The sequence below is a fragment of the Acomys russatus genome, chromosome 11, assembly GCF_903995435.1.
Source record: "Acomys russatus chromosome 11, mAcoRus1.1, whole genome shotgun sequence".
NCBI classification, from domain to species: Eukaryota; Metazoa; Chordata; class Mammalia; order Rodentia; family Muridae; genus Acomys; species Acomys russatus.
In genome coordinates this window covers 45,779,781-45,851,869 of record NC_067147.1, presented here as the reverse complement: position 1 = coordinate 45,851,869, position 72,089 = coordinate 45,779,781, and positions in this window count along the sequence as shown.

Below are 72,089 nucleotides of genomic sequence, written 5' to 3'. Positions count from 1 at the left end.
ACTTGTTCTGTAAGCATGAACCATGGATATCTTTAATTATTTTAAAATGATATGTATATGTAATATTAAAACTACTATAAGTTTATATGATAAATTATAATGGTGGGTTTATTTTACAAATGCATTCACAGGCCCTCAAAAATTATAAAGCATAAATATATAATGTCATGTAATCATCATTCAATTCATGATTTAAAATATTTTCAGGCTTTTCATGTTTCCCTATGCCTAGTAAGTCTATGTTTAAGCTCTAATCTAGTTAATGAGGGAAACAAATGCTAGCTCAATATTAACATAAATGATCATTTGTTAAAAAGAGAGGATTTGGCGGCAATGGTAAGCTACAAGTTTGAAAATGATTGTTGCTTACAATGGTAAAGCTGAGGAAGAGGAAATCTAAACCATATTTCACGTGAACGAGGGACGAGGGGAAGAGAGAGCATCCCAAGGAGAGATGTTTCCTTCAGATGTTTTGAGAAACAGGTTTAAGGTTCAGAAAAAAAGCAAACAAACAGGTGACAGTTTGCAGAAAGGTGGTGAAGCAGGGGCCAGGCCCTGCAGAGCCTGATGACATAGCTAAGCATGTGCCTTTAAATCTAACACAGTGGGAAACCACTCAGTGGGTTTCAACAAAAGCACATTTTTACCGACTTTTGGAGGCTGTGGTAAAGATGGTGGCTTGTGAAAGAGAAAGTGCTGAAGATGGGAGACTACTTACTCAGGCATCACAAGACATGGTGATGACTCGAGATGCATTTGGAAATTATTGTACCCATTTGGTGACCAATATATGGGGAAAGTGGAAGGCAAGAAAGATTGTACACCATGCTGGTACTTTACATCTACCTTGAATTTTGGTGACAAGGGAGGAAAAAGCCAGACTTTCACAGTTTAGTCTATATAGTCCAAATTAAAAAAAAAAAAAAAAAGATAATAGCAAGGGTATGCAAGGGCCAGTAACAGAGGGGGCAATGTAGAGCTATTAAATAACACTGTACTTTTACCTGCAATTTATTATATTGTTTAATAGAAACAAGGAAGATAATGGAGAAAGTGGTCATTAATTAGCCCCGTAAGATAATTTTCTATAATGAAGGATAGTAGTAACTCAAGCTAAAAGGAAAAAAAAAAAAGCTAGACGCAATCTTACCATGATGACACATGGAGATGGTCTGTCTATAGTAAGTTCTTAATTAGAGTTCTATGAAGCTATTCATACTAATCAGTCATTCACAAAGGAGGGAACTGAAATATTTAATAGGTATTACAGTCAAGAAAATGGGAGCAAAATTCTCTTCCCTTTTTTGAGATATGAATACTGCAATTAGCAGATAGTCAGTAAAGATAGTCTGCAGGGGCTGAGGGTACAGAAAGTGGCCAATGGGAAGTGATGAGAATTGGAGCTGCTCTGAGTCTGACAGTAGGACAAGACTGTACATGTCATTAGATTGCTCATTTCCTCCAACTGTGACTTCACCTCAGGGATACTATTCTATATAAACAAGACGAAATGTGGAAAAGTCTTTCTGCCTAAAGGCTTTCCTCACGGCCATTATTTCAACATGAGATGGGAGAATACAAAGTGTGCCAGTGAATGGTTTTTACCAATTATGGCTTAAGTGTGAGCACCATCTAGTCATTTAAATTTGCACAGGATGTCAGCTTCTTTAGTCCCTAGCTCTGTCCACTGCCCAGCCACTTATCCATGCCAATGTTGGAACTTGGACTTCATTGTAGTCCACCCTTCATTTCAACCGAGACAATCCTCCACAGGCTCGCTTTCACATGGTCTCCACATTTTGCCCACCTCTCTTGCAGCCTTTCACCCACTGTCTTCATGAAACCACATTAGAATGCGGTGACCTTGGACTGCTACAATCAGTGACTCTGTGTTCCCTAGGGGACACACTCCAGAATAAAACTAGGCAGAAACATGAAACAAAAGTAGGCTGAAAATCTGTTAAACGTAAGAAATGTGAAGCCGTACTGAAGGATGGTCGATAAAGATAAGAGCCTCTTGCATGAAGGTTGCCAAAAGAGTCCACACCTCTCTGTGCACCCAGTCCTGAGTCTTGTGTGTGACAGACACCCTGAACACAATTTAAATAATGGCTACGTTTTCAGTAAGCTATGAAGTTACCTGCATAGCAACTCACATAATGTCAATGGTTTACCTATAAACTGCCTACATTCTATTTCTAAAACATCTACAATGGAGACGAGAAAAATGAAAAGACAATAAACTCTGGGAAATGGGGTTGAGTGGATGAAGGAAGATAATATTTTTATATTTATTTGATACTTTTTTAATATCATAATTTTGTTATTTTGGCATTGTAGATAATTGATAGATATTTTCCTAAAATCAAACTCATAAAACATATCAATGTGTCGTATATTATATTTCATTGGTTTGTATTACATGGTATGGGAGAATATACAAATCGATGCATATACATATGTGTGTGTAGTTTACATAGTTTTTCCAGAGTGAGAAAAAGCTACCAAGGCTTAGAATATAGCCCAGTGGGGGCAAGACTGACTATGCAAGCAAGAGAGCCTAGTTCTAAAGTGCCAGAACTCTTTGAAAGCCAGACATGGCAGTACATCTATGAACATCCACCACTTCTGCAACAAATTGCACCTTTGATGTTCTTGTGACAATATTTCCACTTAAGTAAAAGGAAAGTGATAGAGTGATAAAGTGATGATTTGCATAACAAAAGCTAGAGCCAGTTCAAACATTTGCCATTGATTCCTGGATCAGTTTCAGCCTTGCCACCTTTCTAGGCATATCTAATGATACACAGGCAGTGTACCCAACAAAGAGGTACTGCTAATATTTGAAGCAGCAGTTATCTTCTCAGGGATGTTGTAATTCTCAAAATGTAAAAAAGTAATCTAAGAATAAATAAACCTTATGGTAACACCAATGACCATAGGACCATGTGGATTTTATTTCTTTTTTCAAGTGACAATGTCCCCTGCCCCTTGATAAAACTGAAACTTAAAAAGAAAACACCCCCCAAACCCAAAACAGAACAAAAATCCAGAGTGTCTTTGAAACAATATAATAATTTTGAAGTGGTTTTGAGTATGAAACAATCTACCATAACACTTAGAAATGAAGATGCTTTGCAAAGTACTCTGAGTTTTGAAAACCACTCTACTAAATCCTAGGCTTAATATAAACCATATGCAACTTAGTAATTCATAGTAAATTGTGCTAGCAGACAAACCCATCCCTAAATTCTGTGGGTAGATGACAATAAACCTCACCAAAGTCCAAAGAGCAACTAACTCATTTATTTTCCATTAAACTGTGAGCCTGAACTTGAACGAAGAATTTCTATTGAAGATCATTTGTGAGGCCGCCATTTTGGAATGGGAGGTTTTCACATTCATGAAGGAGAGTAGGTTATTCTTCTGCTGCTGCTGCTGTTCCTACGGTTCCACTGTACTGCGGTGGCCAGCTAACAGAAGCCTTCTGACCTGTGCCGCCATCATCAACCTAGGGGACTTAACCACGTATTTCCTCCATGCTGTGCTTACTTCCTTGTGATGAGTAAAATTAATGTCCATTGAACCCTCAAAATTATATATTTTCCTCTGAATTATTTCCATGGCAATTATACTTGCATTTTCTATATTTGCATCTGTGGCTAACACTTTCTCTTTGGATTCTTATGCCATGAAGATAATTGATGAAGGTGAGCATAACACTTGTGCTGTTCTGAAACTCCATAGAGTGAATAACACCTGTGCTATGCATTACATGTGAGCAGAAGGATGAGAAAGTAAATTGAGATGAACCCCATGAACACGAATTTGCTCAGACTCCATAAATTCCTTCTACCATAGGACCTTCCAGAAGGGAGAACATAAGCGAAGAGAAACATCTTTTTCTTTAACATAATATGGTATATCCTATTTTTGAGTTATTTTATTTTTCTACTTAGAGAAGTCATTATATACCAATAACTCTCTCAAAAATTTCTCAAAAATATCTCACACAAACACCACAGAATTTAAAGATAAATAGTATCACCCTTATATTCTAGATGAAAAAGACAAGACTTACAGAATATTCATAATGCATGGGAATCAAACCTCTACTGCGAAGAAAGAGTCAAGATTTAGTTTTTAAAATATCTGCCTCTTGACATAATCCGAACTTCTTGTCTGGTTTGGAAGACACATCCCACTACTATCAATCTGGACCCCAGATTGGTCACATCAGTAAAAGATCTTGAGGCATACATCACCTCAACACATCTTAGTTACTCCACTGGTTAAGCACAGCTTTTGCAGAGGGCATTACACAGTTATCATCATTAAAGTTCTATCATGTGGCTGTAAGGAAAAAAAGCTAAGTGGAAAGGAAATTATTTAAGGTGAGATATAAGGCACTAAAGCCACATGGTGATGATATAAGGAGAGGGTTGACTGGCTAGGCACAAATGAAGTGCGCATGATCACAGGCTATACAGACCAGCCAGGTGCTCAGTGTTGTTTGAAAATCAGCAACTGCAAATGAGACTGCCTTTTTTTGTTTTGAGCTGGCTATATTTGTGTGAGCACAAGTTGTCCCATTGCGGCCTTGTCACAGGAGATGGGAAACGTGGACAGGGTCCAGAGGTCTGTGAAGAAAATAATTAAAAAGTAAGACAGGAAATCCTTAAGGAAACATGTAGCTGTTTTCACATGTTCAAGTTGTTATTTTTCCCAAGAAATCAAAAGACATGAACGAGGAAAGCCTTAATATCTACTCTAATATATATAAAGAAAATGTCAAAGATACCAAATAGTCATCCCCTTTTCTGCCAATGGAGAGAGAAAGCATCCATGTTGCTCAGAGTGTGAAGCCTTAAACACAACAAGGAGGCTATTCTTAGAACCAAAAAGCATCTTTTATTGGAGGCAGGCTTTCTGGTCACCCAGACAGGCCCTGTACCTCCCATGCAGCCAAAGATGACCTTGAACATCTTGGATTCTCCAGCTTCAACTTCCCATGAGCTGGGATAGGATCAGCTTATAAATTTATCTCTTAGGATTTGAAAGTAGGTAGAAACAAAAACCTTAATAAAATCAGAAGGCAAACTCACTCTTTTTAAACTCTCCCTGGCACACTTCTTATCAAAGGATATCCATTTGCCAACCAAAGACAGAGAACTGCATAGCACATTTGATGCGCCCCCTACTGGAAAGTATTTTTTCTTTCTTTTTTTTTTTTATTAATTTATTCTTGTTATATCTCGATGGTTATCCCATCCCTTGTATCCTCCCATTCTTCCCTCCCTCCCATTTTCCCCTTACTCCCCTCCCCTATGACTGTGCCTGGGGGGACTTCCTCCCCCTTTATATGCTCATAGGGTATCAAGTCTCTTCTTGGTAGCCTGCTATCCTTCCTCTGAGTGCCACCAGGTCTCCCCATCCAGGGGACATGATCAAATATGAGGCACCAGAGTTTGTGTGAAAGTCATACCCCACTCTCCACTCAACTGTGGAGAATGTCCTGTCCATTGGCTAGATCTGGCTAGGGGTTTAAAGTTTACGGCCTGTATTGTCCTTGGCTGGTGCCATAGTTTGAGCGGGACCCCTGGGCCCAAATCTGCCTATCATAATGTTCTTCTTGTATGTTTCTAGGACCCTCTGGATCCTTCTACTTTACTATTCTCCCATGCTTCTCTCATCTGTGGCACCAAAGACACAAATTTTGGCCTCCATAATGGAGGGCTAACATCTGTGAACAAACGTTTCTGAATCCTATATACTCACATGCTCTATTTGATTTCTTGTCCAGTTTGGAAAACAGGCTCTATTAAATTCAATCAATGATGTAACTATATTTTTTAGAAAACCAAGTATTCATCACAGTGTAAATTCTCATTTTAGATAATAATCCATTTTTCTTTCTCTAATTATTTTAAAAGGAAATAAGAGAATATGGCAACCTGGCCCTATTCTTCCTAGATTAGAGGGATAGGTTGCCTCAAATATGAACTAGAAAGTCCCCTCCAGTACACTGCACCTGCAGTATGTATTTCTAGTCTAATTTCACTCATTTTTGTCATTAAAACGTGTTGGCATAAGCGCAAGGGAGCATAGAAAAAGCTAACCATGGTTCTCTTAGCTTACAGGTTTCCTTACGAACTTTCATGCTTATGTTTTTAAAGGTGTACAGGCAGGTCCAGGTAACCATGGTGTCTTTGAGCAATAGTGTATAGGTAAACAAAGGAGCCATTCTTCCATCATCTCCCCAAAGTGTTCTATAGCAAAGCTCAGACTAAGGCACCAGGAACCACTTCCAGTCACAGGATTGATGACAGCTGCATCTTCTTGGAAGATGGCTTTTACATAAAGATGAGTAATTCAAAATTTAATTTTCACAATCAAATGACATAATGAACGTGTGTAGAATTCAGAAACATTTGTTCAAAAAAGAAGTCCCATAAACCTTAGCTATCTCAAATGGGAACCAAGGTCCACATCTTTGGTACCACTGCTAAGTGCTCTGTGAGAAAAGGCTGTGGAACCTTCCTAGGCTTCTATGGAGTCTCCCCAGAGCTTCATCACCTCCCAGGTCTTTGCTCGGCCATCTTGGAAATACAAGGCTCTTTGTATAATACGTGGGCAGATCTTTAGATTATTCCTACCAACAGGAAGAAATTCTTCATTGGTTTCTAAATACAACTCCATGGAGGCCCCCTTTTCAGGGTGTCTTGACTCAGGACACACCGATACTGCTCTGTTGGGGCCCCTTTGGGCATAGTGTCTTGACAGAGGACACACCCCCAGTTCGACTGCCTAGGCTTCAGTGATGAGTGGCCATGTGACCTTGAAAGACTAACTTAACCTCTGCATTTTATCACAAGCCCTTAACAAAATCATTAAGCCATTTGATGGTGTCAAACTTTGTAATGCATCTGGAATAGCACCTAGGGTGCTGTGAGCCTTCAGATCTTACTGCTGGGACCACCAAAGTACTATCAAAGGTTTCTCTCCAGGTGGAAGGAATCTGAGTGTTCTCATAAGGAGCCTCCTATTCTCCCTTCTAGGCGATAACCACATGTGGATTAGCTACTGCCCACCCTCCAGAAATCAACATTCAGTTTTACATTGCATGCTAGATCAAAAGGCCAAAAAACAAACAAACAAACAAACCATTGGATTCTGAGTCACCACACGTGACTTGATGTCTTAAAAAAGCAATAGAAAAGCTAGGATGAGCAGAAACCCTGCCAGACAGCATTGACTTGAGAATGTATGCGACTTCATCCCTATGTTTTATTTGGAGATCATACTTTAAATAAAAGGACAGACATCTAATACCTCATTGTATACAGTATATTGAAGACGAGGTTTCACACAATCCAGGCTGGCTTCAAACTCACTATGTAGCCATGGATGGCATTTAACTTTTGATCCCCCTGTGTGCATCTCCTGAGAGCTGGCATGATGGGCCTGGGCCACCCAGCACACCTGATTTCTGCAGAGCAAGGACAGAACTCAGGCCTTTATTCATGCAAGTCAAACAGTTCTCCAACCGAGCTATGCCTTGAGCCTAGAATGTAAGTCAGATCAATTATACACACTCACAGCACAGGTCTGGTCTAAATAGTTTAACCAACTAGATGACAGACATCTATTCCAAGAATAAGGAGTCATGGTGTGCTTTATAATTAAAATTCAGTAAGAAAGCCAACAATCCTGTATTCATTTAATCACTGCCTAGTTGCTTTGAAATGTTTTTCCATTTAAAAGACCTCATTATTTTGTGATTCTACAATGGTCAATATGCCTATTAAATAGAATACATATTTTCTTGAACATTCTGATCTCAAGACTTCTTGACAATCTTGAAAACTATTATGAACACCAAGGAGCTTTTGTTCCTGTAGATTATTCTAATATTTACATAATTAAAATTATAACTAAGAGATTAAAAAATATGTTCCCTTTGATGCCTCTAGTACAACACTAAAACAAATGCATGCTGAAATAAAATCAAATACCAAAATCTAGTCATGAGTGGCCTTGACGCATAGCCTGGTAAGTGCCTGTCATGTCTGGGACTGAAGAATACAGCTGAAATTTCCCTCCCCTACTGCATTCAGTGTGTTGCACTGCACTGTGTTGTGCAAAGGCAATCTGCTTGATACATATTTTGAAAGCATACCAGTTTTCAATACAGGTTCTTTTTTGTCTTTTAGAAACAAGGAAGTAATAGTCTAGTCTGGATTCTCTCACTCTATGTGGATGAGAGTGACTCCGCCCTCCCTTATTAATCTTCTTTTATCCACTTCCCGCGACTACAGTTGTGCACCAGGATGCCCTGTTTGTGTGGTGCTGCGCAGCAAACATCATGCGTGCTAAGCAAACACTCTGAGTTTGGCTATATCCCCTGCCTTTACCAAGAATTTTAGACAAGCCTTGGTATCCTTTGGTCTACCACTCAAGCATAACAAGTGACAAGAGACAGTTAAATTGTGTGTGGATCTACACACACATTGATGGGTCATCTCTCTGTGGTGCTGAGCCATCTATGTGCCTGTCTCCCACTTTCAATGGATTTTTCGCCCATTCACATCTTGTAGTACCTTGAATTAGCCATTTTGAAAACCACTCATTAAATTATTTAAACTAGTCAACTAATGACCCATATATCAAAACACATGTCGATTAACACAACATCAGGTTTTGTCAGAGAAACTTTTCAGCTTTGTGGGGTGACGCACATCTATAATCCCAGCACTTGACAGGCTGGTGGGTTCTAGGCCAGCATGGGCCACATAGTGAGACGTGTCTCAGAAACAAACATGGCACAACCTGAACAGCCTTTTAAGATTGAGATGCCAAGCATGAAAGCCCAAATGCCACCATCAAAAAGAAAAACTATCACTAGCTTCTCTGGGTGAGGTTCACTTGTTCATTTTGAAGAAAGTGTCTGAATACCCAGGTCAGAATAACCAGTCTGTCTGCTGTTGTTTTATGCAAGAAATGTGTTCTGTGGAAAGATGGCTGACCATCTAGGCTTTTTCTCCCACAGCTATTGGAACATGACCCATTTCTCATGAGAAGAATTTTATAGCAGAAGTCGACGACCCCACATGCAATGTTAGAAAACCATCAACAAAATCCAAATTTGAAGTTTCCAGCAACCAACAGTTTTTAACTTGGATATTTTTGTTTGAATTTGATTGTGGAGGTAAAAAAAAAATCTTGTTCTGTGATTAAACTTCTCTGACTCAGGGCTCTCCCACTGCAGCCTCCTGGAGTGGTGGGATCAAAGCTTCAAAGCCTCACTGTCAACTCTAAGGTATTTGAAAAGTAAAACTACAACCATTTCCTTCACTCTTCTTCTCTCCCTTTTCTTGCTTTACTATTTTCCTTTCGTTGAATGCTATCGTGTTCCCCTGCCCCCATGTCTTTGCCTTCCTATGTGTGAAGGCATATGAGCCAGGGAAGCCATATGCTCTCATGGCCCTGCCTTGACTCATTTCCAGCTATCAATAGCCAGACTCATCACTTCCTTGCTCATGTCCACACAGGGAAAACTATATAAGTGACATCTTAGTATTATGAAAAACAGTTTTCCTTGGTATTGTGAGGAGAAAAAAATTTTAAGTTCAAACTGCAAGCCACATTCTTGAGGATTTGTAGGTTTGTTGTCATGAACACTTCCTCTTCATCACAATGTGTTTGACATTTGCTCTTTCTACATTCCTTCATGCTTTCCTTTTCCTTCCCATGGCCATCCTTCTTCCTATGCTGGGTGCAGCTCCTCCAATTGATGCTGGGATGCTTTGCTGACCAGAATGTGGTCCATGGATCAGCAGCATCAGCATCAGCATCCAGAATTTCAGGCTGGAGAGATGGCTGGGCAATTCAGAACATTGGCCGTCCTTCCGGAGGACCCAGGTTTGGTTCCCAGAAACCACATGACAGCTCACAACCATCTATAAATCCAACACCCTTTTTTGACCTCTGAGTGCATGAGGCACACATGGGGTGTGTTCAGACAAAACACTCCTACACATCACATTTTAAAACAAAAACAAGAAAAAAGTATCTAAAAATCAAAGATTTAAAGCCAACGAGATGGCTCAGTGCATAGAATCATGTACTGTGCAAGCCTAACAAGGAGGGTTTAATTTCTGGAACCCACATGCAGATGGAAAAAGAGAGCCAGCCCTGTAGTGCTGTTCTCTGACTTCCAGACATGTACTGGGACATGCCACATGCCCCCACATGTTACACACCACAAGTGCACACATGCCCTCATGCAGACATACACATATACACACAAATGAATAAGTAAAAAATTAAATAATAAAAAAATAAGAAAACAAAAACACAGGATTTGGGTCTCACCCCAAGTTTTGCCATGCTTGTTTCTGAGACAGGTCTCACCGTGTGGCCCATTCTGGCCTAGAACCCACCAGCCTGTCAAGTGCTGGGATTATAGACGTGTGTCACCACACATAGCTGAAAAGTGTCTCTGACAAAACTTGATGGTGTGTTAATTTATATACTTTTTGATATATCAGTGTCATCATTTGAATTGTTTAAATACCCAGTCTTACTTATTGAACCCCACAAGTCACTTTAACAAGATCCCTCCATGGTGTGAATGCTAGTGTTTTGGAGACCTGGCGTATTTCAGAAAATGTATTATCTCTCAATTTCAGAAAATGTCCCCATGTCCAATACATTAGATCAGAGAGTGAGAGAGAGAGAGAGAGAGAGAGAGAGAGAGAGAGAGAGAGAGAGAGAGAGAGAGAGTTTTAAGGATATGTGTAAAATTCTTATTTTGTAAAAATTTATTCTTAACTTTCTCTGTGTGTATCTGTGTGTGGGTTTGGGTACAGGATTGTGGCTGCCTTCACAAATTACATTAAATTTAATCACATGAATTACATTAAAATTAATCACACAAATTACATTAACAATTAATCTACTCAATGTACTACTTTTCTTACTGCTATGACAAAACACCTGAGTAAATCAACTTAAGCAGAGAAGAATTTAACTTGGCTCACTGTTTGACCATCACCATGAGAAGTCATGTAGACAGGGGCATGAGACAGCTAATCACATCGCATCTGCAGTTGAGAAGCAGGAAGAAATGAATGTGGGTGCCCTGCTCACAGCTCCCTCTTTATTCTGCTGAGGACCTGAGGTGATGGGATGGTGGGTCCGCCCTCTCTGGAAATGCCCTCACAGGGCTATACAGTGGTGGGATTCCTGTGTGACTCGAAACCCAGATACCTTAACAAGGAAGATCAACTATTATAATCTATAAGAATTCATAAATACCTCTCATCTTCATCTCCCTAGCCTGAATATAGAACCTGATTTTGCTGTGAATTCTGCAATGTTTATTAAAGCTAAGAAGAGCCAAAACTAAGACTTTTAGCCATTGCCTGTATCACTGCCAGTAATTTGCCCATAACCTTTGATAAACTAATTATGACGCAAAGACACTTCCTTTCTTCCTTTATAAAATTAGGATAGGCGGGGTTGCTTAAGAACATTTGTTGCCTTTCAGACGACCAGCGTTCAGTTCCCTTGGCTCTCAACCATCTATATCACCAGTGGGTCCCATGCCTTCTTCTGGCCTCTGTGGGCTCTGCAGGTACATACATGGTGCCCAGATATACGCAGGCCAACTCTCATAGACATAAAATAAAAGTGAATCTTTAAAACTAGCGCAGCAATGGCAGAAATAAACAGAGAGAGAGAGAGAAAAAAAGGATATTCCTGGCCACAAAATTATGTGTAGCAAGCTGTGTTGTTTTGCATGACAAAGGAACTTGAGTGTATAATAGTTCCCAGATACGGCTATGGTAAGATTGACCTAAGTTATTTGGGGGGTGAGCCTAATCTAACCAAGTGAGTCATTAAGAAGAGAGATGAACCTAAACTTCAGCACCTGAAAGGACTTGATCTTCCATTTCTGGCATCCCAGATGGAGGGACAAGGTGGTTAATCAACAGACACAGGGAGCCTGTACCCATTGAGAAAAACATCTACATAGTACCCAGGAAGGAAGCAGACACTACTGCTCTACAACCATGTGGAATGAGGTTCTGACAACCGTGTAAAGGGCTCAGAGATGGACTCATCCCCAGAGCCTCTTGAGAGTCTTAACACCCTGTCCAGCTTTGATTCCAGCTGTGGAGGTGGAGCTGAGAGCCTGCTGATCTACGCTGAGCCCCTCCTATTGACCTATAGAACTATAAACGTGGGAAATAGCTATGGTCTTAAGCCACTGAGCTTTTGGTAATTAGTCTAGGAATGAAATGAATACATATGACATGTAACATTTATAAATGAAAAAATGTCCGGTAAATATGTTCTCTCATAATTTGATACTGTGATCTCAGGGAGACTTTGCGTTACAGAATGTATTGAGCTAATGTCGCCTCTATTATAAGAATGATAAGGGTGACAGGGGAAAGGAAGTGATGCTTAGCTCATGAATTTAGTTTGCTTTTCAAATGCTTAACTTGCAGGCGGTCTCCAGGTCCCTGGAGAGTTGGGCCTCCCTGAATACAGAAAGGTTTGATTAAAGCTCGAGTCCTTCTAAAAGCTTTTAATAGCTTTCTTTATAAAAAAAAATTAGCCCGATTCTCTTTTCTGTGCTGTTTCCCCCTAAATGCAAGAAAGCACAAAGATACTAAAGAAACAAAGGAGATAAAATTGAATCAGGGGCCCTCCTAGCTTCTCCATTATTCAAAGCACTTAGTGAGTTATAACTGATTTAAGAATGATACAGCCAGGCTTCTTTGAGTAAATAGTTTTCATTTTCCTGATTGCTAAGCAGAAGAAAGAAGAGTCTATGTTGCCATTAGCAAAGACTTTGAATTATCTTTTTCTAAAAATGAGAGAATGCCATTCTTCATGTCTAGTTTATTCTTTAATATGGAGGCAAATCAAGAGAAAAAAATTACAACTTTACTACTACTTTCATTGGACAGTTACATTATGCCAGCAAGAGATGAGGTATTGCATAGATTATAGAAACAATGCCCTGATTACAACCTGAAGCTGGTCAGCATCAGATGCCACGAGAGGTCCAAACCCAAGCCTTAGTGTTTGCTCATACCTTCACTTAGTGTTAGGCTAGTCTAGACTCATAACATGCCCCATAAACATTCATTAATTATGCCAGGCTGGATTTGTTTCCTCGGGTGAGTAGAATATGTGGAAGAAGATTGGCGAGCTAGCCATAACCCAGTGTTCACTCTAGCTCAGGAATGGAACGAGATAGTAATAGACCTAATAATAGCTGGCACTTGTCATCTTCAAAATACCCTGCAAGTGTTTATTAGTGAAACATCCCACCATCCTACAGAAAACACAAATACTGTTTTCCTCTTGAAGAGCCTAAGAAATTGTGGCTTCAAGTGCAATCATTTTGCCCAGGAGTCTCCCAGAAAAATCTCAACTGGAGAGCAGAGAATTAGAGTCCTGTGAAGACTGAGAATCGTTTCAACAAGTCTTGGAGTGGGGAAATGAATGCTAGAAGTTGGAGGGAGACTTAAGTGATGGGGGATCTCAGGGGACATGGATACAGGGTACAGAGCTTGGACTTGATCAAAACATAGTATACACACATGCACGGAATTCCCAAAGAATAAACTCGAATTTTAAAAAGTTTGTAGGGGTGCAGGAAAGATGGCTCATTGGTTAAGAGCACTCTTTATTCTTGCAGAGGACCCAGATTTGTTTCTCAACACCGACATTGGTAGCTCACAACAGACTGAGGCCAGTTCTAAGGTGCTCAGAACCCTCCTCTCTAATGACCAGGCACAGATGTGGTGCACATACACACACACAGGCAAAACGCTCATCCATGTAAAATAAGAGAACTAAATGTCCAGTCAAAGAAGAAAGGGGCTGACAAGTGGGAGGCAGAGATGGCAGTACCCTAAGTGAATTCTACTGGTCAGGAGTTTCCTTTAACTCCTTGTATGTATTTTCTAAGTTACCCTGGACCATTCTTTCCTCAGATGGTCAACAAACAGATTTGCATAGGGAAAAAGACCCTAGAGAGCTCATAGATGCATCATTCTGCTCCATACAGTGTTTCGTTTTATTGGACATACTTAAGGTCCACACTCTGTTGGATATGATGCAAGGTGCTGGGCATCACCTTGGTTATTAAGCATACAGTCCACCGTGGAGAGATTCTTTCCTACACTCAGAAGGAGCAACTCTGGTGGCAGGACTCCTGTCTGTCTTGACACCAGCCTTCAAAAGGGGCGCATGAGCAAGATGATATCTAGGCTTCCTGCACAAGCAAAGAAGGACTCCATTTTTCCTTCTCGCCGACTCTGCCTCACTCCCAGCTCTCCTCTTCCTGCCTTCATAACTGGTTTTCTTACTCAGAACTCAGAGCATCCAGGCTGAGTTTCCTGCTCTGGGGATGCCTTATCATTGCCACGACAAGGTGAGTGTTCACTTCCAGAGTCACGTGGGACACTAGTGTCCCCCAGAAGTATCTGATGAAATGCCATTCACATCCCACAATGACCCACTTTATGCTTTATGCTTCTTCATCGAAATTATTGATCCAAAAGTGACTTTTAATATTTATTTAATTTTTAATTAAATACAAACGTCAGGAGTCTGGCTGCTAAGTTGTCCAATTCAGAACCTGAGACCTAATTAACATACAACAATATTTAGTGGGTGAATTAAAATTGTGAACATATTTTCATATATTTTATGACTTTTTTTTTACCTTAATAGCGGTATAATGTTCCACTAAGATCCAAATACACTAAACACAATTTTTATTAGTTTGGGGAATTGAGGTTCCCACATTTTCTCCTATTAAACAAGTATAACATGAAGATCATACTTGAGAAAAGTAAAAATAAAGGAAGAAAATTTGGGGGGTTAAAAAAAATCAGCCTGTAAACAGATGGTAGTTTGGTCCCTACAGTGGAGTTGGCTTCTGATGACAGCTCTTTGAAGCCCGCGTGTGTGTCACAGCCTTCCCGGAACTTTCACGATTTAGTTCCCAAGTGTGGTTATCTGGGCTCCAGTCCTGCTTAGAGCTGATGAGACGCAGAACCAACTTCAAGAAGTGTGTTCTCTTTCATCGTGAGGCTCTCCCCACCCCTATGAATGAAAAAATTAAAGTCTGCTCTTCCTTCACCCTCTGCCTCATCCCATGATGTCCCTCTGGGAAGCTAATCACGGCTACGGTAATCTAATTACACTAATTTTGGACAACCGGTGCGTGCATTGATTTTGAGCAGCCGAACACATGAGCTGAACTTAGAGCCTTTAGGAGAGATTACACAGCACTGAGATTTAAAAAACAGCTCTCAGGGGAGCTGGTGAAGTTCAGGGGCAAGGTGAAGGTGTTCATGACTATCCTCAAATGAGTCAAATTACCTCACAAATTCAGAGCGATGGGCTCTCCGAAGCAGCCAGACTGTGCTCCTCCCAGCTCCTCTCTCACAAGATAAAGATTTAACCATGAGAGTATGTCCAGCCTGTCCTAAATTCTTCCCTCAGTTTCCTGATAGGAACTCAGCATGGAAGCCAGTGACGGACGGATCGTGATCAGACTGCATGTAGACTCGGCTAAGAATAGATTCTGATTTTCTATTGCTAAAAGTCCTGCCCATTCCACAGTGCATACTAAAACAAAGCTGTTCCCCCCACCCCTTATAATTATAACACGCAAGATAGCTAGGCCTATTTCCCAGAGGCAGACGGTATTAATCTGCATACCTGAATACTATTCCACACACATCTTTCAGGAGAATCTATAAATTTTTTCATAAACACACAGTGTTTAAGAAAATGAAATTAATTACATGCACTTTAATACTGAAAATCCACATAACAAACTTTACCTAGAATGCATATTTTATTCATCTTGCTGAGGGGAAAGACAGATGAAAGAAAAATGTATGCTTCATTATCCATTTAATAGTGCAGCAGGTTGCGAGGGTGAAACCTATGGAAACTAAAATGAAGGCTGCACTCGTATCTGTTTGAAATAAATGAAACAGAAGAACTTGTGTCTTAAATAAAACAATATCTCAGGAATTGCCATAGCAAATATCAGCATTAATAACATACTTCTGGAGGCTCACAAAAATACAATCAATTTTTCAGTTCATAAAATTTCAAAAAATTGAATTTACATTTGCTAAGCCAATTAACAAATTCTAATTTACGCAGTGTTGATGCTTCTAATTGGCAGCCGTGCATTTTTATGAGTCTTCCTGTTAATCTCTTATGGTAATCAAACTCACAAATTTAAAATTCATTGGTGTTCTTGATACATGGAACTAGTTAAAATTCTTAATTAAATTAGGGTGACTAAAAGAGAAGTCATTTTAAAAGTAAAATCATAAAGTGTTATGACTAATGTTGTACAAATTAGCATAAAGTAGTTTTGGGGAGAATCATTTGGAAGACTTTGTAATTTGGAACACCTGCCATTACTGCACTTGTTAAACTTTTATCAATTAATCATTACTCCCTTGAATAGCAGGAAAAATTGAATATTGTGAATATGAAGAGCATGATTAATTGCAAGTGGCAAATTGCTGACTGGCTCCATTATTACCTGTGCTTTAAGAATTTTGAGAAATAAATGTCTACTATGCATTGTATGAATACATAAATTATCCTAATGCACTCCATATTGGATGGCTTTCTGTCTTACCCATTCTGTAATAAATGTTTTCTCAAAGTTACAAAGATGACTTGGAGAACACGGATTTTGTAATGGGATATGATTATAGCTTCATCAAAAAACATTTAATGATCACATTATTTAACCATACTCTTTAAATACATGCTAGCCATATATTTTATATTTTAAAGGGCATGGGTGGAGGAACAGTTGTTTTTGCTATAGTAGGGGAATCAATCCCCATTTGAAGTACAATTTAGGATTAAGCAATATAGCACTATGGCTTCAAAATGTTAATTAATTCTCAATTTGGCCGGTGGTTCTCAAGCCTAAGGATTTAGATTGCAAAGGGCACTTCAGCTAAGACTTATTTTATTACAAGTTAAAATCTCAAAAAAAAAATTGATTTAGAAATGTGTTTCTAAATCAGTGCAGCAAGAGCAGAGTACCTAAAATCTTCACTGAAATGTACTTTTCATTATTCGAAGATTCACACAGGGATCTCTAATGGCCCCTGAAAATTCAGAGATTATCAAGAAATGTGACTTTAAGTACCTTAAAATTGCTACAGCTATTTATCTTAGCCAGTCCTAGACAAAGCTATATGACTGTTAGACGGAAAGTGTTTCAGATGGAAGAACTACTTCAGGGGTGTTTTATAGTTCAGAGAACTAGAGGGCATGGGGCTAAATTAGCAAGACGTGTGGAGGGCTGATGTGGGGAGACGGAGACGACTGATATACTCAAACTTGACAAATTCCAAACTTGATCAAAAGTAGCCCAAAGAGGATGCTAGTCTCACTTTCTAGAAAAGAAAAAGAAGAAGTCTTCTAAGACATATTGTATATGGTAGTTGTGGAAGCACCACTTTCCACTGTTGTTTGTCTCATCTTGCATTGGGCTCTGTATTATGGTCTGTTTTCATGGTTATCATAAAATTATAAAAAACCGTAGAAGGATGCAAAGGCTTATTTGACTTAAGGCGTATAAAGTTGCTGGTCACATTGCATCATCAGTTGGGAAGCAGAGAGAGAGACGAACGCCAGTGCTCTACTATGCTTACCCATTTTAACCAGTCTAGACCACGTCCCATGGGATGATGTGGCTCACATTCATGGTCCGTCTTCCTTCCTCAGTTGCATCTTCCGGAAGTACCCTCAAAGGCACATCAAGAAGCGGGCATTGTAAATCCAGGCAAGCGTACAAACAGGATTAAACATGGCAGGCTCTGAGGATGTGTAGCTTCATGACCTTCCTTGGGAAGGTTGTGGTTTAAAACAGAACTACCCTGGCATAAGAAGAATGGTCCAGATTCTATGATAATCTCAGTTTGGTCATTCTGTTTCGAAAGGGGCCTCTTTTTAATGGAGCCTCTTGAGCACTAAGCCCCGAACCTCTGTCCACGAGATTCCACAGCATTCCCAGAGGTATGACAGCTACAAATGCCTCCAGATACTGTCAAATATCACTGGTATCAAAATTATGGACAACTGCCACACTAGGCTGCTCTGAGTTTCCAGCTATTTATCTCGTAGGTCAACCAGTCTTGGTTCCTAGTCAAGACATCGCTTTCAAGTGGTGGCAGTTCCTGTATTTCATTGCAAATTCTGCCATGGATACCTCTATGATTTTTCATCTTCTCCATAACTTAGTCTGTTCAACTGCAAGATGAAACATTCCATATTTATGACTGCTGTTGGGGGAACGAATGACATAATGTATATAATTACCACATAGTGCCCAACCCATGACTAGTAAATGTGATTTTTAATTATGTTTTGTTTTGTTTTGCTTTGTTTGTTTGCTTGCATTGGTGTTCAATCAGTATAGTTTCACTGAGTAAAATTAAGCACCAAAACACATTCTCAAGTTGCAACAAAGACTCAAACACAGATGACAATTTATCTGGAGTCGCTCTAACTAAGCCAGTGAGTCTCCACCTTCCTAACGGGTCAACCCTTTAATACATTTCCTCATGTTTTGGTAACACCCCGCCTCACACACAACTATAAAATTATTTTTGTTGCTACTTCATAACTCTAATTTTCTTACCATTCTGGATCATAATGTAAATGTCTGCATTTTCCAATGGTCTTGGGTGACCCCTGTAGAAGGGTCATTAAACTTCCAGATAGGTTGTGACCCACAGGCTGAGAACCACCGCTCCAAGCTGTGTTGCACTGGTTATTTGCGTTCTTCTATTAAACAATGCTTTTCTTAGCATCAACATGCCCAAGAGCTTCTGTAACACAGAAATAAAGGTCTAACTTAAAATGTCAAAGAACTTAGAACCTATTCAGAAATGGTCCTCTACACTAATAACCATTGTAGGACGATAGATGACCTCAGCTTCATACATATTCCATAGATCACCCACGCATCTAGAGTGGTAATACTGTCCTATAAGCTGTTTGAATTCCCACCACACTGGTACTTTACAAGAAGCGGGAGCCCCATAAATATTGCTTCTATGGAGGAACAGAGTGAATGTCAAAATTAAAAAAAAAAAAAAAAAAAAAAAAAGATGAGAAATTTCTTCCAAATTGCCCCTGACATATTATGGAGGCTGTTGAAGTCAGTTCTGTAAGTGGGCCCCTCAATAAACAGAGAAGGTAGTCATGATGCCTAAAGCTTGGCATATATATGGCCCCAAACAGCTTGCAGAACATTTTCATTTACATTACCCTATCTCATGGTGATATATCATCAGCGCTCTCATCCTCTGGGACCTCAGCAATTTAACTGAAGCAGCTATATGATGGGTCTTAGCCCTGGAGTCTTCTCAACCTAGGCTGTAACAGCGTCGCTAAATGAACTTGACCTGACAAGAATCTGCTTTAATAATACCAGGTTGCTTTTACGATATGTAAGATTATGTCATAAATATAAAACCCTTTAGACTCTGGCTCAGAATTACAGAAGTAGATAATGTTCTAAGATTCTATTTCATCTTTGGCTTTCTTCAGCAAAGGGACACAGTTCAGTAGGGTGAGAAAATTTCACCAGGTTCTCATTTGGTAAGTCACTGGCCAGATGGGAATTCCAAGCTGATGACTCTTTGACTACCTGGTGGGAATAACCCTCAGAAATACAGAACTTAAGCCTCACCTAGCTTGATCAGGCTTTCTTAGGCTCTGTGAGAATGCTGCATTTCTAAAAGCACCTGTACACTTTAGCTTCTCCTTCGTTAACCCTGTACACTAGTGAGTAGATAGTTAAGCTGGCCAACATGGAAAGCAGTAATATGACATCTCTGCATCCATCATTTATTTGCTTATAAACTCCAAACAGAACTTTCTTTCTTCAACTGTAGCTTTAGTATCTAACACGCACCAGTACACTTATCTCACCATTAGAGAAATTCTGTAGCTATCATGGAGTGAAAACAAATTACATATTTTCAAGCAATATATGCATTTACCATAATCTTTTATTTATGGCTTATTCTCCCCCTGATTGCATCAAACTGCGATAGATTCCATAAGCTGCACGGGTGGTATGCCACTTCACAAATATGCACAATGCGACTTGACACTCTGCCTGTAGATGCTTAAGAAGTGACTGACAAATATTGAGAGTGTTGGTGCCTGCCTGATAGGACTTTCAAAAAGCCACCAACTATCATTATGCACTGGATCCTATGCGCCATATTCATATGACTTGAGTGATTGCAGTGTATTTTTTATACAGAGAAGCTTTAATAATCATGGTGCAAAATGGAAGATGCACAGATCAGCTAACAGTGACCATGGTCAAGGGAGATTAAGGACCTAGGTCCATGATGTGATTATGTGTCAACTATAAGCAGAAATAAGACTTACTAGGAACACTTTCTGAAACTTAAGGCATATCTCAGGATCGAGTTTGGATGGAGTCAGAACATGGCCATTTATAAGCTATCAAATGACAAAGATCATGCTTTTATCCATTTACTTTATAATACCAGTAGACAGACCACAATTTTTTTGTTAAGCTGAACCAACATTGCCTTAAAAAGAATCAACCCATCTCCTCAGCACACATTAAGATCTAAGGAGAACTAGCCTCCAACTGGCTCCTTATGAGTAACTTGGTTTAGTCACTTACATTATTGACCCACAGGTGTTGCCTGGCTGCTGGATTTGCTTACAAAGCTGCTTGAAGCCAAGTTTGCTAATGGTTGCATTGCATTTGAGCTTCTCTACCACTAAGCCAAAGAAAAGACATCCTTATATTTAAATTCCACACCTTAAACCAGAGCTTACTCTAAGTAGTAAGTCTCAAATCCAGAGAAACACTGTACTTAGAATTATCCAGATACCAGGCTGTCTGGGCAATCTCAATAAGAGTTAAGGAGAAGTTGGACAGAGGAAAAAACGTAGAAGTCTCTGTCTCTCTGTCTCTCCCTCGCTTTCTTTGAAATTGTGTTAGTTTCTTGAGAATTCTGTTCGTCAATGTATGTTTATCACATTCACCTGCCTAACGCCTACCAGACCCTCCCTCTTTCTCTACACACTCCACGTTGTGCCTTCTCTTCCTGCTCCTCTTCTTACATTGCTTCCATTCGTGCTGCTAATGTACGTTTGGATGTGTGGTCTTCCTCTGAAGTGTTGTTGACCTACCAGGGGTCAAACTCTTGAAGAAAATGGATTATGAGTTATTGGTTGCCAGTAGCTCCTAAGCTAGAAGTCCGTCTCCCTTCTTTGTAAGTGAGATGAGCTGTGGGGGTCCTTCTTAGTCTGTCAGTGCCTCTAAGAGGTCACCATTGTTAGACAAGGAAAAGTGAATGGAAGGGATGGCGTTCCGTAGGCAAGAGGCTCTTTTCTTTCCATAAAAAGAGATGAGCGTGGGCAGGATTCTCCAAACAGTTGTCCATATCCCCACCAGACGAGAAGTCAACGACCGAAAGAAATTGCCTTCTCAATGAGATAATCTAATATTTGATGACTCTGCCACCACCACGGTACTCAGTCCAGAAACTTTTAGGAATCACCTATAAAAGCTTAATCCTCCAGGAAACCTTTCCAGGTTCAGAGCCCCTGAGGACTAGAGGAGGAGGGGAAAGAGAAGAGGGAGGGAGGGAGAGAAGGAGTGCTACAATTGGGATGTAAATTGAACACATTAAAAATTAATTTAATTTTAAAACCAGCTAAACATGAGCATTCCTACTTAGAAATATTCTCTCTAAACAAAATGAGAATGGATTGGACCATGTGTAAGAGCACCTTTCACCACAAACTGCTAGAAAGTTGTGCATTCTCTGTTCTCTACATGAGCCCCACGACAGTATGCTGCTTCACACCCAAAGGCCTCACAGGTGGATGTTTCTGTACAGGTAAGGCTATAACATCCTGTCTCAAAACTGATGAACTTCATCAGGTGAACTCTGTGACTTTTAACAAACACTGTTTCCACTACCTATGTGTAGCTTAGAGCATCCATTTCCTCCAGATATGTGATGTTTGTTTTGTTGGTTTTGGGGGGAGGAAATATTTCTAGAACGTTCTGCACTCTTTCTCCTGATATAAAAGGATTTGATGCTGAAAAAAGAAAAAAAAAAGAGCCACTAACAAAGTTGGGGACAGCAGCCTAAAAGTTAAGGGCCATATTTGAGCTACATCTCGTGCACAGAGAACACCTCCCTAGTCTGTGGATTTATCAGTTTGCTCCTTTTCTTAGGAAACTCATCCACCTGTGTAAGTTATTTCCAGGCTTGGCCACATGTTTGAAATTCATGACACCAGTGCTTAGACTCTGCTGAAGATATTCTTATGTAAAGGAACTGGGACAACATAAATCCATTATCATTGTATTTTTCCCCCTTATCCTAGCTGATTCGAACAGGATCCCAGAATCATGAATTTATGCTGAGATTTATCACTGCTCTGATGATCTTTTGAATTTATTTATCTTTATGACCCTCTACAGAGATCATCTTCCCTGGAGGGTTGAAAGGTAATATTGATGAGGAACTTAGTATTTCCCTACCTGAAGCTATCTGAATGGATTGGCCATCACTTCCCACCAGGCCTCTATTTTAGGTATAGAAAAATTAATGTAAAAAGAACATTTATCATCAAATGTGTTCACAGAGTAAACCTAGTGCTGTCAAATGGTGCATATAAATCCAGAGGAAATATGCTTGTCCTTAGATCAAATATTCTCACTCACCATCTATCACATCTGGAGACATATTTTAGAAGACTGCCTCAGCGACACAAGCAAAGGTTCTCTACCATCACGCCTTCCTATAATAACGGAATGATGACTTGGACCTTGTCTGCTCCCTACTCTTTGGTTCTGATTTCATAGGAAAAGGATGGTCACCTTACTGTATCCCTGACCAGATTAGTGTGAAAGATATGAAATATAAAATCAAGGCTAATTGACGTTTGCACAAATGTCACATCTTTCTACAATACAGAATCCCAATTCTGCCAAGATGGAGCCCTTCAAGTTGTCTCCTCCTCTCCTCCTTCTCACCCTCCTCCTCCTACTACTACTTCCTCTCCCCTGTTCCTTCTTCCCCTTCCTCCTCCTCCTCCCCTGTTCCTTCTTCCCCTTCTCCTCCTCCTCCCCTGTTCCTTCTTCCCCTCCTCCTCCTCCCTCTCTTAATCCATCTCCTCCTACTTCCTCTTCTTCTCAGTAAACACCACAAGTAAGCAAGCCTAGGAATGATCAGGGGAAAAAAGGAAATAAAAAAAGCTGTCCACAACAGGACCTCATGGCTTCAACATGGGGCTAAGATCCATGGGTTTCTTCCTGTCACCTACATACTCAAGATAGAACACTAAAGAAGCCTATAATCCCAAAATGCCAACAGTCACTGATCAAATATGGTCTAGAAGAAGCTGGCTCATCCCAAGCCAAGAGCCCAGGGAATTTGAGCCTAACATTAGAAACCAGTCTAACAAACACTGGCTCCACTCTACACAGACACTACAAGAAGAGAGACTCCCTTTCACCTACGGAGGAGGAATTGGTTTTAAACTCTATCTCCTACTCAGATGAAACAGATAAGTAGTCCTTTGAGTCTACCACATCTGCCTGAAGCCCACGGTGGTGGAAAAAGAGATAATAGTACACACATACCAGGTATGTGTAGAGAGTACTCCAGATTCCTCAACAGAGTAGACATGCTGGATCACCACGAGAAGCTGAGCATCTACTGCCACACAGCATAAATGAGAAATCCAGGAGGCGACAACAGGACTACTGCGGACTCGCTTAAATTCTCCCCACCCATCATCAAGACGCACTTGAACTCTGAACCTTCCACAGCCACACAGCACGGAGGAGGTGAAAGGAAGCTATAGGAGATGAAGCACTGTGAGGTGAGCTGGTTACATCGTTTGGCCTGGAACCTGGGGTCATCAGTGCCTCATAAGAATTGCGGCCTCTGTGCTCATCTGGCCCCATGAGTCAGATGAGGTGATAGGTGTGTAACGCTCAGTTTCGTAAAGACACTTGCGACTATCTACACCTTAACTTGTACCTTGACAAAGTCACGACCCATAGGATAAAGATGAGTAAGTGGAAGCCAGAGTTTCATGATACAATGTCTGAAATGCTTGAGCTGGGAAACACTTGAAGTTATTTGTCATGCGAACAATGAAGGAAACCACAGCCTGAGCAGGAAGAATAGTCAATTGTAGCCATGGGTGGTTTTTTGTTGTTGTTGTTTTGGTTTGGTTTGGTTTTTGGCTACTTTTATTTGGGCTCCCATATCTACCTCCATACCAATACCAATAATTTCCAACCCCCAAAATCCTAGGTAGGTGAGAATGAAGGTTAGAGGGGAAAGGAGGCGTAGACCACTTTGGACTACTTCCTGTTGGTTACAGGGGTTGATTTCCTTGGGGCAAGTCCAATCTTTGTCACCAGAATACCAGCAATCAAGAATCCAGCAATCCAGCAATAATGAAGGCAGCAGCAGAAACCAGGCACGGCGGGGGCAGCAGCAGAGGGAGCAGCAGCTGCCTCCTCAGAGAGCCTCCTGCCCCTCAGATGGCGAAATCACTCCCCTCCCAGAGCTTGACACAAATCACAGTTAGCAGCTGTGGACAATCAGCATCAACCTCACACTCCACACCAGGGATTGAACCAAAAAAAAACCTGTTCATATAACATAACTGGTTTAAAAAAAATAAAAAAAGAAACCAAAATTCTCACATTTCCTCCTTTATTCCAAGAAATGGCTTTTTTCTCTAACATCAACAAGCCATATACAACACGAACAACTACGAGAACCATCAGATAAGAATTGTATTTACGGGAGACCTGGTGGTACTCAGAGGAAGGACAGCAAGTAGCCAAGAAGAGACTTGATACCCTATGAGAATATATAGGGGGACGTAATCCCCCTCAGGAACAGTCATAGGGGAGGGGAATAATGGGAAAATGGGAGGGGGAGGGAGGAATGGGAGGATACAAGGGATGGGATAAACATTGAGATGTAACAAGAATAAATTAATAAAAAAAAAAAAAAGAATTGTATTTACATTGTCCAGCCCATATGTATTTGGCAACCTTCGAGAAAGCACTCCACTATCCATCCCATCTTATCTTGATGAGTCCAATGTTTTGTACCAAATTTACTTTCTTATCCTAACTTGAGTCAACCACATTCAAAACATCTTCTTAGAGCCTAAAACACTCTCTTAGATTCTCTAAAAACTGTCCAGTTGCACAGCAAATTCCACAAACCTTTCAGAAAGAAGAGAATAGAGTGACCCTTTTGGCTTTCCCAGTTAATGCATGTTTTGTTTCTCCCCTCCATAGTCACTTCTGGTTTTTCAAAATGCTCGATCATTCTCTCAACCTTTTTTGAGAAGAAACATAGGAAGAAGAAAACAAAACAAAACAAAACAGAAAATCTCCCCTGGGAGAAAAGTAGGCAAGAGCTCAGTGGCAGCAGCTGCAATAAACTTTTTTGCTGACGTTTAGGAACAGACTATTATTCATTCCTTCATACCCTGTTGTCTCCTCTATGGCATTAGAAACCAAGTTTCCTACTCTGACTAGGCACATGCCTGGCACCACTTGTAGCCTTGGTTTTTTGTTTTGTTTTGTTTTGGTTTGGTTTGGTTTTTGGCTACTTTTATTTGGTTTCCTTTATCTACCACCCTTCTCTACCCCAGTCCCTCCCAACTCCCAAACACTAAGTAGATGAGAAAAATGTTAGAGGGTAGAGGGAGCATAGGCCACTTTAGAATACTTCCTGCTGTTGTCGAGTTCCTTGGGGCAAGTCCAATCTTTGTCTCAGAATACCAGCAAACAGCAATCCAGCAATAGCAAAAGCAGCAGCAGGAACCAGCAGCAGCAGCAGGGGGAGCACCAGGGGCAGCAGCAGCCTTTTCAGTTTGCCTCCACCCTCTCTGGGTGCTCTGGCATTTATAAGAGATCCCAGAATCCCAAATGTAAACTACCATCAGCTGACAAAATCATGCTTCTCCTAGAGCATGATACAAATTACAGTTAGCAACTGGGGACAATCTGAATCAACCTCAGATCCCAAACCTGGGATTAAAACAAAACCATAGTCACACAACATAACTGAGTTTTTAAGGAAACTAAAATTCTCACTACAATCAGTTGCTGAGATGCACCAAGATGATTCCAATGTTAGGACACTATCCAAGATGGCCTTCCTCCCAGTGCTGCAGTGACTGTGACTCACGAATTCTCTCTCTGTCTCTCTCTGTCTCTCTCTCTCTCTCTCTCTCTCTCTCTCTCTCTCTCTCTCTCTCTCTCTCTCTCTCTTTCTCCTCCCCTCCCTTCCTCCCTCCATTTTTCTCTCCTTAAAAAAAAACCTCTTGAATAAACTCAAAAGCAGAAAAACCCAGTAATCAAACTTGTAAAACTTCGTGATTCAATGGAAAGCATAGAATGGAAAAAATACCAAAAATTAAAAAGCCATTGAGTATGTTGAGTAATAGAGAACAGAGAATAGAACCAATGAATGCAAGGCAGATGAAATTTACCTGATCTGAGCCACAATGGGAAAATAGATTCAACATAACACAAAGCAAGCATCATTTCAGAGACCTGTGGTGACAGAAAACATATGCTGTCCTTCTGGGAGTCATAGGAGAAAATGGAATGGAAGGGGGAAAATGTCCAAAGAAATAATGACTGGAGCTGGGAGACAGCTTGCTGCTTAAGAATACATAGTGCTCTTGCAAGACCTGAGTTTGCTTCCCAAAACCCAGTGAGGAATGGATGGCTAATCACTGCCTAAAACTCCAGCTCCAGGGCATCTGAGCCTTCTAGCCTCCTTGGGTACATGAACTCACATGCTCATACACACACACACACACACACACACACACACACACACACACACACACACTCCACGTGCACACACACACACACGCACACGTGCACATGCACACATACACATGCAACACACAAGCACACAAAAGTACACACATGCATATACGCAATTAAAAACAAATTTTTAATAAGGACAAAGAGTTTACAAATTTGGCAAAAAGAAACCTTACAAATTCAAGAAACCTCAAACAGAATAGAAAGAAAGGAGTCCATGCCAAAATACATCAAAATTAAGTCTTGAAAATTAAGGACAAAAAAATTAATAAATAAATCCTTCAAAGCAACCAGGGAAAAAGTAACACATTACTGATAGAGAAAATACCAACTTCACATCTAAAACCACAGAGGCTGATAATAATAATAATAATAATAATAATAATAATATATTTATCAAATGTCGGAAGAAAAGGCTTAAACTGCAAATTCTATATATGGTGAGAAATAGTCTTTTAAAAATATGGGGATACCAGGACATTCTCAGAGGAAAAACAAAGGTCTGGTTGTTTCCGATGCACCTCTGGAGAATGGCCAAGGGAAAACAAGTTTGACACGCCATTGCTGGTGGTAGGTAAGATATACGCAGAAACCATAACATCATCCAATGTGGGGAAAATGTAAGAGAACACACTATTCAACACAAATGCATTAAGAATGAGGGACCTGGGGGTGGAAAGATGGCATAGAAGCAGAGGGCACTTACTGCTTTTCAAAGGATGATAGTTAAGGTGTCAGTGATATTACACAGCTCATGAGCACCTGCAACGTTAGCTCCAGAGCATACAGTGCCCTCTTCTGGCCTTTTTGGGTACCTGCCCTCACATACTCACACACACAACAGAAACAATCCCTCCTTCCTTCCTTCCTTCTTCTTTCTTCCTTTCTTTCTTTCTTTCTTTCTTTCTTTCTTTCTTTCTTTCTTTCTTTCTTTCTTTCTCTTTTTACAAATAGGAGACCTAACTGTAGGAAAACATTTAAAACTTCACTTAAAGTAGCTAGAATTAAAATTAATGTAAATAAACTCAATGTTCTACTCTTTTTATCAGTTTCATTCTGTCAAATCCTAAAGAATGTTCACACAACCCAAAGACTTGTAGAAAAAAGAAAACAGGGACATGAAATAAACCAAGGGAAAGGAATATTATCTTTCATACATTTTTCTGTCATTTTAAAAAATATATATCAATACACATACCTGAATTCAACACAAAGACCTAATTACAGGAAAGAATCTCAGACTTCAGGACGTGGATTCACACACAGGGAGCGGATAAATTACTGCTTTGAAGATGAAGTTAAATCAAGTTCTCCACACGGCTGCTCTCTGGCTGTGGCCTGGCTGTATTTATTTTAGTCTATTTTCAATTGTTTGTATAACTGATAGCAGAGGGTGATCATCTGTGTGGTTCAACAAGAATGAGATGGTTCCCAGCTTTAAAGAGCCATCTTTTGCTTTTTCAACATTATATAATTAGTAACTATTAGTGTCTCTTATATGAAAGTATTTTATAATATTCTTAATACAAAGGAAAATATGAATATAGTAAATCAAAAGCCAGCTTTCTGAAGCAGATGTTTAAGGTACACTTAGTTTTAATTTTTTATTGTATGTTACTTATGCGTAATAATGAGCTTCATTTTGAGAATTTTATACACATGCACAATGTACTTTAAACATATCCACTCCACCACGGCCCTCTCTTGTCCTCTTCTCACTCCTCTAAATCCTTTCTTGTTCCCAACTGTCCTTCTTTCTACTTCAGGCCTTCTCGTGTGTGTGTGTGTGTGTGTGTGTGTGTGTGTGTGTGTGTGTGTGTGTGTGTGTGTGTGTGTGCGCGCGCGCGCACGTGTGTGCACATGTGCGTGCATGCATATGTGTGCATGTGTGTGCGCGTGTGTGTGCACGTGTGTGCGCGTGTGTGTGTGCTTGTGTGCATGTGTGTGTGCGCGCACATGTGTGTGTGTGTTTATGACCCAATGAGCATTTGTTCCCAGGAACACGGGCTCCTCATCAGTGACTAAACCAGTGAAAAATTGTCCCTCTGTCCCCTAACCTTTTCTAGATATAATCCCTCAGGAGAGGCTGAGCCTCTCCCATTCCATGACAAATTATGGTCAGCCCCAGTCTTGAGGTACAGTTATTTCTATGTTGTTAATCAATATTAGAGTCTGAGATTCATCTAATGTGCTTTTTTTATTGGCAACATTTTAAAAAATAAGGTTTAAAAATAAATAAATAGGGCCCAGGGGTCCCGCTCAAACTAAGGCACCAGCCAAGGACAATATAGGTGGTAAACTTTAAACCCTTACCCAGATTTAGCCAATGGACAGAACATTCTCCACAGTTGAGTGGAGAATGGGGTATGACTTTCACACGAACTCTGGTGCCTCATATTTGACCATGTCCCCTGCAGGGGGAGACCTGGTGGCACTCAGAGGAAGGATAGCAGGTTACCGAGAAGAGACTTGATACCCTATGAGCATATACAGGAGACGGAAATCCCCCTCAGGAACAGTCATAGGGGAGGGGAATAAGGGGAAAATGGGAGGGAGGGAAGAATGGGAGGATACAAGGGATGGGATAACCATTGAGATGTAACAAGAATAAATTAATAAAAAAGTTAAAAAAAGAATAAATAAATAAATAAGTAATCTGGTAAAAATACAAAATAGTGAAAGTCTGGGTGTTTTTGTTTCATATATTACTTTATTTTTCCTTTGCATTCATTGATCTTTGTAAAATTTTCAACATGCATTCACAGGCTTGTAATCAGGCAAAATTCAGTGTTTCTGTCATATAATGCCACGAGCAAGTTCTAATTTACACACACACACACACACATACACACACATGCACTCATACACACACCTATTCAGGTTCAAATGAATAAATACCATCTCTGAACACAGAAGAAAATTATTCATATTATTGCAATGAGAGAGGATGACATTGAAACTAAAATAATTAAACTATGAATACTTTACTTTATAAATATAAATATAAAAACATCAAATAAAATGTTAGTAAGCAAATCAAATATGTATCATAGCAAAATATGTATTGTAACCATAAAAGAATAGTTCAATATTTTTCAAAAATTAGTAATATAATTCAGACTGTAATAGATTTAAGGAAACAAAATCATACATCTTTTGAAACATTTAAAAGGCATTGGAAAATTTGACGTCAATTTCTTATGTAAAAAAGAAAGCCTTGTGAAATAAAATTTAATGAATTAATCATTAAGGAGAAAATGTGTGTGTATGTGCATTCATTTGTGTGTGTATGTGTATGTACACATGTGAATATGCGTGTTATCTGTGTACGTGTGTGTGTATATTGAACACATATACATTGGTGTGTATCTGTACATGTATCTATTCCTGTATGGGTGAGTGTGAGTGGGTGTGGATTTGTGTGCATGTATGTGTGTGTGTACTTTGGCATATTCATACTCAACTCAATGGCATTATCTTCTGAATAGGACAGGAATATACTCATATCCATTAAAAATCAGGACTATAATAACTAGGAAAATGTATCTGTATGTATCAATTGTAATAGTACACTAGATAAAATAGCAATGAAAATAGAATTAGAGACAGTAAAAGGAAAACATAAAAGTAAAATACAAGTTATTCCATGCATGCATATATCTTTATAAATACAAAAGTGTATTTCTGAACACCTAAAACTGAGACCCTGAAGACAGATGAATTAGCACCGGATCATCTGTACATATGGTTGGTCTAGAGAAACGAGCTGTCAAACAGACTTGCCATCTCACGTCATGGCAAGACATGAAGCTATCTTCTCTCCCTCTTATCTGATTATTATCGAAGGATGGTCTGAAATCAGTGCACATGAATCTTCCACACTCATCTTTCCTTTTGGACACACTTCGCATTCCCTTTGCAAAAACGATTTTGGCTCTTCTTGATAATTTCTTCAAAGAAGCCTATGGGTTTTGATGAGATTATATCAAGTATACAAATCAATTTGGAGAGATCAACATCCAAGCACTATCTAGTTTTCTAATTCGTGGGTGTTGTTTTACCCAGATCATTGGTCTTCTTAACTTCCTTCTGAATTCTTTCATAGTTTTCGATGTGTACGATGTCTAAACACATTGTAGTCCGTGCATCTACAGTCATGGGTGCTTTGTCATGCTGGGATTGTGTGAATATCCTCACTTACTAGTTAGCGTTGCCTTATGGTAAACTCCTGAGGAGTGTCTGTGTATGGGATAATGACATCTAAAGTGTAAAATTACATCATTGTGAACGGAAAAACATTGTTTTATGTTTTCTTTGGCATACGTGTGTGTGTGTGCATGTGTGTGTGCGTGCGCGCACGCACGCTATCTTTTCCACGGTTTATTGCAGAAACTATAGCTTCGCTTGTAATGTGGGAAGTACATGTTCTAGCCTTTCCCTCAGTTTCTGTAGGGAATTTCCTAGTCTATCATTATCAGAAGGCTTCCTTCCTTTGCTTTAATATTTACATTCTGTTGAGTACTTTTAAAGTAAATGACTGACTGACGCAATTTACAAACTATTCATACTATGCCAATTGAGATTTTTTTTTTAACTCAAAAGCCCTATACACACTGAGATTAGGAGCATAAACCAAACTACAATCAGGAATAACACCCCTTAAATTTTTATGTACTACCTGGGTTTTGTGTTGATTCATCTAACTTTTCAATATTCGGTTAGGAGCTCTGCACCCACCTTCGTAAGGCAATGCTCTATTTAGCTTTGCTTTCTTTCTTTCTTTCTTTCTTTCTTTCTTTCTTTCTTTCTTAGGAAGTTATTATTATGTATACAGTGCTCTGCCTGCATATACACCTGCAGGCCAGAAGAGGGCATCAGATTGCACTATGGGAGGTTGTGAGTCACCATGTGGTTGCTGGGAATTGAACTCAGGACCTCTGGAAGTCAATGCTCTTAACCTTCGAGCCATCTCTCCAGCCCTAGCTTTGCTTTCTTACAGTGTCTTTCTCTGTATTTGGTGAAGTTAGTGTTTCGGTAAATCTCACTTTCTTCTCTATTGTCTGGAGTAGTTTATGTAATGTTGACATTTCTCCTTCTTGGTCAATACATTTTTGATGAAGCCCTCAGGGTCTGGAGTTGCCTCTGGGATGAGGCTTTATTTCGTTATCCATCTCTTAACAGATACAGACTTGTTCAAGTGTCCTTCTCCCTAGGGGACAACTTCAGAACCGGGGCTTCTCGGTTTCCTAATTTGTTAATGTGCTCCAGGTTCTTGGGAGACATTTGCTTTCGGTGTTCTTTCATTATCGTTTGATTGGCGTCTCTTACCTCGTTTTTTCATCGCGGTAATTTGATTGTTTGTCTTCTTTCTTACTTCTTCATGCATTTCCTAGAAGTTTTGAAGGGTTTTGAGTCTTTTCAAAGGTTCAATTTTTTAAACCTTTTTTCCAAGCTCTTTCTACCCTGTAGACTAACTTGAACTCACTTGTTTTTGTTTTTGTTTTTGTTTTTTAACAAACTGTCTCATCCAGCTTCTTGGATGAAACATTGGTTTATTAGTAATTTATTTTTCTATTTTTGCTAATATAACAATTAAAAGATTACAAATGACTGTGCGAACTGTGCTTCTATTGCTCCCGGAACACATACACACGCACTCACACACACACACTCACACACTCACTCACACATTCACACACACTCACACACACTTACACAACACACTCACATACACACAACACACACTCACACTCACAACACACACACTCACATACACTCACACAACACAGTCACACACACTCACACACACACAACACACACAACACACTCACACACACAACACATACACACACACACACACACACACACACACACATATTAAAATGTTGTCTTCCTTACATGGAGTACCTAATAGTCTTTACTTTTCTTCATGATTTTTTTGGGGAGGAGGTATGGGATGTAATTTAGCATATATTGAGTTTTCTAAATATTTGTGATTTTTCTCCCTTTGCTTGGTGCTCATGTGATCAGAGAAAATAATTACATGATTTCAATCCCCCCAAATTCATTGCTCAGTGTTGGGTTTTTCTGTGGTCCTGAATGGAAGACAGAAAACGTACTCCACCCTCATGAGGGCTGGGCCCCAATCCAGACAACCAAAGAAGTTTAGCAGATGTGATTGAGTTATTGATCTTGGGGTTATTTGTGGAGCTCAGTGCCTGTACTCACCTTGGTAATGACTGAATACCTCACCCATAAAACAAAGTAATTCTCACAGTTCCAGGCCATGCCTTTATGCCACCCCTCCCTCCGAGGCTTGCCGACCCAGTGTGCTGCCAAACTTGGGCTTCTGTTCCTGTGATGTCAAAACTTGCTTGTCACTGTACTTTCAATGCACATTTGACTTACTGTAAAATAAGCTTATTTTCATATGTTCAAATTCATTTGCATTTTTCTACTAGCAAGTCAGAACAGAAACCACGCATTTCTGTTCGTTTTCCTAGCCTAAGTTTCACTAGTGTAGTTTAGGCCCTCTGCCTATGATTAAGGACTGAAATCATCCTCTCATTTATCACTAGTCTCTTCATTTTGCTCCTGGTGTTTGGTTGCTTTGACTTTCTGGCCAGGAAAATAAATATTTAAATTGCTTTTTAGCACAATATTGTCATTGTACCTCTGCAGCAAAATACATTCCAGAGGGGAAAAGAGTGGAACCCAAATTTTAAAGGCTTACTGGAAGCTGAGAAATCATTTGAGGTCATTTTAATTTTGGAAACATTTTAGACATATCTTAACATAAAGTAAAAATGCCAAGTGTCTGAAAAGATTTGGGGTATAAAACACACAATATAAATGCAGAACCAAGGGAAGGAGGAAAAAATACTGTGATGTTAAATCTGAAGTGGAAATACCAACATGAAGCCATTATCATAGCATAAAAATGTCAATATAAGCTCAGCTCTCTCTTGAGGTACTCAGGGTCAGTCAGTACATCTACAATACAGTGCCTCCACCTAAGGCTCAGGGAATATTGTGAAAAAGAGCAGAAAGGTTGTAAATGCTGATTGGCCTAGAATTCTGCTGTGAGATTGTGACTTCCATACATGGCAGGTGGCAGGGAAGTAATCGTCATGAAATCTCAACAATATGGCTGCCTGAACAAGATTTAAACATTGACAAAACAAGTTGACATCCCAAAGTGGGGAGAGGTAGCGTCACAGGGACCCACCCCCTAGATGAAGAAATACAGGCAATTAATGAGTGCTGAGAGAGGGGGAACCAGACTTCCGCAAAGGTGAGCTCTCTGAATGGCTATCCAAAATCAAATGGTCGGAGCTTTAAACATTCACAAAGAAGCAACACTAAATGGACTCAGAAAGATGTACTGATATGTTTACTCATATATATGTTCCAGTAATAATCAAATAGAGGCTGGGAATCTGAGAAGGAGGGGGGATGGGAGGTGATGGAAAGCAGAGAGGGATGAAGAAAATTATGTAAATACAGCATATATATAATTTTAATTTAATTTACTATTTAAATTAATAATTATTTTAAATGTATTTAAATTAATATTAATAATGATTTAAATGAATTTACAATTTAAATGTAACAAAAATGGTAAGTGTATTCATGCTTAACTGTCTTCTCCCCTTGTCTACTCTAATGTCTAGAATTTGCTTGTTAGATTTTGTTTGTTAACCACCCAAGAAAATCAATCACAAAATGTTGAAGAAATGATTAGTCTTAAATCTGCAGCACAGAGCATTTAAAACAAAGCAGTAAACACTTCACTAATCCTAAAGTGAAAGACCACATCTTAGTCAAAGACTGTGTCAGTCACCTCAGAAATACAACAAAGCATCAAGCAATATAATTTATTTTAATTTATGTGTTTGTGCGAGTGCCTGCATGTATGTGTGAGCAACATGTGTCTTCCTGGTGCCCACACAAGCCAGAAGAGGGCATTGAATCTTCTGAAACTGAAGTTACTACAGGTGCTGTGGGCCACTATGTGGGTGCTGGGGGCTTCAGCCAGGTCCCCTGTAAGAACAGCAAGTGTTCTTAAATGTAGAGCCATAAACCATGGAAGTGGTAAAGACTTATAATATCCAATTTTAAGACCAGATTATTAATATTTGAATGTTCAAAGAGATAATTACCTTAGTTATTTGAATATAAAAGTTTGATTACCGGCAGACATAAAGTAGGTACAGAAGGCTGAGTGAAGTAACTCAGGGGTCTGCAGTGCTTTTTTCAAAACGAGGGAAATGGGGGAGAGACTGGAGATGGCTAATGTGAAAAAAAAAAAAAGATTCTGTAATATGTTGCCAAGCTGATCATTTGTGTGCCTGAATGGAAGCACAAAGCACTAACGCTGGGAAAAGAGTCATAGCTACGACTGTTGGGCCAAACATCCATCCTGCTATGACTCCAATTCTTTACCCTGACAGCTGGTAATTACAGAGAAGGAGTCCAGCAAAATTGCAAAGGAAAGCCAATCTTCCCACACACAAAAAAATACATTAGTTGATAAACTTTGAGAAAAACGTGCAAACGGTAATGGTAATAGCATTGCAAACTCGCAGATTTCTTATCACCCTTCCTTCCTGTGAAATAAGCAGTGTGGACAAAGATCATTTGTAGAGGTTAAAACAATGAGGCTAGACGTCACTGGAGTACATGATCCACACACTTACCCTACGAAAACATGCCTTCTAGATAAGTCTGTAGACCAACCCTCTAGTTTCTAAAGATGGAGAATAAAGAAAAGCATGAATCTCAGTACTCAACAATCAGATGCTTTTGGAACGCAGGGCAATCAGTGAAAAAATGAGACTTGGAAGTTTTGAAACTCATTCATTGCACAAGACTAGAATACAGGTGATCAGTTCCTAGCATGGAGAGGACAGACCGAGAGATGGAGGCCATAAAACAGCAATACAATAGAGGGTCCTGGTGGGGAGAGAGTCATTCTGTACTGGACTAGATCAAAGTTATTTCCCTAATTACCATACTGTACTATTAGGGGAAGCTTAGTCAAGTGCATGTAGGAACTCTCTGTATTAAATGTCTTAGAAATTCATGCAAATGTAGATTTTTTACAGAATAAAGCATTTAATTTAAAATATAAGTGGAACGGAATCCAATTCATACACATATAGAACGCCGTGGAGGGGCTGAAGAGATTGATCAGTGGTTAAGAGCTTGTACTGCTCACATAGAGGACCAGAGTCTGGTTCCCAACACCCATATAGGGTAGGTCACAACCACCTCTAACTCCAGCTCCAGAGACTCTCGCCCACTTTGTTTCTGTGGTCAGTCGCACTCACAGGAACATATCCAGACTCATACACACAACTAAAGGCAAAGAAGATCTTTGTAAAAGCCACTGTGGAGTTTCTTTTCAGTTCAATACTATAGAGAAAAGGAAGCAAACACGAGCACGCTATTACCTGTTGATGAATCTGGACCTTGCAGACCTTGTCCTTATTTTATTCTGCATGCTTGAAATTTTTCGTAATTAAAATGATCCAAATTATTTATTATTATTATTATTATTATTATTATTATTATTATTATTATTATTATTATTATTATTATTACTGGAGTATGGGGATGTGCATAGATGCAAACCATGCTTTACCATGGAGCACATGTAAATCTAAGGAACAGAGAACAACCAGGCACATGGTTCTAACTCAGGTTGGCAGGCTTGGCAGCAAGCATCGTTACCCATAGACCTATCTTGAAGTCTGTTCATTGGACACTTTCTAAAAACTTGCTTTGACTAGGAACTGGCCATCCAACTGACTAGTAAAGACATCCAAAAGGATAGTATGTCATCCTTACCTGTGAAATTTCTTCCATTTGTGACCAGTTGATTTGTGAACAGAGCACACGGCTTTCGGGGGCTACCTTCATCATTCTTAGACATATGGAAGATATAGTCCTGGTCATAGCTGCAAAAATACATTTATTCAATTGACAGAGCCTCTGCTCAGATCATTACGCAGACAGTGACCTGTTCTTATTTTGATCAACATCAGAAGAGCAGCAAGCCAGCGAGGCTGACAAATCTCTTACTCGGTTTTAATTGTGTGCATCACGCACTGTTTAAGGCAGCTGGCACACTGTACTCAGAGCTGAAGGCGAGAAAATGACCACACAGTAACAGCTCCATTTGCCTTTTCAGCTAGCTTTCTGTGTCGTTACTGGAGCTTGTCTAGTGACTATTAAGAAAAGAATTCTAAAATAGATTCACTCCCTTTGCTCTCTAAAAATTCAACAAGATATCTTTCAATGTAATTTTTTTTTTACATAACTCCTTGGTTAGAAAATTTCTTTGTTATTTATTTTGAAATAGAGTCTCAGCCAGGTGTGGTGGTGCACGTATGTGAGGTAAAGGCAGGCAGATCTCTGTGAGTTCGAGGCCAGGTTTACAAAGTAAGTCTAGGACAGCTAAGGCTAAATGGAGAAACCTTATCTTGAAAAAAACCAAAGAGAGAGAGAATGTGTGTGTGTCTGTGTGTGTGTGTGTGTGTGTGTGTGTGTGTGTGTGTGTGTGTGTGTGTGTGTGTGTTATAGAGAAGGTGGATTCTTGTCAGGCTGGTCTAGAGTCAAGGTTCTCCCTTCTAAGACTCTGCCATCTAACTTTGGGCTTTCCTGGTGTTGGATTCGCCACCATGCCTGAGTTAATTCATTTTCTTAAAGGTTGTTTTTGTAATTCCCAGCAAGAATTTCAGTGCTTTAAAAAAATCTCATTTTATTTAAGCAATAATTCGAAACCTCAATTTGAGGATGTGAAACATTATAAAGCAGAGATGTAATAAAGGAGACATGCTTGGGAGGGATCATAAAGCTGACGCCTCCCTCCAAACGGCACGCTGTGGCTCATCACTTGGGAATGGGGTCAATTGCACTCTACATGGCTTGGATGCCCTCACAGGGTGAAGGGATGCAATGCAGGGACATGGATACAGGCTAATGAGAGATCCAGAAGCAAAAAGCAGGTCCTAGTGATGAGTTTGGTATATGTAGATGAGTAGGGGGGGGAATTATCTAGATAGGACCTCTATTTTACAATGAGAAGGGTCGGTGGAGGATAGCCTGTGTAGACACCGTCTCCTTCAAGCACTGTCTTCAGGTGTAAGTCCATCATAACTGGATCAAAAATCACTGCCTTTTCAAAACGACGGTGTGTAATTCCAATGTCAGTGAGCACGAGTGACAAATGTCCCTCCCACAAGGTTGACCTGCCATAAATCCTACAAAACTGAGGTTCTCCCAGCATTGCTTTGATGGTCTCAGGCAACAACCCCGTAATTGTAGAAACCTTGATCTCCATATGATTCTGACTGAAACGATGCGCCTGGGTGTGCCTGTTGGATGGATGGATGGATGGATACATGGATCCATTTGTTTGACCGGTGGTGCTCTCCTGCAACAACGTCAAATATTAGCTCTTTGCTGGCGTCCGTGATAGAAGTGAGCTGCCCTCTGGAGCTGACACATCACTGAGCTAAAGGGCAGAAGCAGTGCGCTCTGGGGTTTATCAAAATGAAAGTGCTGGTCTGCCCTCATCACCTGGCGGACCTTGCATATTTATATCTGTATTTATGTGAGTCCACGTGTGTGTGTGTGTGTGTGTGTGTGTGTGTGTGTGTGTGTGTGTGTCCTAGACTTAAAGGTGTATTTATATCCTACTCCTTCTTCTAAAGCCTCACACTTCTAAAACTGACACACTCCTTGAACCAGCAGCAGGAGTGTTAGAAAGACCTTGTTAGGTACTTGTTAGGTAGTGTCTCACTAATCTGGGCCTCTGTGTGTGTGGTCACTTGCTAGTCACTGTCTTAACAAAAATTATATTGTCTTTTCTTTTGTGACAACTCTCTATCAACCCAGCTGACCCGGAACGCACTGTGCAGACCAGATTGGCCTCAAACTCTTAGACATCTGCATGCATCTGCCTCTCAAGTGCTAGGATTAAAAGTGTGCATCTCCATGCTGGGCAAAAACTAGACCACCATAAACGGTCTTTGCTATGGTTGTACATATGTACATCCAATGGCAGGACACTATGACGTTCTCTAAACCCGTCTCGCTCTGCTTAGCAAGGGAAAGCCCATCTCCCATGCTAACAAAACACCTTTAGCGTTTGTGTATATTGACCCAGAGGTCAAATACATCTTCTGTCCGTGGGTTTCAGCATACTCAAAGGATTCTTTTTTTTTTTTCTATTTCAAACAATGCTTTAATCAAACTGTACACTGTTTCTGTACTAGTTTTGTTATTTTCTTTTTTAAAATTTTTATTAATTTATTTCTTTATTCACTTTACATCTCTGTAGTAGTCCCACCCCTCCTCTCCTCTCCAGTCCCACCTCCCTCATCCCCCTCCCCTATTCCTTGGAAAAAGGGGAGCCCCCTACCCACCACTCCACCTCATCAAGTCACATCAGGACTGAGTTCGCCCTCTTCCCCTGTGGCCAGGCAAGGCAGTTCCATGGAGGGAGTGATTGAAAAGCAGGCAACAGAGTCCATGTCAGAGGCAGCCCCTGTTCCCCTTACCACATGAAGCCCGAGCTACTAATTGACTACGTCTATGTAGAGGAGTTTTGTTATTTTCAAAAACACATTGGTAGGGAAAAATGAGTTCCATATAAAGGCTGTGAAAACTATGTGGGTCTTGAAGCTACTGGAGTCTCTTGGAAGGGGCCATGTCATCTTGTTCTTCACAAAGGTGTGGGACTGGAGTTGCAGAGCTTGCCTGACTGTCCAACAAAACACTTGACCTTTGCCACTTCAATAGTTGAGACCCCCCCCCCGCACAACTCATCCTCACAACAATATGTCTTTACTTCATTGATTAAATAAAAGCATGCATGAACTTTTTCTACACGTTGGCTGATTGTACATTTGTTGTCCATTTCCTTGCTCATTTTTCCTCTCATAAAGGTCTTTTTCTCATTCATTCATAAGTTCCATCAGTATATTAACATTACCCCTCAGTTCATATAGTTTACATATTTACCAGTTAATTAACTGAGTGCAATGAGGACTTTGTGTTAGTTTAGTATATTTATGTATATTCAAGTAATCGTTTGGTTAGTTCTCATGTATATTCAAGGACTGCCTTGATAGCACTTGAAAGTCCTTTCTTTGCGTAGATTGTGGTTATGGTTTGATTGTCCACATTAAAATGCTTATCAGGATATAATTCACAAAGATGTATATTAAGCTCAGAGAAAAACTGACAGTGGTATTTGGAGATGAAACTTCAGGTAGGTCATTAAGGCCGAAGAATGCCATAAGGTTTGGGGCATAGTCCACATGGGTGTTGTGGCTGAGCTCAGAGATTTGATTTCTCTCTCCATGTGTTTTCCTGCATCGCTGTCTTAGGATACTACATCCTCCAACCAGCAGGAATATTGTCCTTAAATTTGCCTCTCTGACCCTGAACCCTCAAGGCTTCTTAATCAAGAACCCAATAAACTCACTTCCCATTATTGTCTGTGGTATTCAAACATAGCAATAAAAAACTGTCTCAGGCAGTTATATAAACATGAGTCAATAATTCATGTTATTTTTATGATCTTATGATTACTATTTAAATGAAAAGTCAATACAGAATTAATTTTGATAAATATAAAATAAGGATACAATTTGATTCTTTTCCCAAATGGTTAGTCAGTTAGAACATACAAAAGACAATCAATTCTTTGCTCACTATTATGTTTTTCAGATATGGAAAAATAAAGTAGTATTCAGTGAAGTAATGTAAGACTGAGTACAAAAGGGAAGATACATCAACAAAGGGCAGAACATAGCAGGAGGGCCTCTCGCCATGGTCTGATCTACAGTGTTTCTAAAATTCCAAACATTAGGCAATGCTGATACAATTACTAAAAACTTAGATTAAAAATGAAATTAAACTATAAAATAAATTTACGGACTTGTTTCTTATCTCTTGCTCTAGTTTCTAGTTCTCGGTTTACTTGAAATGACTTTCGTGAGGCAGAGAAAATTGATTGGGAAGAGAATTTGCCAGCGTTCAGCTTGAGCAGGTAATTGAGTTTCTGACTTAAATCGTATCTTATTAACTTCCTTGAAATATTAATCAAGAAAAGTTGAACATCAAAAAAAAAATCTTCTGGGATAAAGGAATTCCCATTGTTGCTACTAGTAACTACACAAATTTGAATTAATGGGAACATTTTAAAGTTTTTATTATGAAAAATGTTCAACATGATCACAAGTATAAAGAATAACATGCTATGCCCACCGCCCAGCTTCAACAACCCAGGCTAAGCATCAAGCACGAAACATCAACCATCAAAAATAATGTTCTAAATCCTTCAACTATTGTTGAATCAATGCGCATAGATCCTCAAGCCTTTTTTTTTCCTCTTAAAGATGCTGATCAGGGTGATCCTGTAGGCCCCCAAATAATATGGGCTACTGTCACGGCTCCTTATTATCTGCAATTACTACACAGTAGGACCCTGTTGCTGCAGTCACCACACACTTTGTGTGAAGGACATAAAGAGGTCAAGCTAGAGCTGACCTGAAAAACCTCCTTCCTGCTTCCCAGATGTCACAGTGACAGAAGACACCTTATATGCTGCTGGGAAGGACAATCAATCCACTGTTGATATTGCCCAGTGCTGAGCACTGCATGTTGCAGAGCTGACTGCCAGGCAAATATCCCCACTGATGCAATAGTGGCATGAAGGTTATATGGCCAACCAACTATTTTATGATTGGATATCAGATCTGCTCCATAGAAGAAAATCTGTTCCTGGTACGGTAGACTTGGTAAGAAAGCCCATACCTTGGAAGGTCACAGGCCATTGGATTGGGGAAACATACTATTGTTGTTCTGATAAAATTGACATGTTGTCAAATTACCTTCTAAATATTTATGGTTATACCCAAAGAGTCATTTTTTAAAGGCTCACATGGTTTGTGATTCAAATAAAATGTATACATTGGCTCACTGATAAATATTTTGTTTCTGTAAATTATCCTTAATTTTCCTGAGAGTTTATCTTTCTTCGTGACTAGTTTGCCATGCTGAATTCTCCCAAAGAATTTAGTTAATTTTCATTTTGCGAGATAAAATATCTTGACAAGTTGTGTGTGTGTGTGTGTGTGTGTGTCTGTGTGTGTGTGTGTGTGCGTGCGCATGTGTGTGTTTTGAGACTGGTCCTAGCTGTTTTTGTGTATTTCCAAAAAGAAAAGACTGCCTCTACCATCTATACTAAATGGTGATAATTACCAAAAAGCACTAATTCATTGATGACAACTTCTAATTTCTTTTATATTCATGAGCTGGAACACATTTATATGAAAGAGTGTGGCCTTATCTATTACTTGAATTTGTAACATTATGCTCTCACAAGAAACAAGGAGAAATCTAAGATCTTTTGCATTCTTCATTCTTCTGATAACAAGATACTTTCTTGCATTCAAACGATTACCATGAATTCTGATTTATGGATATTTGGTATTTTAAGCGTGACACTTCCAACTTGCTCATCCTCTGCAGTGGGATGTCAAGGCAACCACAGTACCCTTTGGAACAGAGGCTTTCTATCTAGTATGAGATTTAAAAAAGCTCCTCTTGCACATTTCTTTCAGTGAGATCCAGAATTCAATTGCTTCTCTAACGGTCTATTTTCTTCAATAAAAATGGCAACCAGAGAGCGCAGTGAAACGACTCAGTGGGCAAAGCCTGAAGACCTGTGTTCAACTCCCAGGAGTCACACACACACACACACACACACACACGTATGTATGTATGTATGTATGTATATATGTATATGTGTGTCTGCATGTGTATGTGTCTGTATGTGCCTTAACAGCAGCAATAAGAGTTATCTAAGAGTTATAGAAACCTTTGTGGATCTTTTTATGAAGGCTTAGCCTACTAGCAACATGAAATCAAACTTCTGAGCAACTTGGAATCATTCGTGATGCACAAGACTGACTCCAGAGGCTGCGGACGGAGCTACGTGTGCTCCAGTTTCAGGGTGTCACTTTTTTTAAATGTTATTTTATAATAATTCAAAACAAGCTTCTAACATCACTTAACACAATCATCAAATGAAAATAAATGAGGAAAGACCCAATGGTGGGTGTCCCCTGTTCTCCCTCTTCCTCCTGCTGTTGGCGAACTTCCTTGCTTTTCAGGTGCAGGGCTGTGTGTGGTTACTCACCGTTCCCGCCCCCCCACACCTTTAGGTCGCACTAGCATCCACTCACAGCTTGGTCTTTGCCTCGCAAAGCTATCTAGGAGATCGTCTCATGGCCTTGTACGATTGATCCTTCTCTCATTCCATCCTACAGCACACACCCTCTAGCGACTCATCCTTACTGTGCCTCCTCCCACAGCCTAGAGTCTGTCCTTACCCTTTTAATCCTAAAAGTCTTGTCCGCAATAGATGCCCATGAATGGTAATTCCTGGATCAGAGGATAAATGCTTTTGTAATTTTGTGAAATATTGGAGATTCGTTCTCCCAAGATTCACGCTATTTAATTCTTAACATCAGTATATAAATGTGTCTATTTACACATAGCCTTTTAAGCCAAGTATGCTGTCAGACTGGATTTTTGCCCATCTGATGGAGTAAACATTTCTAGCAGAACATTTAATTTGCATTTTTTCCTGTTATAAATGAGGTTAGGCATCATTTCAGATGGTTAGGAGCCATCTTAATGTCTATTTTTGTGGACTGTTCATATTGCTAGCATTTTTTTTTCCACAGGTCATTTTTTTTCTCTTATTTATAGAAGCTTCTTTATATTTTGGGCAGTATTACCCCCCATGTGCTATAAAATGCAAATTTTTAAGAATAATTTGAGAGTGTGTTTTACTGCATTTAATTGGCTATTAGAAAGCCTTCAATTTGTAGAATTAAATGTATTATCTTCGTTGATCATCATGATGTTTATATATATTTAGAATTGTTTTTCTGGTTTTTATTTGCTCATGTTTTTTCTATTCTTTTCCTTCACTTTTACCAATGAATGAGTCTAAACTGTAGTAGGAAAACTGCGTCAGTGTATAATAAGAGTACCAGAGAAATAACCTATATGGGAATGATGGAAGGAAGAAGACTTTAATACCAAATTCAAATTTTATTTTTTAAAGAGGGGTGTGTGTGTGTGTAAGGTGAACAGGGAGCCAAGAAGAAGGTGCCAGAGCCCTTGGAGCTGGTATTGCAGACATTCAGGAGCTGCCAGATGTAGGTGCTAGGGGTCCTCTGTAAGAACAGTGTGCGCTCTTCACCGCTGAACCATCTCTCCAGAACCCAGGTCCAGAATTTTTAAGCTCGCTTTACATTATCTACTTATGCGTCATGTTCTCATATAGAGAAAATGAAAATGCCTGTTTTATAAAATAATAGAATTATTTTGCATCATCTATAACTTTATTATAGACTTAATAGCTAAACCAGAAAGCGATGAAGTTCTGTAGCTACAAAGCTGCAGGGAATGGGAAAGCAAGACATTACTTAGGTAAGAATGCCTCATTATTTTTAAATGTAGTATCACACTCTGCTCCAAGTAAGAGCTCCTTTGGTTTCTTGCTTTTGTCTTTAATTACATAAAAGCCCAAATTCCAACCACCAAAATGTCCTGGAGCAAATCTGACGGGGACAGCACTAACCTTGTACTTTAGGTGGGGATGGGTAGGATGGCTCAGATCCAGCGAGTTGGTGAAAGGCTTGCATCTGAAACCCAAAAGTTGATTTAGATGCAGAGTCTTGGGGATGTCAGTATGTAAGCATAGAAAGATCGGTATGCAGGTTAAAAAGTGACTTTTCTTAATCAAGAAAAAATATTCACATATGCATTCAGAATGTCTATGTTGCTGTCCCATCAAGTGGGCATCACACTACTTTAATTACATTAATTGATCTATGTTTTACTATCTGAGAGAGGCCACTCAAGAGGAAAAGACTTACGACTTTCTGCCCTCAATTGCACCTCAATAGATGCATGTCCTGATTTGGCCAAATCAGGGTTGTCATTCAGAGCAGAAATGTTTAAGATTCACAATAGGGTAAGGCTGGCAAGATGGCTCTGTGCTTAGGAGTATTGGCTGCACCTGTAGTGGGACAAGGCCTGATTCCCAGCACTCGCAACCATCTATAACTCCAGTTCTGGGCAACCAGTGCCCTTTCTGGTCCCTACAAACAGTGAAAGCATGTCGTGTACAAACACGTGCAGGCAAGGCACTCATACGAATAATTCAACAAAACTTATAAAAACAGAGATTTGTGACACCATTATACATCTGTAAGTTTTGAGGCTCTTAAAAGGAGGACGTGACTATGTACATAGACAAAAATAATGTGTTCCCTTCTCCAAGGTGTCCTCCAATCCCCAGAACGTGTCAACAGGTCACATTATGTCACAAGGAGTCATTTCAGCTCCAGCTCTCATTCCAGCTATTATAATTGTTAATAGGCTGGTTTTGGATGGGGAAATAATCTTATATTATCCATGGGGAGTCATGCCAACACAATGAACCTCACCAGTAAAGGATAGTGACAGAAGAGTTTCTGTTAGTGTGGTTTTGAAGGCAGAAAGGAGCTCAAATGGACGGAATGTGGGAATTTCCTAAAAACTGAAGGAAAAAAAACAAAAACAAGGACATTCTGTACAGCCTCAGGAAAGACGATTGAGCTGCTGGCTGCCCAGCAAGCGCCACATTCAGAACTGTAAACCAATAAAGGTGTGTTGTTTAAGCCAGTACATTTGTGGTTTGTTGCCATGGAAACCTAATACACCCTGGAAGTCTTTTCATTATTTTTTAAACATCCCACAGATATACTGGGAAATAATTGTGTTAGATCAAATTTTGAATTTGCATTGAGTCAAGGTGCTTTCTTTTTTTATTAAAAGAGGTCTTAAAAATCCAGGCAAGATGCAAGCAAAATTAAGGGGTGGTTGAATATTTAAACATTTTTTTTGTTATCCACCAATTTTGGTAATGAATTTACCATACAAAGAACACATCATCTACATATGTGATAAGCAAGTGCACACACACACACACACACACACACACACACACACACACACACACACATGCATTAGATTGTATAGATTCCCAATAGTGACCCCCTTCTCTCCTGTCATAGACATTGATGCTCTGATCCTGTCTTTAACTGCTGTGCTACCAAGTTTGCCTTTATTACATCATATGCACACCCACTGGAGTCTCATCCGGCCATAAGGAGGAATGAAATTATGTCATTTGCAGAAAGACGGCTAGAGCTGGCAGTATTCGTGTGAGGACGGTGACCCTAGTCTCAAAAAAGAAAAAAGAAAAACCCAAATACTGTTTTCCCTCATTTTTGAATTATAGATTTTTATATAAAATCATGTAGGCATATACAATCTGAAATGAAAAGTAGTGAAACTCCCTAGATAAATGAAAAAGACTAACTTAGGGGGAAAGATTTAATGTATATTTTCCAACCTCTACAGACACATACATCCTTATGGAATCCAGGACCGTGTATGTACACAATGGATGTGCTGTAATATTTTTAAATAAAAGGAAATAATGTATCATCCATAAGTGTCATTCATTAGTCCCTTAGATGTTGACTGATGTCTACAGTGTTCCCGGAATGTCATCTTGACTCAGGAAGAGCAGACGTCTCCCACTTTCTCCTTAGATGCAGGATGAGATCATACGACCAACTGCCTCCCTCTCCACTACTAGTAATGGATATGCATCATGCTTCTTGGGGACCAGGGAGGAACATTTGCAAGCCACTTCCATGGCAACTGGGTGGCAAAGTTTCAGCGAACTATTGATGGAGCAAAGACACGTGGGCGTATATAGAGAATGGGTCAGGGAAAGGCAAGTCTGGACGCGCGGAGAATGGTCATGACACGGTGGGACAGAGGTAAATAAGCAGTGCCTAGAAGGTGGGCAACAGGGCTGAACAGAACCGTGCAGATTCCAGGGAGCAGATGTGAGCTTGTGGGAGCAAACAAAGAGATGAGCACCACTGTGGGAAAGTGGCAGGATGGTCATGGCAGGTACAGACCTGGGGAGCAGAGGAAGGGACGACAACTTTGAGCAGAAAAACGTTGTCGAGTGTAGGAGAGACTACCTGAGTTATTAGAATGGAGTGAGGATCACTAATGAACACTTGACAGAAAGTATGTGACAAGGCTCTGTCCATAGGGCTTAGAGACAGTTCTATGGCTGCAGTTTGACTGAACTCAAAAGGATTGTGGGTCACTGAACTTCAAACCAGGATGTAAACTTTGGGAAACCGGAAAAAGTCAGAGTAGGAGTGGAGGCATGTTTGAAGAATGAGACAGCTTTAGGGACTCTCTATGTCATACAATTGAGTTGGAGGCTGATTTTACCAGCTTGGGATCACTCTGGTTTGTTCTTATCCCACATATGGGGCATAAGGTGGATTATCTTTAATGAGATGAAAACATAGACAAATACAAAGGCTCTTGTCCCTGAATTCCTCACAGTGACGCGGTTCTCAGTGCATTTGTGACTGAAGACTCCTGGTTGGTTTAGGTTGCACAGGTGGTGCTAAAAATACACCATCAAAGCCTCACCTGAGATTTGCACAAATGAATGCTTCATACCTACGTTACACACACACACACACACACACACACACACACACACACACACTTTAAGAAATAAAGACATCACCTCACTGATCATTGAGCCTTCCTTGTTCATAAAAAGAAAACATGAGAGATGGCTCAGTAGTTAAGAGAACTGTCTGCTCTTCCAGAGGTCCTGAGTTTAGTGTCTGGCAACCACATAGTGGCTTACAATCATACAGGGATCTGATGCCTTCTTCTGGGATGCAGGTATACACACAGATAGAACACTTGTATTCATAAAATGAATAAATATATTTTTTTAGAAAAAAGAAAACATGATTTTAAAAATCAGTATGGTAAACCCTTCTAACTAACAATCTACCATGTGACCCAGCTTTGAAACAAATACCATGAAATGTTCTTGGGCATTTAAATGAAGGAAGTAAGGTCACTAAGACACAGAGATATGTGCACACCAGTGTTTGTGGATGCACTGTTCACAATGCCTAAGTTTTGAAACCAACCTAAGTATCTAACTACAGATGAACAAATAAAAGGATACATTAAATTATGGACATATACAATAGGAGGGTGCTGCTTAGGGGTAGAGCATACACATACACACACATACACTCATGCATACACACATACACATATACAAACAGACATACACACAGAGACATACACACACAGAGACATACACACAGAGTGGGGTTTTCTCAGCCATAAAAGAGAAGAAAGCTACATGTTTGCAAGAACAGGGATATAATTGGAGATAATTATATTAAAGCAAGCAAACAAACCAGAGCTGGGCACAGTGGTACATGCCTGTAATCCCAGAACTTGGAGAGGCAGAGGGAGGTGGAGCTCTGTGAGTTCGAGGCCAGCCTTGTCTACAAAGCGAGTCCTGGACAGCCAAGGCTTCACAGAGAAATCCTCTCTTGAAAAAAAATTAAAAATTAAAAGACAGCATTAGAAAGATAAAAGTATTTTTTCTCTCATTTGCAAGTCCTAAATTTTATATAAATGCATAAGACCATACATGAATATGAGACACAACAGAGAGAGAGAGAGAGAGAGAGAGAGAGAGAGAGAGAGAGAGAGAGAGAGATGTGATCTGGGCTCTGAATCAAGGGCACCAGCTTTGAAAATAATAGTGAGCTGCAGTAGTGGACGGAAAGAAAAGGGCAGGAGGTATAAGGGGAATAAGACTCGCGCAGATTAGAAGCACGAGCAAAAACATATGGGCAGTGGAAGGATCTGACTGGCGTTTGCAGAGATGCAGTGCAATGGACAGTAAATCAAAGGGACTGGGATTTGCCCAGCACTGGGAAAGGGGGTTCATGTCACACGGAAACTAATAGAAAAGACTTAACATCTAGACATCTTGATGAAATTTAATAATGTCAAATAGAGAAAAGTCCCGAAGCTTCCAAAACAAGAGAACACACACTGAAAACAAAAAAACAAAACTCATGCTGTATATAGTAAGAAACCGTGGGGCAACGATTGCCAAAAGAGATTGTCTATGACGGTAGAATTTTAATACCACTTAACTATGAAAGACGATTGGATACTGTTAAATATTTTTTAATTTAAATATTTTATATATAATTTGATGCTATGTAATGTTCTCAGTCTTAGAAAGGTTTGACAGAAGAGTCGTGAGGTTTGACAAAGCCTCCACTTCGGATTTGTATCTACCTAGTTGCCCTTCTCGTCACTCATCTCTGGTCTTGTTCGATAGGGAGACACTGAAGGCTGCCCTACGAGTAATAAATTAAAACCACCACCAAGCTCCTCTAGTGATAAACATTGTAAAACGTTAACAGTGTGAGAAGATGAATATAAACATAGATTAGAAAATGGTTATCTTCTTCCTTAAGAATGGTGATATGTCGTTTTCCTAAGTGGTTAACTGTGAGACGATAGAGGGAACAGGACGTATGGGAAAGAATAAAAGCCATATACACATGGATACACCTACATGACTGACGAGCCAAGGCAGTTCAGTGAATGGAGTCCTTCCAGTTAATGGTGTAGAAATCACTAGATGGCACTTGAAAGATAAATCTGGGGACAATGTGCACCTTTCATGAAAAGTAAACAGTCTTGCCATAAAATTCAGCAATCACACTCTGGTGTTTATCTAAATGAGTTAAAAACTTTAATCTACACAAAAATCCTACACATCAAATGTTTATAACAATTTTGTTCATTGCCCCAAACAGAAGCAAGTATGATATACTTCACTAGGTTTATGGACAAATAAATTACATGCATCCATAAAACATAATATTATTCAGTGATAAAAAATAAATTAACTCTAAAGCCATACTAAAAAAAAAACAAAAAAACAAAACAGCAATGTGTCTTGCTGAATGTAAGATCTCAGTAAGAATCCAAATATTCCACAGTCTTAAATATGACGGTCTGCAAAAGGCAAAGCTATGAACTGATTTTTTTTTTTTAATCAGTAGTTTCTAGGTTTTGGTGGAGAGATTAAGAAATGATGCACACAGGAAGCCCAGGAATCATTAGATGGTGATTCTAAAACTATAGCAATATGGCTATAGCACATTATTTATATAATGTTGAGTCTATGTGTGGTAGTTTGAGTGAGAGTGACCCCTCACAGATTCATCTATTTCAATGCTTGGTTCCAAGTCTGTGGAACTGCTTGGAAAGGATTAGGAGGTGTGGCCTTGCTGAAGGAGGTGTGTCACTAGGGCTAGGCTTTGAGAGTTCAGCAGTTCACAATAGGCTCTGCTGCCTGCTTATGAATTAGATGTAAGCTCTCAGGTACTGCTCCAGTGCCATGCCTGCCTGCTTGTTGCTATACTTCCTGCCATGAATTAGCCTACTAATACTAGGAGCAAGCCCTCAATTAAATGGTTTTTCTTTATTGGCTGCCTAAGTCATGGTGTCTCTTCATAGAACTACGAAAGTAACTAAAACAACATGCCATTACACATTTGTCAAGACCCACAAAATACACAGCAAAAGCAATGAGTAGCAATGAATGATATAATAAGTTAAAAGCAATATCAGATTGTGTTGTGTTATATGTGTGGAATATGTACTGGTTTGTGTAGGCATCTGCACGTGTAGGAATGGACTTGCACATGTGTAAATTCATATGTAAAAACCAGACATGGATGTCACCTGTCCTCCTTACTCACTTCCCATCTAATCTTTTTCAGATATTATTTATTTGGGGGGGTGCATGTATATATGTTGGTAGGGGTGGGAGTGGGTGTGCCACAGCCCTTGTAGTAGTCAGAGGACAAATCTATGGGATCGATTTTCATTTGGAGATTGAACTTGGTTGCCTAGCCTCACCCAGCAAGCATCTTTACTCATTAAGCCACTTTCACTGTCTATCTACCTTTAGTTTTTTTAGACAGGCTCTCTGAATGAACTCACAATGTTCATTTGCCTAGACAAAGAGCTTTAGGGATCCTTTGGTCCCCTCCTCCCATCCCTACCAGTGCTGGGCTTTTTATCTGGGTTTCAGGGATCTGAGCTCAGGCTCTTATCCTTGCACAGCAGGCATTTTATTGACTGAGCCATCTCCCCAGTTCCTAGCTTTTTACTTTTAACACTATGCACTAACATAACTCACTAGTGCAAGATGCCAATAACAGAGTGGCCTGGGGGAGGTGTGGAGAGCTGAGCATATGGACCACTACTGTCTGCTAAGGTTTTCTGTAAATGTGAGGCTGTGATTAAAAATATATCTTCTGGGTTTTTTTTTTAACTAAGTTAAATAACTGGAAGAATATGTGAATCGAATGAGGGGCATTGTCGAATGTAAAAGGTAACAGCGTGAGACTTCAAAATATAATCTGACTACATTTTCCGACTGAATAAATGATGAGGAATAAAGAATGAAGAATAGCCATGAGGTACTTCATCATAATGCTGGCCATCTCAGGCACCATTTTGATAATGGGGAATCAAAAAAAAAAAAAAAAAAAAAAAGAATGATAATTCTACCAGGGTCAGTGTCTTTGGTAACTGGGATTCCCATAAAGGGAGAAAAAACATAAATACACATTTTTGATTTTTTTTAAGGGGGTTTAGTTAAAACATAGTCTCGCTGTCATTCCGAACTCAAATAAGAATTGATTTCACGTTTTCAATTTTTTATCCTAAGAACATCTAGAAATTACCATCAACCTAGTAGCTAATAATGTGCACCCCTGGTACCCAAATTATTGGCCTGGATATAATTGCATTTTACTCTAAAAGAGAATCAGAGATCCTTGGAGAAATGACTGATTCAAATTTAGGGCAAGAAATGTAAAAATGAGCATGGAGTATTACATCAAAAAAGGAAGAAGTTATCAAAATTTACTATAATTGTGTCAAAATGATTTAGGAGCCAAATTGACATGTCTAAGGATGGGAAAAAAATCTGAGCAGTAACAGTGAGACTAATTCCAGGGCTGGAGAGTCATCCAATGCATGCCAATGCGGACATCCAAATGGGTTTTTTAAAAGGAGAGAAAAACAGAACAGAAACAAAGAAAGAGAACCTGTTGATTAAGGATATCAAGGAGCCCCCCGTTAATGTGAAAAAATTTGAATATCTTTATATTAATCAAGGACTAATCCGATCTTTCCAGGTGAATCATATCATATAAACAAGTAGTAGAATGGTGAGCTTGGATTTATGGAGGAATTTCAGTTAGAATGAAAACAAGCTTTGGCTGGAATCAAAACAGTATCATTCTGAAAGCCTCTGTTGAGTTGGTGGACCTAGGAACGGATCCTTGAAAAGGGATGAGGGCAGAAACATCCAAGGCATCTCATGGTTGGAAAACCAAACATGACTTTTGAATCAATCTTAATTCAAATAACTTTAGAGGGGGATACACTGAGAAATGCCTGCAATAACATCCAAGGCAGAGAACCTGTAAAGTGCAAGCCATGCAGACATCTGTAGAATAGCCAAATGGCTCAATCAACAAGTCCAGATTTAAAAAAACAAAACAAAACAAAACATAGCTATGACATAGAGACTACGCATTAAAAATAAAATGTTGTAAGAGAAAAATTTGCAGCAAGTTGACTTGATTTGGATTCTAGCTCAAAGAAGAGAGAGAATTACAAGAATGAGTCCAGGCCCCCACACTGACACTCTCTGTGTTTGAGGCTATGAAGGAAGGATTAATGTTTGCGTTCTGAAATTGCTTACCTTTGTGAGACAATTATTAACAAAGGGATGAGAACAGAGTGCTTGTTTTCAAGATCTTGTTTCAAAATACATGAGACACACACACAAAAAAAATAACAAATACAGATAGCAAACAACAAATAGGCAAATCATAAGGCTGATGGTGGATTTGGGGTGCCTCCTCTGATTTTTTTTTTCTGTGTATTTTGAAAATGTTTTAAAGTTTGCATAGTCTTGGGTTTGTATTCACATCACTGATACATAATGAAGTCTCTGAGTAATTCATTAAAATAAATCAGTGACATTTTCCCAGTGGTTTTTAAATATTTGCCCTCACAATGGATAATGGGGAGAGTGGAAAAGACTAGAATAGATGCCAAACTTTTTAAATTTATAGGCTTAATATTCAAACCATAAAAATATTTTACATGGTTATTAAATAAAGTTCAACTGAAAGCAATCATTAAAAATCTACAAGTGAAACATGCGAAGCTAATTCTGCTTCCATTTGATGCATAATCAGAGAGAATATATATTTCAAATGACTTTAAGACATAGTAATTTGATTTTATACTCTATAATGGTATAGAATCTAAAACATAAGTGCTTTTTATGATAAGATATTTAGTGATCATTAGAATATTATCATTCTAGTGCCATTTTGTTCATAACCTGTGATTGAGTAAGGAAAAAAATGTTTTGTCACCAAGTACTGCAATTTTCAGGATAGGAGAAGAAAGATACAAAGGTAAACATAATAAAAGTAAATAATTGTAACTCTGAATTTGACCTAAAATTATACCACATACACAAACAGTGGTTTTAAACATATACATCACACACATGCATACACACACCGTATACCCACTTGTAGTCTAACCAAGAAATGCCTTAGAGAAAGACAGTGACCATCCTCAACCAGGCATGGGTTTCCTGTTGCTCTTCTTTAGAAATGCTGAGATTTAAAGGGTACAAATCTCATCTTTGTGTCTGGACATCAGAGATCCAAAATTAGCTTGCCTCGGCTAGACCCACAGTGCTATCAGGGGTAGCTACTTCCGGGCAGGAGAAGAAGCTCTTCCTGGTCCTTCCGTCTCTGGGACCAGCATAAGCAAGGGTTTTCCCCAGTCTTACAGCTCCATGGTACATTAGCAGTTCCCCTTGTACAAAGATCCTCTAAATTAGACTCTGGCTGTACAGTTCACATCATTTTCATCACCTCAGCCCTCCTCACTCCGCCACATGTGCCAAGTCCCCCTTCTACCACTATTGGCACACAGATATGTCTAAGGTGACATCATTTAACTTTTTGAGCCTGCCCTTTAGACCCGATGGCAATCAGTGTTTCATCGCTGATACAAAATACCTGAAATAGAGAATATTTTTAAAGGAGAGGTTTGTCTTGGATCATGGTTTCAGAGGATTTCCACCCAAGCGTGTCTGATGCCACTGCTTTGGAAGTGATGTGGGGAGAGTATCCATCTGCGTGGGTTCGGTTGCAGCTGCTCGCATCATGGCAGCTAGGAAGAAGAAAGAGGTAAGAAGAGGGGGACTGACAGATACCCCCTCCCCCAAAAGGATTTTCTGACACAAGGGTCTCTTGGCAGTCGGGAGCCAGAGAATATCACAAAGTCACACCACGCAGCAAACCTCACACAAGAGATTTCCTGGTGAGAAATACAGAATGATGGCTGCCTCTGCGCAGGAACAGAAAAAGCTGTGGGCTGGGCGGAGCGGGTGGGCTTTTTATAGGGTCTTTGGAACATGTGCAGTGCGCTAGTGGCAAAGCACAGCTTTTCCAGAAGTATTGCTTGGCCTTTAACCCTGAGTTATGGGAGTGGATATTTTCAAGTCCCCAAATTGGGGACAGGCCAGAAGAAGGGTTCATTTTCCACTGGTCTGTTACCCTATATTCCCAACCAAGCATGACTACTTATGGGCATGTTCAGCTGCAGCAGCCATAATGGCTTAAAGCCTTGATGAAGTTAGCACTCACATGATCCCATCACCTCTCAAGAATTCTACTATCAGGGACTCACAGATTGAATAGCTATGACCCTTCCAGAGGGACTCTTTATATCCAATCTGTAATCAGCCCCAAAGTCTGACCCACTAACACTAACTCCAGACTGAGTCTCATCAGAAGAAGAAGAAGAAGAAGAAGAAGAAGAAGAAGAAGAAGAAGAAGAAGAAGAAGAAGAAGAAGAAGAAGAAAGAAAGAAGGTGGAGGAGGAAGAAGGAGAATAATAATAATAATAATAATAATAATAATAATAAGAAGAAGAAGAAGAAGAAGAAGAAGAAGAAGAAGAAGAAGAAGAAGAAGAAGACAAAAACAACAACAGCAACAAAATATCATCTGTGTCTTCTGAGTCTAATCATGACCCACCCTGTGTTCCTATGTTGACCTGTGAACCTGAGAGATTTTAAGACTTAAACACTCCTTTCCCTAAACATAATGGTGGCACGGACATTGGAAAATAGTTAAAGATATTTTCATTCAAAAAGGTAGGAAATTTAAGGCTTTAAAGGTGTGCCATTTGTCCCATGCAGTTTTGAAATTCAGCTAGGCATACATACATCAAGCATTAAGAACAATCCTCTAGGGCTGGCCCAGAGAACCCCTTCTATGCTCACTGCTGAGTGCCATTGTGTTATTTCACCGCACTGCTTCCTGTCTGTCTCATGTTTGCACAGTTTGTGGTGGAGGTTCAACTTTTCTTTCTTTTTTTTCTTTTTCCCTTGTATTGGGGGCATAGATGTTCAGAACTGCGATGCCATCTTGGTTGACTTTACCTTTGATGAGTATGAGGTGTCCTTGCTCGTGTCTTTTGATTAATTTTGGTTTCTTCCTTTTTGTCTTTTTCTTTTTATGCTCACATTGACAATGCCTGTGGTGGCACCATATCCTCCTAAACTGTGTGACATTTTCCTGTGTTTCCCAGGAACTCACTGATTAGGGAATATCAGTGAATCTCTCCCAACACTCAAACTGTGGGCTTGAAAAAAATGTGTCGCACAGGAAAAGGGTCAGCTTCTCATGTAAGTGGGCAATGGCTCGGACGGGAAGGACATAAAATTGACATAACTCAGTGTAGCGGTTTGAATAAAATACAGCCTCCATAGGCCCATAGGAGTTGGCGGTTTTAGGAGGTGTGTTCTTGTTGCAGGAAGTGTGCTGCTAGGGCTGGGCGTGGATGTTTCTGGAGCTCGAAGCAAGCTCAAGCCAGGCCTAGGGTTGCTCTTTCATCCCGACGCCTGTAGAACCAGATGCAGAACTCTTGGCTACCTTGTCTGCGCGCTCCCGTGATTCCCATGCTGCCTGATAATGGGCTGAATCTCTCAGCCCCAAATAAGGATCGCCGTGGTCATGGTGTCTCTTCACAGCAATAAAAAAAAAAACCTTAGCTAAGACACTGAGAGATTGTTACGTGGGAAAGTCGAGAATTAATGTCACGTTAATGCTCGGAACGTTCTTTTTAGAATTTGGAGAGCATCTTGGATTTTAGATTTTCAGATGAGGAATACGTAGCCTGTGATAGTAGGAATATGTTGAAGACAGTTAAGGTAAAAGGGGTGGAAAGGAGGATGTGCTTTTTACATCATCAGTGTGGCAGATAATTGATACTGTTCCAACATCACTAAAGAAGCCGTTCTTGGGTTAAACACACACATAACTACATCAGCGCAAAGCATACCTTAAATTTTAAGCTGGTAAGGCGATTTATTCTAATTCTTTATTGACTGTAGAACAGTATGAGAGAAATAAGGTGCCCTGAAGGAGGAGTGATGGACTCCACAAAGGGCAATGGACATAAGGGTGTCAAAGGACATGATTAGTGTACGAAAATGCCATAACAAAACCCATTATTTCGGATAATGAATTGTATGCAAATAATAAGTTTTAAGAGAAGAACATAAAATCTAACTTGCAAATTAAACAAGGGGGTGGAAAATGACGATGAAATGAGAACAATGGAACTTATTAAATAATTAAGCTGAAATAAATCTTAATATAACAATAATTATAGTAATGTAATCAAAATCATCAATTTGAAGTCACAGAGATTCGCAGAAAATGATGATATGATTCCTGTAACAGATGCATTTAAAATAGAAGGCTGGGAATGAATCAAAATGTAAAGAATTACAAAGCTACACACAAGATATATGAATCTGAAGTCATGATAAAATGTTAACTTTGTCAAAATAAAACTGAAGGCAAAAACTAGCATAATACAGGATAATTTTGTGATTTAATGGTGTGTTGTTTTGAAAAATAACAATAGTAAATATCCTTCACACGTCTGGGACTGGAGTCATAAGAAGTAAAAACTGAGAGAACTGGAGATTTAAAAAAAAACACATCTTTTTTCAGAAATTTAACAGAGGAAGATAAGGAACAGTGAAGAGCTCTTGATATCCTCATGAATTCTTTGATAGAATAATAAAAGTCGTCATTTGAATTATTCGTTATCCAGAAGCATCTATTGTCAGACACTTGGGAGCGCATTCTAGTCTTGGTGAGGGAATCTGAAAACTTACATAGAGTGTCTTTAAAAAATAATAAATATTACCAGACTATTGATTGTGATCACAATATGATAATAATAGACAATACTGAGATGTATTTCAAGAAAATCAAAAATTTTAAAGTAATATGTTGATTTCAACCCATAGGATAATTATAAATAATACAGACACAGAGGGGAGATCCACATATGTGTCTAGGAAAAAATAGAGATGATAGAGCTGTGCTTCTGACATGGGATAGAAATATATTTCTGACATCTATAGAGGTCTGAAAGTAAAGAAATAAGGTTGAAATAGGTTTGAGAGGTGGTCTAGTGGTTAGAGCACTAGCTGCTCTTCAGAGGACCTGGGTTCAATGCTCTCTCATTCAAACCACCCCAAGGGCAAAGATTACTTATCATTTTAATGAACAAGGAATGTAATACGTTTTACCCACAAAGACAATGAAAGCATCCCAATAATGGCAGACTCGCCCTCAGTAAGAGACGGGGAGGAGGTGAGAAAGAATGAGAAGAGATTTACAAAGCCCTACAGAGTGAGAAAGAAAAAATTCACAGTATGAGGGGTTCTAAACTTTATATACCTGAGAATTCATATATAATTGATAAATGTCTGAATACCTAAATGGTGGGGAAAAAAAGGACATGACATGATAAGTGTTAACATTGAATTTCTAATCAAAGACATCCTTTCCTAAAATTTGCAGTACTCACAGTTACACAAGGAAATTCTACCATGCTTGCAGCAAACCTGAAAGCATTACACATTCCTTTACACATCTGCCACCTGTCTCCATCATCACCTTTGGAAAACATGAATAACTTTTACTGATCACTTTACATAATGAGTAAGCATGGAATCAGGATCTGACATAGATTAGGGTAAATCTCATACAGATATAACCCTCTGGCCTTCTCTTATTTCTGAGGCACCTTCAGGCATGCATAGCTTGGCCAGGAAAGAATTCAAATATGAATTATCATGTAATAGGACTCCAGAATATCTCAAAGTAGATCTCCAAGTCAAAGGTGCCCAGGAAACTCATATTTATACTGAACAGTTTGGGACAATTAAGGAGGTTTTTTTTTCCTCTGAGCTACTGAGCCAGTTTCCTATATTCTGAGTGAGCTTTTAGAAGCTTCTTAGCTTCCCAATAAATAGAGCAAATACCAAAATGGCAAAGCCTAGGGCTTCCAGAAATGAGTGTGAGTAGTGACTTTAATCTATGTATTAGTTACTATAACAAAACACCCGACAGAAATTTATACAAGGAAAGGTTTGCCTTGGCTTTGGTCTCCATGGGTCTCTATAGTCCACGGCAGTAGCAGTGTATAGTAGACATGTCTCACGGCGTGGCAGATCCTGTGTCAGCATTCAGAACTAAAGGCAGGACTACAGGCTCCTAATTGATGTCCTTAGTAACCTACTTCCTCTAGTCAGGTCCCGCTTCCTAAAGGTCCCAAGCAATGTCACCAACTGGGAAATGAAGTATCCAAACCATGAACAGGTGAGGATGTGTCTGCTCTCCCCAAGATAAGCCAATAGGTTTTCATTTTCTCTTCAGTCTTCCTCAACTCGAAGCCCATCTCCCTGGTTCTCAGCTGCTCAGAGCTCTGCTTATTGCTAGCTAATAAAAGAGCAGAACTAGGAATGGCTACAGTGTAATGGCCCGAGTATAAAACTGCTTCCAGATGTTCATATTGTTCCTAGGACATTCACAGTCTTTACCCAAACTAGTGAATAACCAGAAAATTCCTTGGATACTAGGATAATCTCCAGGACTGGTATCAGGGAGGACATTGCACCAGAGAGACCCTAGGAAGCAGATCCCTAAGTTCTGACCATTTCAAAACAGTTCCTTGGCTTTTATCTCACTTTGTGTTGGGGTTCTGAATACAATTTCTGAAGAAAAACATTTCTGGGATTTTGATTTTTTTTTTTTAAGAACACAAAGAAAAGCTAGCGAGGCAGTGAGAGCTATGATGACTGCCTATAGATACCCAGACTCTGATGGGATGTGTTCACTCATGGTAGAAGGCTAGCACTCAGGGACTGCTGCAGACCAAGGAATCGAGAGAGCAGAGCATCATTCCACCCACCAACACTCTCAGGATTTATATTCATGCAGGTCACTCTTAAGAGTTATTAAATGCTTTTGCAAATGCAAAGCTTTCATATGCCTGTGTGTGCGTACACATACACACATACATACACATATGCGCACACACACACATACAGATATACACACATACACTTAAAACCACATCCGTACACATATACATACCTACCCACACACATGCACACACACACACATATACATACTGTCTTAGGGTTTTATGGCTGTGAAAACAAACCGTGAGCAAGGCAACTCTTATAAAGAAAAACATTTCATTGAGGCTGGCTTACAGTTCAGAGGTTTAGTCCATTATCATCAAGGCAGAAAACAAGGCAGCGTGCAGGCAGACATGGTGCTGGAGGAAGAGCTGAGAGCTCTATATGTTAATCCAAAGGCATGCAGGAGAAGACTATCCCACACTGGGTGAAACTTGAGCATAGTTGGCCTCAAAGCCAACCCATGCAGTGACATATTTCCTTCACCAAGGCCACACCTACTCCAATGAGGCCACACTTCCTAATAGTGTGGCCAAGCATTGAAACACATGAAACTATGGGGGCCAAAACTATTTAAACCACTGCACATACTCACCCATACACATACATACACAAATACATACCCACCCATCCATATCCACACACACACACACACCCATACATAAAAACACATACACACATACATATACATACCCACACACATATGCACACATACATATACACACACTTACACACATTCATGCATACACCCATACAGTCATTGTCTCCCCTACCAGTGTTAATCATGAATTCTATTTCCCAGAACTATAAGAGAGCTGTAACCATGGCAGATTGCATTTTTTCCCTTCTTTTTCATTTTAAAGCATCTCTTTCTGCTTACTTGTTACCACTCCCTGCGGAGAACCAAGAAAACTTTGAAACACAGGTTGGAGTCCCTAAGCAAAGAATACCATGAGGGGATTCTTATTTGCATAATGAGGAGTCTTCAGATCCACTGTCTTCGAGGAATCCAGGTACCTATCTCACTGGTGTGCTAAATTTACTCACAGAACACAGTAGTAAACAAAATGGCCTTCAACACAAGCAATGGGCAGCTTCCATTCACTTTCACTAACTCAAAGCATTCTTCATAAGCAAATTCTTTTGGTTTTCTTTTGTACTGTTTCAACTTAATATGCGTTAATTAAGATTTAAAGCTTGTGGATAATTTAATAAACATTTAATATGAAATGTTTGTCTTTGGAAAATAAATGTGTGTCATTTTACAAAGGGCTCTGTTTTTAGCCAGAACACTAGCCAGAAATATTGTTTTAATTTCTTCAAACATTCAAGCTAGAAATGTGAAAGTAATGCTGAATCTAGTTCAAGTGGAAGACAGGCATGAAGGAGGGAAGAGAGGCAAGTAACAAGAAGACAGGATGAGAGGAAAAGAGAGTGGGGAGGAAAAGGAAGACAGGGGATGTGGGGGGACGAATGCCGTGTTGGATTCTGGTTCAAACCAGGGCTTCAGTGGAGAGTGTTCTGAAGTCCCCACTGACCTCTAGGGAGGGGACAATAACAGTGTTTGGGCCACAGTATCTGCTTAAAGCACACTATGGGGTCAGTAAACTTGAAGCTATTGATCACAGTGATCATGCTCAAGTTTGATTGCAGGTGAGCACACGAGCCATGCGGAGGACTGCTGTCTGCCATGATGTGGAGGCAGGGTTGAGGATGTGTGCCAGCTCTGCCCACTAAGGGCAGAACGAGAACAGCATTCAGAATATAGTTTTCTCCTACTGGGTGAGCAATGGGAAACTAACTTCTCAGGCTAAAAAGATGGCTCAGACATTAGGCGTGTACACTGTTCCTGATGAAGATGCAGGTTCAGTTCCTAGCACCCATGTCATTCAGGTCACAACCATCTGTAACTCCAGCTCCAAGAGGTCCAGTGCCCTCTTCTGGCCTCCAGAGACACTGCACTCACATGCACAGATGTACACATAAACATCCATAAATGCACATAAGTGAAAAATAACAATAAATAAAAAAGATCCAGAAACTCTCCCCTCTCCATAATCATGTAGTCTTAGCTCTAAGCGATGTTTCCTCTAGTTGCCTCTTGTGGTAAGCCCATTTGTGCAAACACTCTAGTGTACAAAGAGTCAATGAATGCTCAGAAACTTGATAGTTTTTTTAATTGACTTGAACTAATTTTACACATTGGATCTAAAGCAGCAGTATACCAACTTACGATTCTTCTCTTCTACACACAAAATAAAATGCTATTAAAATCTAAAATGCCCAATGACCAACCGTCATAAAACATAGCTACTTTACCCCAAAAATCTGACTTAGCACATTGAGAATAAATTGCCTACGAGTGCAATGGCAGTGTGGTTGGTTTTAAGTCACATTTTTAAAATGCAGTTGTACTGCAGGGCATACCAATCTGTAAGATACTTCCTTGTTTTAGTTTTGGTTTCCCAAGGGATTAGGAGAAGGCAGAGGTGCCAGATATGATGCTGAAACTGCACCATCAGAATGATTTGTCCGGAAGGAGTGATAGATGACATTTCTGAAATATTCACCAGTGGACAGTTAATCAGTTATGACATCTTTCTGGGAAATTCTAGTCACCACTTACAATTCATTAGGTATATTTTCAAATGAACTTCTCGGGGAGTTTCTCTCAATGAGAAGGAACGTGCCCTGGTCATCCAAGTCCATCGAACACCCTAGTGGAGATGTGATACAATGGTATAATGCTGCACACCCCAAATTATGAAGTGGTTACCACGTGTAGCCTATACTTATCCACTGAGACTGGAGATAACATATGTCAACGAAGAGAGACTGAGACAGATCGGTTCATACTCAAGGGCTCCATCAGAACTTGATGCCGGTCAGCCCTGAAGGGAAGCAGGAGAGAGGAGGTGCAAAATTGAGGAATAGGTGGAACTTGGGCTTACCCTGAGGGTGCCACAGTCAGGAAGGACAGAGGGAGCAACAGTCTAGAAAGACAAGCCATGATAGATGGTGCTGATGAAGTGAGCTGGTGTTCCCCATCCCCTCGCAGGGCAAGGCAGGACCTGGCTCATTGTTGCTGGGGCCATTGACCAGGATTGCTTAAAGTCATTACTATCTGTATAAAAGCATAAAATTTTCACAAAACAAAACAAAAAGCATAAAAGCTTGACAGTGCTCTTTGGGGTAAGCAAAGCATAGAAGATGTTGACTTCAGAATCAGACTTTTTTTGTGAGCTGGAGGTGGCATGGGTTGAGTGTAGAACTGGGATCCACTGTGCTGCCTGAGAGAGAGAGAGAGAGAGAGAGAGAGAGAGAGAGAGAGAGAGAGAGAGAGAGAGAGAGAGAGAGAGAGAGAGAGAGAGAGAGAGAGAGAGAGAGAGAGAGAGAGAGAGAGAAATATGACATCTCAAAGAAGAGGTACAGTGTTTCCTTTTCTTCAGATTAAGATTACAGCCACTCTCAGTTTGATACCCCTGTACCCATTTCTCGTCAGAAACACCAGTTTATCTTTCCTAGGTGCTGTCCTTTCCCAATTATTAAATTTGATGCCAATTCATCTTATTAATAGAGTACTAAAGGTTCAAGAAGGTTTTTGTTGAATTTGGAATCACTTACGCAGAAGAGGACTAGGCCAGCGAAGAAGCCATGAAGGGCTCCTGCCCGTGAACATATTCCATGCTACAGAGACCTGGATACTGTGACTTTTGTTTTCTAACATTGTTTTTCACATGTTCATTTTCCATCGTCTCCTATTGATGAATGTGCCTGATACAGAATTTTAGCCACACAGCCAGCCATGCTCCCTGGCTCACAGGGTGCCAGACAGCTGACTAAAAGGAGAAAATATCAGTTACAAATGGATATTTCAAAATGCTTGTTTAGATGTGTGTAGAGAAAACATCTGCGGCTTGCTGTGGGGGAAGTGACAGTTTTCCCACAAGATTTGCTAATCCTTAGGGTTCCTGAGAAAAACACAATTTCCTATTATCTATTATTTTAGTATTTTCACAACAATGAAAAATGGTAGGTGAGTCTTGGAAACTAACATTAGCATTATACAAAGACCCAAATTTTAAAAAAGCCTTTTCAAAACAAGCCACCTAATTTGTCTTCTCCCTACCAAGTGGTAGAACATTCCAGTATGATTTATATAGTCTAAAGAAGCAAACAATAAGCTTCAAAACCCAAACATATGCAGAGGGGGCGCCATGTAAATGCTCCCAAGTTTGATGGGCTTGGCTAAGAGAGCTTGCCACCTACCTTAAATGCACATTCTTTTTGTACTACAAAATGTTGCATTTTCTTTCATTTCAGAGAACAATTCAGAATGTCTCCACATCTGTATTAAAAAAATAATATAGTCCATTATAGTTATAAAGATCTTGAACTAAAGTGAGAATGAACTATTGGATTCAAAGATAGTCAAGGAAAATAAGGGAAATCGGGTCTAATTATTATGATTACCATTTGGGAAATACACAACATGCTAGGAGGGATCTTGCTTCTGTGTCATGGTGTTTGCAAGGAGAGGAGTGTCTGGCATACCAATGTCGCTTACAGCTACAGTCTAGGAGGCTGGCATCCCTCTTTAGGAAGCCATAAATCTTGCCAGTCTTGCCAGAACCTCTGTTGAAGGAGCAGCAGGCACATTCTGACTCCAATCTCTGACATCAGCTTGTACTGTCTAGTTATATACTGTTACACAGAACTGTCCAAAAGTTGTAGCATGTGACAAGTGTCACAGCCGTGTCTTCCTTGAGCAACTTAATTGAATGCTGGTTCCTGATAGAATAGGGAAGGTGGCCCTCACTGGGTAGGTGGGTGGGGTTGTACCCAAGGGAAAAGGCTGGGACCAAAGAGCTGCAGGTATGGCCAAACAGGTCCCAAAAGCTTATAATAAAAAATGCAATAAATGATGAAATATCATGCCTTTGAGCCCAAAGGGATCTTTAAGCAATGGCACTACAACGGGAAAGAGCTACAACTAAGATGGGCAGACTGAAATTTAAAACGAACGCCGTTAGCTGGAAAATGGATCCAACTGGAGATTGCCATGCTAAGCAAAATACATGAGGCTTAAAAAAAAAAACCAAATACCACAAGCTTTCATTTGTGCATCCCATATGTTATAAAGCTACATGCAAACATACATATATATACATACATACATATATATATATGACATGAAAGTAAACAAAACAGACAGAGAGGTGACGGCAAACAGAAGGGTAAAGGGGTGGCAAGATATACTCAAAATACATGATATATTTGTATGAAAACTCCTTATAAATCTCGGTACCATGTGTAGCAAACACACAGCAATCAAAATGAGGGGTCAAACAATTAATATTTTAAAGTACAACATAGACAGGAGTAATCCATAAATGCTTGGGGAGCTGCACCTATGGAATGTCAATGTGGCTTCCTAAACGAGACCAGCATGATGACAGATCCAGGTGACATACCTACGCGGATGGGGAACATTTCAAGGGGCCCCACCCCTAAATGAAAAGCCTTGGGCAGTTAATCCTACTAAGAGAGCCTTTTCCAGGGATGAGGCCCCCTCTCCCCACCTCACAGTGTTTAACCAATCCCAAGTGATCTGTGCATAGGAGCAACACTGAGATCACGAACGTGAGAGGAGGAGGGGGGGGGAACCAGAGGAGTTGGAGAAGGTAGTAGGGAAGGAGGAACGATGCAAATGGAGCTCTCATATATAAAATGCTCAGTAAATAAATAAATTGTTAAAAATAATAATACACTTTAAAAAGTGTACCTGGTCTGGGTCTTAGGTTGCAATTAAAATGCACTAGGAATCAGATCACCAGTAGACTCTCCTCAGATGATGAGCACTCAGAAGACAGAGAGAAGGGATTGCGAGGTGGAGGGAAATTTCTGGACAAAACTGTGGTCATTTATGTGGCTAGTTCTGCCAATGGCAACATAAAGGAGAGTGGCTGGAAAATCAATAGGAAAGAGGGGAGGCAGGGAAAGTAAAGAAGTCTTGAGAAAAATGAAAAACAACCTCATTAAAACATTCGGACATAATTGTGAAAGCCACCTTGAAATAATCAGCTTTAAGTACAGCTTCAGAAAAATGTGTGGCGTTTTATTCAGTTAACCCCTCCAGCCCCACACAGATGTGGGTTCCCACAGGACACAATTCCAGCTCAACAAACCCCCTGATACTCTCTAAACCCATTTTTAAATAGGGACCACTGGAGTGCAGGGAAGGAAACTCCAGCAAAGTTGAAAGAGGTGTGAATTAGAGAACCCATGCAAATTACCTCTTAAAAATCATAGAAATGGAAAAGAGCCCCAGACATTGTAATCTCACATGAAAGGAACATTTTGAAATGAAATGTCTGTCATCAGCTTGGGAAGGAACTGTACTACAGGTTTGGTTGGTTGGTTGGTTGGTTGTTGTTTGTTGTTATTTTGAATTTTGTTTTTGTTGGTGGTATGTGTGTGTGTCTGTGTGTGTGTGTCTGTGTGTGTGTTTGTGTGTGTATGTCTGTGTGTGTGTGTGTGTTTGTGTGTGTGTGTGTGTTGTTAAATGACTCCAGAAAACAAATCACAACAGAAAGGAGGCTTGAGAGATCCACTCCCAGGTGCGTGGGCTCCCATCCCTTCCTTTCCACCAGGACCCACCGCTCAGGACTTCAGCCAGCCCAGGTGTGTCAGAAACCCTACTTCTCTCCTCTGCATGGTTGGTTTGCCAGTCTCCACTGTCCATCTCTCCGGTGACATGCCTAGAAGGCCACACCACCAGACTGAGTCTGTCTTTTTCCTTGAGGGCTTGGAATGGAACTCGAGTCCTCAGCAAGCACTCTTCCAACTGGTCCATCCTACTGGTCCCTTAGAAGCATCTGTACAGTGGTTTGTGAGTCACAGGAAGTTTGCAGATCCTCATTTGAAAGAGCAATTGTTTTCACAAGGGATGGGGAGGCCAGAAGCTCAGAGCACCAGTTGGGGGATTTTATCACCTGTCACCTTGATGCTATCACTGTCACGATTACACCCTCATTCTTGCTACTTTTGTGACTAGGTCCTCTGATTATATATGGGTACTTACAGAAACGTGCAAATAGGTGCACACACACGTTATTTATATGTGCATTCATCAAGAGCATGCTAGTACCAAAGTATTGGCTCACTTAGTGTCAGTATGAATTATGATATCTTAATTTATTGGTCAATACAATTCTTATAGTAGAACGATATTAATTTTGAGCGATATAAGATTGTATGGAGCATGAGTAATTATGGAATCTGTAATGAAATTTAGTGAGATAATTTTGCAATAAAAAAATAATTGTCACTTTTAATGTTTTGTCTGTGTGTAGGTGCTTGGCAAAAAATTTAAATGCACAATGTAGCTCAAAAACAAATAAAGTTAATTATACTATAATGGATTGTACACCATATATAGAAATAAAATATTATTATTAATAATATAATTTTAATGCATGAATTATTTATTTTACTTATTTGTTTATTTTTATTTTATATGTCTAAGCATTTTCCTTGCATGTATGCAAATGTACCACATGTGAGTCTGTTTGCCTGCAGAGGCCAGAAGAGGGCACCAGATTCCCTGGAATCAGAGTTACAGGCAATCTGAGCTGCCACGTGGATGCTGGGAACCGAATTCATGTCCTCTGTTGGAGCAGTAAATATATGGGCTGCTGAGTGACCTCTCCAGCCCCCGTGTGAATTATGTTTTCACATTGGTACTAACTCTAAGAGGAAGAGGGTGTAAGTGTTTCCAAGTGGGAACACAAGACCTAGAGATGCAATTTTTAAGATTAATAGATGGAGTAGAGTGAGAGGCTCAAATTCCGAGTCATGGTTCTTAATATCATCTTTTCCACAAAAGGAATCAGAATCCTTCAGAAAAATTCCAGCTTAAATATTTGAGCGTGATGAGCTTATTGAATCTGTAGTGCTAAAAGACAGAGGATTGCCAAAATACAAATTAATTCATTAATTTTTTTAAAAAAGGCAGTAGAATGTTGGGTGTGAGTCAACGAGGCATAGCAAGCACCTGAAGGAATTCCAAAGTGCTGAAGCAGAAATTTTTGAAGCAGAGTCCAGTGAGTAAGACAGACATGGGTGAGGCTAGAGAGATGGCTCGACTTAGGAGAGGTCTCGTTACTCTTCTGGAGGACCCAGGTTCAGTTCACAGCATCTATGTTGGGAGACTCACAGCCATATGTAACTCCAGCCCAGGAGTCTGAAAATAATAAAATTTCTTATTCTCCAGCCCAGGAATCAAATCTTCTGGCCTCTGTCAGCACTCATACACAAGTTGGAGACACAGGCACAGAGACACATATATGTACAGTTTTAAATAGATTAAGAGAGTCTACAGTGACAAAAAATAGTGACCAAAAAAATGAGTACAAAGAGACATTTCCCTTGAAGAAGCATTCCAGACATAAATGTAGATGCTCGACACTCAAAAGGGGAACAAGGCCCCCAGTGACTCGGTGTGAAGAGATTTCCTTTGAAGGAGCACACCATGGAAAGGGAGGAAAGAAGGGCTTCCTAGACAGAATCCTGACGATTATAAGCAATCATAATGGTATCCTGAAAATGGTACCTCTGTGGACTTCCTCTTCCAACCCCTCAAGTTAGTCATGGGCAGAGTATCAGAGATTTCAATGAAGAGCCATCCTATAAAACATCTCGCCAGAACTGCCAAGATCGTCAATAAAAGGAAAGTGTGAGATTCTGTCACACAAGACAGGTGCCCACAAATACATTACCATAGCATCCACTGTGCTGTCCCTGATAGGATCCTAGGGCAATAGTTTACAGCAAAGGGAATCAAAATCAAGTGGGGACTGCAGCTAACTGAACAGAAGTTGAACTGGAAGGGTCCAGAGTAACATCAAGGCTCAAGCAGGGGAGAATAAAGTTAGACAAAGAAAGTCAGAGTGAGGGGCTGTGGGCGTCCAAGGGACTTCAGTTGTGGGATTGCATATCTGTGCTCTGGTTTCCAAACCAAGCTTTCTGGACTAGATTTCTTAGCATCACTTTAACTTAAGAGCAATGGCATAGAAAGCTGAATAAGATAGGAAACTGCAGACCAACTAGAGCAATCTGTTTGCATCTACCTCATAAATTGGGATGATGGGAAAGCTGGGGCATCTCCTTTGCAATGGAGAATGCTGAACCTTCTTAGAATCAACATCTTCCAATGTTTGCAAGAACTTGCAGGGAGGCATTGCAATCTGACCATGCTCTACCCAGTGAGGGGCATTATATCTATCATCTTTCCATCATCTATCAATCATCTACCCATCATTGATCTATGTATCTATCTTCTATTAATCATCTATATGTATATCATCTATCATGCACTATTTATCTATAACTTATCTTTTGTCTATTTATCTATCATAATATCTATCATCTACCTATCATATATATATATATATATATATATATATATATCATCTGTCTAATCTATCATCTATCTATCTATCTATTTATGATTTATTCACCTGGTACTTCTTTTTGTCGTAGGTTCTAGATTCATGTGACCTCTTAGACAACATGTTGACTTGGGGAGCTAAGGAATGCATTATCAAGCAGTCAGCTGGAACATGAGAGAGACACACCATTAGGTAACTGATGCTTTGGCCACCTGCATGCCAATCTACCTCTAATACGTTAAAAAAAAATTGACATTAAGTGGGGTAGACCTTGGACCCAAAGGAGGCCTTGGGCACTAGGATCTGATGTTATAAGACAGTCATTCTGAATGGGTTCTGTTTCTGAGACAATAAATGTTCCCATGCACCAGGTCTCAAGACACAGTGGGCTGCATTGCTTTGGAGGAAATGGCTGTAGCATACATCAAAAAAGAACAAGCCCATGGTAGAGTCCTAGGAGCCTGAGGATCAGTAATAGGAGCTCTGCCTGACACTATGGGAGAAGCCTCCTTTTACTTCCCATAGCTAGAGTCTAGTCATCTGCAAGAAGTTCTGAGAAGTAGAGGAGACTCCCCGATGACCTCAGGAGCATGTGCTGTAGTGCATCTCCATCAGTGACTCCCTGTGGAGTCAGTAGCCATTGCAGCAACCATGGAGATAGTCTTGGTTCCTGGTAAGTGCATGTGATTATTTTGGATTTCTTTAATCAATGAGGTTTATATTTGGTTTGTATTATATAATATATAATATTACTATATAGTATATTTGTATATATCTATATTTATACATACATACACACACACACACACACACACACACACACACATACACACAATGTTTCTGGGTTTGCTATGGGAAGAGAAGGCCAAGGAAAGAATAGAGATATGTTCATGACAGCAAAGTGGAGCCTGGAATAATTTGATTTGAATATTAAAAGAGAGATGACTCTGTTTTGAACCCCTATATGAGGAAGTGGAGAATATCTGTTACATGTGTAGGGTTTCATTTAACCCTAGGTTTTACTTCTTAAGTACTTTTTTTAAATCATTGATTTATGGTGAATGAAAGCTGGGGATTTTACAGTAAGCCAGTTCAAACCCCAGACTTTAAGTCAGAAGCAGTGTGTGTAGCCCAGCTCTCCACTGTGAGTTGATGTCACTGCTAATTCAATCCTTCTGAAGTCCCACTTCCTGCCCGAGACAGAGAGACCTCCCACACAGTAGGTCCAGCTATGCTTTTCTGGGAGTATGATCTATACTGTGCACCATGTGTGAAGCAAGGCAGGGAAGCCAGACAGTGCTCACATGGCCAGTAGCATTGCACAATTGTGCTCACATCCTAGTCCCAGGGCCCTGAGAGTATGTCACCACTAGATGACGGAAGGGACATTACAGATATGAGAAGCTACAGACCTTAAGAAGAAAATACTATCCTTATAAGGAAGACAGAAAGACACTGCTGGCTTTGAGGATGAGGAAGGAAAACAAACAAACAAATAAAACCTCAAAACACCTGGTATTACTTGGATTGGGGGTGGTGGTGGCAATGGCTTTCTTTCCAAGACCTTGTTTCAGGGCTTCTGATTTCTAAGATACTTTATTAAAACAAAGTAAAACTTTTTTTTTCTGTTGAAATAGGATCCTAATACACTGAATGGAATATCATCAGCAATTCCTGGCGGGGCGGGGGGCGGTTTGCCAGTTTCATCACCGTTTTAAAGGAAAAAGTTTTTGCCCGTGAGACAGTAAAAAGTCGAGTGAGAGTAGCAACTAGGGGTCAGTGTAGAGTGGGGTGGTGTCTTGAGGGCAAAACAGCTTATTTAAAACTGACGCTAAACACAAGTTCTTCCATGATTGCCGCCATCTTCTGAAGAACGTTCCTCATGTCATTGAGAGGAAAACTCACGCTTCTGAAGGACTCTGAGGATGAGGAAACCCGGAAAAGGGAAACAGTTTACCACATTTTTCCAGTTTACTTCAACTGTCAGGTTCACATGTAAGTTTCTATGAGGTTAAAAATCAGGAATGATGTGGAAGCCACGTTCTTGAGAACAGAAAGCCGTGTCCAATTCTCTTCCTTTGGCACTGCACCACCTCGCTTCTCTCTGCCGGCCGTGTTGGCTAAAGTGCCAGCAAAGCAATCGCAACTCAGAACAAGTAGCCAAAATCATAGAACAGCCGGCTGTGGCATGGGTGCAGCACAAACTGCTCTGAGCATCTCATGACGCCAGCAAGCTTCGTGCAAACCTCCAGTTCAAAGAATCTCTGGGACCCGCTGTGTTTCCCACAAAAATATTTTTTTAATATATAGTGATCTACATGTGTCTGATTAGGAGCCAGCGACCCTCTTCTGCTTTGCTGTAGATATGCCCCCGTCCTGTGTATATTTTGTTTCCATTTGCCTTAGAAGTCCTAACGATGCGTATGAAGAGACAGACAATCTGCCAGACCCTGTCAGCGAACACTTCCTAGGGCTCTTCAAGCAGGATTCTCCTCTTCTGACGTCATCTTCTGTATCCACGGCGCGACCATTCTCTATTATTAAAATTAGGTTTGCCCCACCCACACCCCGACATGGGGCTTTGGAATTCCAAGAAAATTCTACAAATCCAACAAGATCTAATGTGGTTAGTACTCATGCATATCCATTGGAAATGTGAAATATGTTCATTCACAAGTAGCAGAGCCATCTACCCAACAACAGCTTCTAAGGAGATTAGGGGGCATCGGGCTTTTCCCTGTCTGAAGACCGTAAGTCCGTGGCTATCTATGGTGTCATGGTAGCACTTAGAATGCAAGCTCTTTCTTGCTGTCTGTAAGGGGGTCACACCTAAGCTGTACCATCCACAGATAGATAACCTATGAATCAATATGGCCTGTCAACCCTATGACGAATTAAAATGGCCAGTCCACACGAAACACTTCAGCTACATCCCAGGAAAACACAAGATGGGAGGAGAGAACTTGCCACTTAGGCTGGCTCTTCTGTTGGGTATAGTACATAGTACAGTATAGGAACATGATCTGGGGTTTATGTTTATGTCTGATTGGACAAATTTATGTCATATAGCTTTTTTTGTTATAATGTAAGCAAAGTTGTAAACTGTAATTTTTAAGCTGTGTCTAATGCCACGTTGAGTGAAAGCAGGACTCATTGCTGGCCTCTCTACACCTCTGGACGGCAACACCTAGCTTATGTCTGTCACTGCAGTGCTGGTGTTGCT